At 59.5% G+C, this 67,347-nt stretch overlaps 4 protein-coding genes across 10 annotated transcripts; 2 read left to right on the forward strand and 2 right to left on the reverse strand.

Annotated features, from left to right (window-relative positions):
* Nucleotides 1–4,787: 4,787 nt before the first annotated feature.
* On the reverse strand, nt 4,788–7,988 carry CATSPERQ (catsper channel auxiliary subunit theta). The gene is made up of 5 exons (XM_074946708.1): nt 7,874–7,988; nt 6,469–6,566; nt 6,036–6,228; nt 5,853–5,938; nt 4,788–5,094 (listed from the first exon to the last, which is right to left on the reverse strand). Exons 1-5 carry the CDS (start codon nt 7,986–7,988, stop codon nt 4,963–4,965), a joined length of 624 nt encoding a protein of 207 aa, XP_074802809.1. The 3' UTR covers nt 4,788–4,962.
* Nucleotides 7,989–15,563: 7,575 nt separating this feature from the next.
* Nucleotides 15,564–33,212, reverse strand: FBXL6 (F-box and leucine rich repeat protein 6). Of its 4 annotated transcripts, XM_074943670.1 has the most exons (11): nt 31,312–31,392; nt 29,879–30,021; nt 29,179–29,751; nt 26,165–26,323; nt 25,866–25,929; nt 25,343–25,474; nt 23,755–23,862; nt 23,084–23,197; nt 18,890–19,121; nt 16,634–16,874; nt 15,564–16,069 (listed from the first exon to the last, which is right to left on the reverse strand). In XM_074943670.1, exons 3-11 carry the CDS (start codon nt 29,697–29,699, stop codon nt 15,928–15,930), a joined length of 1,713 nt encoding a protein of 570 aa, XP_074799771.1. In that variant the 5' UTR covers nt 29,700–29,751; nt 29,879–30,021; nt 31,312–31,392; the 3' UTR covers nt 15,564–15,927. The 4 variants fall into 4 exon arrangements, with proteins under 4 accessions (XP_074799771.1, XP_074799773.1, XP_074799772.1 ...); XM_074943672.1 differs by lacking the exons at nt 29,879–30,021; nt 31,312–31,392 and adding an exon at nt 33,197–33,212; XM_074943671.1 differs by lacking the exon at nt 29,879–30,021 and having other exon boundaries at nt 31,312–31,384.
* On the forward strand, nt 31,284–43,814 carry SLC52A2 (solute carrier family 52 member 2). 4 transcript variants are annotated; one of them, XM_074943673.1, is made up of 7 exons: nt 31,284–31,447; nt 34,063–34,201; nt 35,789–35,903; nt 35,979–36,118; nt 39,229–40,096; nt 41,763–41,886; nt 42,428–43,814. In XM_074943673.1, the coding sequence occupies exons 4-7, from the start codon at nt 35,989–35,991 to the stop codon at nt 42,638–42,640; spliced, it is 1,335 nt and encodes a 444-aa protein (XP_074799774.1). In that variant the 5' UTR covers nt 31,284–31,447; nt 34,063–34,201; nt 35,789–35,903; nt 35,979–35,988; the 3' UTR covers nt 42,641–43,814. The 4 variants fall into 4 exon arrangements, with proteins under 4 accessions (XP_074799774.1, XP_074799776.1, XP_074799777.1 ...); XM_074943675.1 differs by having other exon boundaries at nt 31,284–31,443; XM_074943676.1 differs by lacking the exon at nt 34,063–34,201.
* Nucleotides 43,815–56,279: 12,465 nt separating this feature from the next.
* LOC141981239 (riboflavin transporter 2-like) lies at nt 56,280–58,429 on the forward strand. The gene is made up of 3 exons (XM_074942917.1): nt 56,280–57,265; nt 57,872–57,995; nt 58,217–58,429. Exons 1-3 carry the CDS (start codon nt 56,280–56,282, stop codon nt 58,427–58,429), a joined length of 1,323 nt encoding a protein of 440 aa, XP_074799018.1.
* The last annotated feature ends 8,918 nt before the right edge of the window (nt 58,430–67,347 follow it).

Consider the following 67,347-nt stretch of genomic DNA (forward strand, 5'->3'; position numbering starts at 1 on the left):
ATGCCCGTGCAGGTTTGAACCCCACTGACGGTGCCAATGGGCCGTGTTGGCGCCTGCTCGGAGCGGTAGGCAGCTCCGTCACTGCCTGCCCTGTAACATCAGGGGCCTCTGCGCCGTGGGGGTCTGGGTCAATTCCCTGCCATCAGCCGCCTGCCCACGAGCACCAGCTCTCACCCTGGCTCTCCCCAGCCTTGCAGGGCAAGGGCAACACCCCTTCTGGCCCTGGGTCTCCCACATCCACCCTCCGAGTTCTTAATGCTCAGGCCCTGGGACCGTCCCCTCTGGTGCGTCAGCATGAAACCAGCCCCCCAGATACCAGCTCACTTTGGGGCACACGCTCCCCCCAGTTTGCACCCCAGCGACCGGCTTGGGGGAAAAAGAAACGTTTATTTCATGGGAAAGCTGCAGATTCCCAGAGGAAATAGGGCTGTGGGGGGAGGGGAGCAAACCCACCAAGTTACACAGACAGTAACGGTGCACCCTTGGGTGTTACACTTCCAGCCTAGACAAAGTCCTGGGTGCAAGTAGCGTTCCCTGGTGCCCTAAACCAGTCCCCCCGTGTCCCTGCAGCTACAGGAGGGCTCCAGGCTTCCTGGCCAGCCTCCTGCCGCGGGACTGTGCCCCAGGGCTGCTCACTCAAAGCCCTTCCATTGTGGCCGGGTTTGCGATTGTTTGCGTCACTCGCTGTAGAGACTCCAGTGGGGAAAGTTCCCTCCTTTCTCAGCCTGGCGCTTCCTTTTCCCACGGTTTTATCCTGGGCCGGACAATGGCTCAGGGCCCGAAGCCGGGCTCGTCCGCTAGCCCCTCCCTGCAGGGCTGCGAGGTTGGGCTGGTCACATTGCTGTTGCAAGGACCATTTTTGGCCTAGGCACACGTCCCTTCACCCCTGACCTGGCCGCATGGTGCCTGCCGGCTGGGAGGGACCGTGCAGCAAACTGACATAACACACCAACGGCTGGTTTAACTGCTTATGGGCGGGTGGGTTTAAATCTCTGGTTCTCCCCCTGGGGTCTCTGGACCCTGATTGCCCAGGTGTGCTGAGCGCCGGGCCCTAGAGAGGGGCTGGGCCGGGGACCCAAACCATGTGTTTGCTGCACAGCCCCTTCCAGCCGTCCAGCCCCACTGCTCCCTCCCACCACCTGCACCACACAGGCTGAGGGCAGAGGGGTCAGTTCTCCGCTGCCCTCTGCCGGGACCATGGGCTGAGAAACTGGAACTCCCGGCCAGCCTAGGGGAGCGCCTGACCCAGGGTGGCTGCACCGCCGGCTCACCAGACCTGTCTCTGTCCTGGGGCAAAGCTGGCTGAGCAGTGGGCCCCTCTCCCCTCCGGGCTGTGCTCTGGCCATGGGGGAGAGGCAGCAGAGAGTCCAGGTGTCATGTCTTGGGCAGGCTCTTTCCTGGCAGGGTGACAGACGCTTGTCTGCTCCCCGTGTATGGGGCGTCCCGATGGAGGCCTGTTTGCAGACGGAGCCAGATGCTGATTAAGAGATTGTGAAAGCTACACGAAAGGCGGATCCAGGCAAAGACACCCGGGGGTGGGGGCGGGGTTCGTGAATAAGGCCAGTGGATGGTTCTGATACATCTGGGGATGCAAACAGGCGTCTGGGATCTTTCTCGGGGTGCAGGGAGCTGCCAGCTGCCCCATCCCACTGGTGGAAGATGACAGCCAGGCCTGGCTGTCCGACGCTGGAAGGACTCAGGGGGAGCGTTGCTCTCGAGGTGAAAGTATCTTGTTAAAGAGCTCGAGGCTCCAGAACGTGTCCGATGGTTTTCTTTGACAGGTGGCCATTTGCTGCCCGCCTGTCCCCTGCCCATCACTCGGCTCGCTGAACCTTGTGCCATGGCCTCTGCCTCGGTTTCACTAGAGCCGTCTGGGAGCGCTGGGTGTGCGTCCGTGCGGCGACGGGGCAGCCGGCGTCACTGTTCCCAGGGAGCAGCAGGTGGGTGAACGCCGCGTACCCAGAGGAGCAAGGGCCGGGGGCTCCTGGGGGCGCTGCTGGGGGCCGGGTGCTCCTGGGGGCGCTCCAAGGGCTCGGGACTGGTCTGCAGGGGATGGGGGGGCCTGGCAGGCGGAGCGGGGAGGGCTTGTGCAGCTGGTGGCCAGCAGAGCTGGGGAGCTGGTCCCGGCCGGCACAGATGGTCCTCACACTCGGGGCAGGTGTAGCGCAATGCCGCACAGCCCTGGGTCCCCCCCGGGCAGCATCACACCCCTCCCCTGGTGCTCTCCCCTTCCTCCCCATCCCCAGGGGGCAGTTTTCTCGGCTGCTCTCCCCATCTAACCCCTCCCACCTGCCCCACTGCCTCCTCACCTCCCTGCCCCCCCACCCCTCACCTTCTCCTCACACACCCCGTCACCCTGCCCATCCCAGAGCTGTCCCTCTTGGTCCTCACCTGCCTCTGCAGCAGTGCAGGGTGGGTGGCAGTGAGGGGGTGGGCAGTGGCAGGGGGCTGGGTATTGGTGGGGGGGGTGGATGGCAGTGAGGGGGTTGGCGGCAAGGGGAGTGGGCAGTGGCAGGGGGCTGGGTGGTGGCAAGGGGGGGTGGAAGTGAGGGGGGTGGGTGGCAGTGGTGGGTGGCGGGTGAGGGAGATAGGCAGTGACATGGGACTGGGTAGCAGCCAAGAGGTGGGTGGCAGTGAGGGGGTGGGCAGTGGCAGGGGGCAGTGGGGTGGCAAGGGGGGGTGGAAGTAAGGGGCTGGGTGGTGGTAAGGGGGGTGAGCGGCAGCCCGGGGGTGGGCAGCAGCGGGGGAGCTGGGTGGTGGCGAGGGGGGTGACAGTGACATGGGGGTGGGTGGTTGTGAGGGGAGGTGGGCGGTGATGTGGGGCTGGATGGTGGTAAGGGGGGTGGGCGGCAGCCAGGGGGTGGGCAGCGGCAGGGGCCTGGGTGGTGGTGAGGGGGATGGGCAGTGATGTGGGGCTGGGTGGTGGTGAGGGGGCTGGGCAGTGACGTGGGGGTGGGTGGTTGTGAGGGGGGTGGCAGTGAGGGGGTGGGTGGGTGGTTGTGAGGGGGGGTGGCGGTGATGTGGGGCTGGGGGGTGGTAAGGGGGGTGGGCGGCAGCCAGGGGGTGGGCAGCGGCAGGGGCCTGGGTGGTGGTGAGGGGGCTGGGCGGTGATGTGGGGCTGGGTGGTGGTGAGGGGGCTGGGCAGTGGCAGGGGATGGGCGGCAGGCGCTGGAACAAGCTCCCTGTTGCCACCAGGCACACGAGTGTGCAGCGCACTGTCTGTGGGCACACGTTTGCGGGTCTGTGTGTGCTAAGGCAGGGCAGGCAGGTGCGTGTCTCTACGCACCTCAGCCCAGCACGGAGGAGCCCAGGAGGACCTGGCCCCGGGGCAGCTGCCAACCGGAGGGCAGAGCCCTTTGCCAGCAGGAGACCGGCTGGGCTCAGCCGTGCCCACGGCTGGCTGCCAGTCACACGGGCTGCGTGAACACGTGCTCTGGCCAGGCCAGCCCCAGCACCCCTCCCTCGCCAGCACAGGGCACCTCCAAGCAGGCGCTGGGCTAGTGCCCGACTCCCCGCACTGCCCTGCAGCGACGGGCGCTGCTCTCTGGGCTGGGGGCCCACCGACCACCGGCATCTTTCACACACCTCAGCACTCTCGGGCTCCCTGGCCCCATGTCCAATGGGGAAACTGAGGCACAGACAGGGACGGGACCTGCTCAGTGTCACGGAATCCCCTTGGTCACCTCTTACCCCGACCCACACATCCTCCTCCCCCAGTTGCAGGGCCCAGTTCAGCCAGAACAGCGCCGGGGGGCGGGGTGCATGTGTTTGATCCTGGGCTTTGCAAACCGCCCCAGCCCCCCCGCCCACACACAGCCCAGGGCTCGGAGCCACCGAACTGGTTGGAGTGCGACGTGCCCCACCTAGCGGGGGAACATGGCACGGCATCCCCGTGGCTAGGAGAAGGGAAGGCAGCAAGCCGCAGACCTCAGCCGGCGAGGCAGGGACTGGGCCCCCATTAGCCCAGGGGCCAGGACTTGCTCTGTCTGGGGGGCCGTGCAGGGCAGCTCGCACGGGGCAGTGCCATGGGCCGATACATTGCCCGATGGTTTCCAGCAGGCCGGAGCAGAGAGACGCAGCCAGGCCAGGCCCAGGTCGCTGTGCCCAGCCACACCTCGGCCCCAGGTGCCCCTGCCCTGCATGGCTGGAGCATCCCCCATGTCCCCAGCACGGGACAGGGATGGTCTCGCTGACCACCGCCCATCCCCAGCCTCCATGGACAAGCGCGCCCACAGCCTAGTCAGCCCCAGCCCTCTCCTGGCCAGCACCTCAGGCCTGGGCCAGCCCTCGGGGGAGGAACCGGGCCAGCGGGGTGATGCTCTGAACAGGCGGATCTGGGGGAGCCCGGAGCACTGCGGCAGCCTGGGGGCGCTGCAATCCCCAGGGCTAGCTCTGTGGCGGGAGAGGGGCGGGTTTGAGACCCCTGGGGGGTCTGGCAGCTGCTCCCTCCTGGACGTGACAGGGGGTCGGCCCCTTGCAGGCCCGGGGGCTCTTTTCAATTGGGTGGTTGGCACAGCCGTATGGCCGGTCGCCCAGGGAGCGACGTGGGAGGTGCCCGCCCTCACCCGGAGGAGGGACCATCAGACACAGCCTCTGAGGCAGGACGTGGGGCTGCTGGCCGGGCCGAGGTGCCCAGGCTGCTTCCCGCGGCCCCCCTCCCACAGCCCCCCATTGGTTCCATGTCCCCACCCAAGGGCCAGCTGTGGAGGGGCGGGGGGAAGCCTGGCTGGCTGTGGGGCTGGGAGGGGGGTGACAGTCGGCAGCAGGGTGGGGGAGGGATCGGGGGGGAGATCTGCAGGGTGGGCCCCAGGGCTAGGGATGGGGCAAAGCCCCAGTGGATATACTGCAGGGGCCGCCCCCACCCCCGCCAGCCCCAGAGTGGGGGGGACCAGCAGGGCCCCCCAGTGCAAACAGCTGCGAGCAGAGAGGGAGGCCAAGCTTTACTGGGGCACGGCCCCCCCCTCAAACCTGCAGGTCCCTGTCCCGCTCCAGCGGGGGCCGGTGGCGGATCACGTGGCGCGTGGACACATCCAGGTAGTCGAAGTAGTTGAGTTTGAGCTTGCGCGCGATCCGCCTGCCCAGGAACTCCATGTGCTGGGGGGCGACAGGCCGGGCAGGGGGCATGAGGCCGGGGCAGAGGCCCAGGGACAGTGGGTGGGCACCTGCGGGGTGGGGACATGAGGCCAGGCGAGGGGATCTGGACGGAGATGGGCGTACCCCCACCAAGCACCTGCCCCAGGGTGTCTCCGCATCCAGCATCCATGGCCCCTTCACTGCTTGACCTTGCCATGGGGCCTGGGAACATGAGCACCCCCAAACACCACCCCCCCACACACACTTGTCCTGAGAGCCCCATGCTCCAAAGCAGGCTCCGGCCTGCCAACAACCTGTGCAAACTCAGCTGGGCTAGCAGGGCTGTGGGTCAGGAGTGAGGGGCACCGGCAGGGCTTGGGGGGACCCAGGGTTGGGCTGGCAGGGGCTGTGGATTGGGAATGAGGGGCATGGGCAGAGCTGGGGGGGCAGGGCTGGGCTAGCAGGGCTGTGGGCCAGGAGTGAGGGGCACTGGCAGGGCTTGGGGGGACCCAGGGTTGGGCTGTCAGGAGCTGTGGGTTGGGAGTGAGGGGCACGGGCAAAGCTGGGGGGGGCAGGGCTGGGCTAGCAGGGGCTGTGGGTCGACCGGCAGAGCTGGGGGGCACCCAGGGCTGGGCTAGCAGGGCTGCAGGCCAGGTGGTGGGGCAGAATTGAGCTCTCGCTGATCTCTCAGGTTCACAGCGGGCTCGTGGCTGTGGTGGCGGCATGCACCAGGGTCCAGCGCGGTGCCCGGCAGAGCAGGGCCAGGCTGGGCTGCTCACCTCGTACTTGTCGGACAGGCTGGCCAGGGCCAGCACCTCCAGCCCGTAGCCGTTGATGATGAGGCTGTAGAAGCATTTCCCATAGGCTGCAGGACAGGACAGGCCAGAGGCAGCCGGTGAGGGGTGAGAGTCCCGTGCGGGGGGCAGCTGCCCCAGGCCCCTCTCCCTGGGCAGGGGCCATACCGTCCATCTGGGCCGTCAGCCGGACGTAGATCTGGTGTAAGGGCCCCTCCTCCCACAGCTGCCTCTTGATGTAGATCTGGTAGCAGCCCCGGGCGTGGTTGATGACCAGGTGCCGCTTGTGCATGGAGCTGAGGAGGAGCCAGAGGCCGACCAGGATCCCGTAGATGAAGAAGCCGGAGTAATCCTGGGAGACCTGTGGGGGATGGACCCGGGAGCCAAGACCCAGAGCTGGGGGGAGGAGGCAGGGCGAGCAAGCGAGAGAGACCTGCTGGTCACAGCTCCCAGGGTGGGAAAGTAGCTGGAGGACTTGGGGGTGAGGGGTCCCCAGTTAGCTATAACCCACCCGGGGGGGGGAATGGAAACGACGCCCTTTGCCTGGCCCCAGTCGGGGGGCTCTGGGGCACAGCCTGGGACCAGCCACGGGCTCTCCTACCTTCTCACTCTTGAGGTAGAAGACACCGCCCAAGACACAGAGCAGGAAGATCAGGGCCCCCTTCCACAGCGTGTCCTTGTAATACTCCATGACAAACACTGGGGGTGATAGAGAGAGCTCAGCATGGGGCCGGGACCCAGACCCACCTGTCCCCATGCAAGCAAGGCCCCAGGAGAATCACCACATTGGGGGGACAAGCCTGGGGCTGCCCCAGGCAGGCCAGCAGCAAGGATCAAACCTGGGACCTTCAATTCTAAGACCAGCCCACTCTGTCCCCTGAGCCACAGGGCCGAGCACACAATGGGAGCAGGCTGTTAGAATCATAGAATCATAGAATCCCAGGGTTGGAAGGGACCTCAGGAGGTCATCTAGTCCAACCCCCTGCTCAAAGCAGGACCAATCCCCAAGTTTTGGCCCAGATCCCAAATAGCCCCCTTAAGGATTGAACTCACAACCCTGGGTTTAGCAGGCCGATGCTCAAACCACTGAGCTATCCCTCTTCCCTTTGGCGTGTGCCAGTCAGCGTAAGGTGCCACAGGCACTCGCGCCAAGGCAGTGAGTTCCCTGGGGCAGGCAGAATGCCAGAGGGTTCCAGAGCAAGGAAGCTGAAGGGTTGCACATTTTGGAGCAGGGAAGGCAGCGCATTTGTGGGTTCCAGATCACAGTCTGGAGCAGGGAAGGCAGAACAAGTGCCGGTCCCAGAATGGGCTCTGCAGTATGTAATGCAGAACTCTTGCTGGCTCTGGAGCAGGAAGACAGAACAATTGTGGTTTCTGGAGTGGGGAAGGCAGAACCTCTGTGGGGTCCGGAACAGTTTCTGGAGGAGAGCAGACAGAAGCAGGTTCCAGAGCAGGTTCTGGAGTGCAGGAGCCAGCATGGCAGTGAGTTCTAGAGTGGGCTCTGGAATGGAGGACAGACGATTGCTATTTCGGAGAGGGGAAAGAAGAGTGTTTGCAAGCTCCAGAGCAGAGTCTGGAGCAGGGGAGGCTGGTTGTGGAGCTGGGAGGGCAACACTTGCTAGTTTTGGAGTGGGTTCTGGAGCAGGGAAGGCAGGAGGCGTGTGGATTCTGGAGTGGGGCAGGTTGAACATTTGTAGGTTCTGGAATGGGTTGTGCAGAAGGTTAGTGAGTTCCAGAGCAGGCAGGAAGCCATTGGGCTCTGAAGAGGAGTAGGTAGAGCACCAGTAGGTTCTGGAGCAGGGTGTGCAGAACATTAGTGGGTTCCAGAGCAGGTTCTGGAGTGCCGAAGGCAGTCTCATGGTCCCTCTTCATGACACACCAACCCCACGACGCTGCATCAGACACATCCTCTTGTGGGCATCTCAAACACCTCCAGGAGCTTTGGGTGACATGGGGCCATGTACCCTGGAGACCTCCAGGGCCTGGTGCCGGGGAGTGCTCCTCACCATTGGGCTGCTGCACCTGGAAGGGGTAATGCGCGTTCTGCTGCATCCTGCGGGCCAGGGTCCTCTCCACGTTGAAGAAGCTGAGGTTCCAGAGCACGAAGGCCCCTCGTAGCATGGCTGCTCCTGGGAGGTGGGCGTCTGCCCACACCAACGGGGGCTGTCAAGGGAAGGGCGAGGAGCCAGTCAGCAGGGAAATGCACCCTGTGCTACATACAGTGAACCCTGGAATTCATCAGGCCCATGTCAGCAGTGGGGAAACTAAGGCACAGAGCTGGGACGTGCCTCCACCAAGGTCACCCAGTGCGTCGGTGGTAGAGCTGGGAAAAGCCCCAAGAAGCCAAGCCCCAAGTTAATATCTCATGTTGCCAGCTGGGAGGATCCCAAAGGGCTCCATAGACTCTGTCCACAGCCACCACTTCCCCAGCCACTGATATGCAGCCACCTCTGGGGTGGGATGCAGCAGCTGCTTAACAGCCGCTGTAACACCACACAACAGTAGGGGCAGAAGAAGCCCCAATCTACTTGAAAATACAGGGGGAACTGAGAGGCAGAATGGAATCCCCCGAGCTGGGCTTTGGCCAGGACTTCAGCACGTCACAAAAACCGGGGTGGGATCTCAAAGGACCACAGGCAGTTAGGACCTTGGACTCATCTCTGTCAAAAGAGCACACCCAGCAGCAAGTACCCCAAGCATTGCTGACAGCAACACAGCACCCCCAGTGCCATGCTGGGGCATTGAGGTCAGCGCTGACTCGGAGAGGAGAGCGCCCCCTATCGAGCTCCCTGCAGCACAGCGCCCCTAGCACCACCTGGGTCCTGGGGGTCAGCACCGATTCTATCCTGAGAAGTCTCCCATCTAATAACTGACCTGCCCCAACCCTGCTGAGCCAGTACGAGCTGAGAACATCACAGCCCCAGCTGGGGGCTCCGGAGAGACACCCACTGCTGTACCCATGACCCCACAGAGACTCTGCCACGCTCAGCACAGAGCCCCCCGGTCCCAGCACTTGCCAAGTCACCTGGCCAATTGTCAGTTCCCCCTAACTGCAGGAGCTGGAGAGTGCCGGCTGGGGAACAGCGGGTCAGCGAAGACTGATTCAAGGGCCTTGTCTGTGGCAAGGGAGGCTCAACAGCAGGGCCCTTGTGGGTGGCGGGTGGCATGGAGTGCACTGCTGCGCCATGGCAACCGGCCCCTGTGGGCTCCAGAACAGGAGGACAGAATTCTAGAGAACCCAGGACCCCGTTTCCGTGGCAGCTATGCTCAGAGAAGGGCAGTGCCAAAGCAGGCCGTGTCTTCAGCCCCGGGCACCAGGCTCTAGAGGAGGAATGTGGGAGGGCATGGGAGTACAGGGGGGCTTGGGAGGGACTAGCACCAAGACATTGGGCAGCATGCACATTGGCATGTGGGGCTGGGGAGCAGCCTGGCTCCAGCTGGCACCCCGTGCTTTCCTCTCTGGCTCCTAGGGAGCCTTGCCTTTAAAAGCCAGGACCTCCTGGCTAAGCACTCAGCTGGCAACATTTCAGTGGGAAGGTCCCAGGCACCTGCTAGGACCCAACCCGACTCAGCAGGCGCCAGGCGTGGCCAGGCCAAACAGCACCTGCTGAGCACCCCTTACTCCTGGGGGAATTCTGCACCACTGCGCATGTGCAGAATTCATGTCCAGTGCAGAATTTGTTTTTCTGTGCAGAAAATACATTCTGCCTGAGAAGTGCTGCAGTTCTGCCTTTCTCCCACCAGAGGCTGCTGTGGCACCAGAACAGACTAACAGCTGACCACGGTTGCATTCATCACAGCACCCTACCCACAGAGCCAGGTTAGGAGGTGTGACGGAGCGGGACTGTTCTTAATGTTTCCTCTGAATAGTGTGGGGGTGCCTCAGTTTCCCCATGCAGTTCTTTAAGTATCTAGGTGGTGGGATAAGGGTGTATGATCGTTGCAGAGCCCTAGAGGGCAGGTGTGTGCAGGGGTCTGGACACAGAGAATGGCTGACACCCTGTTTCCTGGCAACTGATGGCCTGGGTCCTTCCCCCCTGCAAGGTGAGAGCTAAAGGGTTGGAGAACAAAGGAATCAGGTGACTTCCTGGCCCGGGAAAGGGACAAAGCCCAGGGGAGGAGGGGCTGGAGAGAGTTTCAGTTTGGGGCTGGCTGGGGACATGGAGTGAAGTGCAGACGTGGTTGTCTGGCTCACTGCCCCCCAAAATGGACCCAGCTGAGGGGTCCCATTCTCTGCACCTACAAGCTCTGTGTTAGACCATGTTCCTGTTGTCTAATAAACCTCTGTTTTACTGGCTGGCTGAGAGTCACATCTGACTGCGGAGTTGGGGGGCAGGACCCTCTGGCTGCCCCAGGATCCCACCGGGTGGACTCGCTGTGGGAAGCGCACGGAGGGGCAGAGGAGGCTGAATGCTCCGAGGTCAGACCCAGGAAGGTGGAAGCTGGGAGAGCTGTGTGTCCTGCAGACAGGCTGCTCCCAGAAAGGAGACTTCCCCAGAGTCCTGCCTGGCTTCATGGGGAGCAGTTCCAGAGCATCGCCCAGGGACTCCGTGACAAGAGGCACAGGATGTGTGTGTGTGGGGGGGGGGTCAGAGAGTCGTGCACATGGGGCTGCTGGGGGGGTTACAGAAGCTAGTGGGGTGACAGCATTGAGCCAGGGGCTGAGTGGGAGGGGGCTGCAGGGCCACATGGGGACAGGGGCAGATGTGCCTGTCTGAATGGGAGAGGCTTGGGATCAGCCAGGGTCTGCATGGGGGAAGCTCCCCAACAATCCCTCCACCCCCCCACAAATCTGTTCCATACTTCTCCCACCCACACCCAACACCCCTCCAGGTTCACTCCAAGGCTCCTTCTCCCTCCCTCAGCTCCACCAGTACTCCTGACTCCCCCAAGCCTTTGCACTGCTTTTTCTGGGGGGTGCAGGCAGTGGTGAGCTGGAGCCGGTTCGCACCGGTTCGCTAGAACTGGTTGTTAAATTTAGAAGCCCTTTTAGAACCGGTTGTTCCACAAGGGAGAACCAGTTCTAAAAGGGCTTCTAAATTTAACCAGCCAAAAGTGGCGCCTTAGGCGCTGACTCCACGGGTGCTCCAGCCCTGGAGCCCCCACGGGGAAAATTTGGTGGGTGCAGAGCCCCCACCAGCAGCTCCCCGCCCCGTGCCTGGCCCCAGCTCACCTCGCCTCTGCCTCCTCCCCTGAAGGCGCCCCCCGCTCTGCTTCTCTGCCCCCCCCGGCTTCCCGCGAATCAGCTGTTCGGCGGGAAGCCGAGGCAGGCTGAGAAGCAGGCGGCAGCTTCGCGCTCAGGCCCAGGGAGGCGGAGGCGGAGCGGAGGTGAGCTCGGATGGCGGGGGCCAGAGGAGGGCTGCCCATGCCACAGCAGGTAACCTGGGGGGGGGGGACGGCGCAGGGGCACCGCTCCCTGCCCCAGCTCACCTCCGCCTCCCTGGGCCTGCGTGTGAAACCACCACCTGCTTCTCAGCCCTCCCTGGCTTCCCGCCGAACAGCTGATTCGCGGGAAGCGGGGGAGGGGGGCAGAGAAGCAGAGCGGGGCGGTGCGTTCAGGGGAGGAGGCGGAGGCGAGGTGAGCTGGGGCTGGGCATGGGGCAGGGAGCTGCCGGTGGGGGCTCTGCACCCACCAAATTTTCCCCATGGGGGCTCCAGCCCCAGAGCACCCAGGGAGTCAGTGCCTAAGGCGACACTTTTGATGTGATCAGTGGGGGGAGCGGCCGTTCCCCCTGCTCCCTCCCTAGCTACACTCCCCGACCACCTAGGAGCCAGAGAATCATAGAATCATAGAATATCAGGGTTGGAAGGGACCTCAGGAGGTCATCTAGTCCAACCCCCTGCTCAAAGCAGGAACAATCCCCAATCAAATCATCCTAGCCAGGGCTTCATCAAGCCTGACCTTAAAAACTTCTAAGGAAGGAGATTCCACCACCTTCCTAGGTAACCCATTCCCGTGTTTCACCACCCTCCTAGTGAAAAAGTTTTTCCTAATATCCAACCTAAACCTCCCCCACTACAACTTGAGACCATTACTCCTTGTTCTGTCATCTGCTACCACTGAGAACAGTCTCGATCCATCCTCTTTGGAACCCCCCTTCAGGTAGTTGAAAGCAGCTATCAAATCCCCCCTCATTCTTCTCTTCTGCAGACTAAACAATCCCAGTTCCCTCAGCCTCTCCTCATAAGTCATGTGTTCCAGTCCGCTAATCATTTTTGTTGCCCTCCGCTGGACTCTTTCCAATTTTTCCACATCCTTCTTGTAGTGTGGGGCCCAAAACTGGACACAGTACTCCAGATGAGGCCTCACCAGTGTCGAATAGAGGGGAACAATCACGTCCCTCGATCTGCTGGCAATGCCCCTACTTATACATCCCAAAATGCCATTGGCCTTCTTGGCAACAAGGGCACACTGTTGACTCATATACAGCTTCTCATCCACTGTAACCCCTAGGTCCTTTTCTGCTGCCGAGGACCCGTCAGATGCTTCCTGGGAGCTGCACCAGGTGAGCCCTCCGGAACTCCCCACCTCACCCCCCGCCAGGTCCCTCTGGCTCTTAGGGGTAGGGTGGGCACCCACTATGGTGGCCCACGAGACCCTCCTGCCTGGTTCTGGGGACAGGGGAGGGGGGTGGATGGGGCAGGGGTCCTGGGGGGGCCATGGGTCCATTCTTGGGCAAGCTAGGTCCCAGCTCTAGAATGGGGACAAAGCTTCTTTTCTCCTGGCCCCAGGTCCAAGTTGAGTTGGCATCACACTGGCTCCTTTGAAGGCCTTTGAAATAGCCATATACAACCCCTCAACCCTGGCCTGCCTCCCGCTATCCTATTGGCCTTAGATCTCTGCACTCAGGATATGGCTGGGCCTTCCAGAGAAATACAGGAGCAGGGCCCTGCCCTGGGAGATCACAATCCCCCCATCCCCCAGGACTCACCTGCCACCTGCAGAGCTGGCTGAGAGGAGGTGATGCGGGGCCTGCCCAATCTGGGCACAGCTGTGTGTATGTGTGTGTGGGGGGGGGTTGGTCCCTGGAGCGAGGGGCCAGGGAGGGGAACTGAGGCACAATGGAAGGGGAGGTCGGGGGGGTCCCTGGAGCGAGAGGCTGGAGAAATCGAGGCAGAGTGGGGTGGAGAGGCAGACAGGTTACCCCGCCCATACGGCTCCGGCCCATACTTTGGAGCCCGGTCTGGGAGCAATCAGTTCGGTTGGGCTGGGGGGCAGGAACAGCAGCAGCTGCTCCTCCCACTCCTGGGTGGCGGAGGCTGGTTTCTGCAGGTAACTGGACTTTTAACATCCAGGCAGCTGGGCTGCCAGTTCCCCTTCTCGACCAGATGTTCCCCTCGAAAACCGGACCCCTAGCAACCTTACCCCTGTATCTGACCATCTTCACTGGAGGGGGTCGAGTGGGGTCTCAGCCAAAAGCTCAGAACTAGCTGACTGTCGTGGCCATTGCAAGAGGTCTGGACGGGAAACGACTTGCGAGGGATGTGATGTGCAGGGTCCTGGCTTTCCAACCTGCTGAATAATAGACTCATAGACTTTAAAGTCAGAAGGGACCATTATGATCATCTAGTCTAACCCCCTGCACAACGCAGGCCACGGAATCTCACCCACCCACTCCTGTAACAAACCCCTCACCTATGTCTGAGCTACTGAAGTCCTCAAATCGTGGTTTATAGACTTCAAGGTTCAGAGACTCCTCCAGCAAGTGACCCGTGCCCCACGCTGCAGAGGAAGGCCAAAAACCCCCAGGGCCTCTGCCAATCTGCCCTGGGGGAAAATTCCTTCCCGACCCCAAATATGGCGATCAGCTAAACCCCGAGCATGTGGGCAAGACTCACCAGCCAGACACCCAGGAAAGAATTCTCGGTAGTAACTCAGATCCCACCCCATCGAACATCCCACCTCAGGCCATTGGGCAAATCTACCACTAGTAGTCGAAGATCAATTAATTGCCAAAATTAGGCTATCCCATCATATCATCTCCTCCATAAACTTATCAAGCTTAGTCTTGAAGCCAGATAGGTCTTTTGCCCCCACTGCTCCCCTTGGAAGGCTGTTCCAGGACTTCACTCCTCTGATGGTTAGAAACCTTCATCTAATTTCAAGTCTAAACTTCCTGAAGGCCAGTTTATATCCATTTGTTTTGTGTTCACATTGATACTGAGCTTAAATAATTCTTCTCCCTCCGTGGTATTTATCCCTCTGATATATTTACAGAGAGCAATCATCTCTCTTCTCTGCCTTCTTTTCGTTAGTCTAAACAAGTCAAGCTCCTTGAGTCTCCTTTCATAAGACAGGTTTGCCATTCCTCGGATGATCCTAGTAGCCCTTCTCTGTACCTGTTCCCGTTTGAATTCATCCTTCTTAAACATGGGAGACCAGAACTGCACACAGTATTCCAGGTGAGGGCTCCCCAGTGCCTTGTATAACGGTACTAACACCGCCTTATTGCTACTGGAAATACCTCGCCCGATGCATCCCAAGACCGCATTAGCTTTTTTCATGGACATATCATGTTGGCAGCTCATAGTCATCCTGTGGTCAACCAATACTCCAAGGTCCTTCTCCTCTGTTACTTCCAAGTAATGTGTCCCCAATTTATAAAAGAAATTCTTGTTATTAATCCCTAAATGCATGACCTTGCACTTTTCACTATTAAATTTCATCCTATTACTATTACTCCAGTGAAACTTGTCACCTGAGCAGGCAGGTCTGAGCTATTAGGCCATGCTGAGAACAAGGCACAGCCATGGAGACAGCCGGGATTTCCTGGCTGGCCTGGCCGGAGAATTACAGATGGGAACCCCAGGCGAGCTCCTGGGCTCAGAGCCACTAGCCTGTGACTATATAAGCAGAAGTGGTTCTCCATTACAGGACAGACTTTGTCAGGGGACGGGGGAAGGTGTCTCATTAACAGTGGGCCCGAGCTGCAAGGACTGGCCGGGGGTGAGAAATCCCCTATTAGACAGGACAGGAACTTGCTAACGAGTGTCGACTTTTGATTGCGTCTTTTGTTGTTCCCTTGCCTGGAACCTTACGTTTCCAAACCCTTCTACTTGCTTTGATTTGAATCTCTGGCTCAGGCTCTGTTAAATAAACTTCAGTTTGGTTTCACTAGAACCCTAAGTGCCTGGTGCTAAGGAGCCTGATGAACTGGGGTAAGACCTGTGAACTGGGCTGTTGTGTCCATGGAGGTAGCAGGTCAGTGTGCACTGCAGGTGTCCAGAAGACAAGGCACTGGCCACTCGGGTAGAACAAGGCAGGGTGTGTAAATTGCTGGCCTGTATAAAGAAGGAGCCGGGCTGGGGAAGTTTCCCTGGGGGGCACAGACAGGGCTCCCTCCTGCTATGAGCCAGTGATAGCGATTCACCCCAGAAACCCTGACAAGTGCCACAACCTAGCCTAGGAATTCAGCTCCGGAGAGGCATGGGCCAGAGAGGTGGTCTGTGTCCTGGGGTCCTCCAAGCCTCACAAAGCCCCTGGTGGAGAAACAGGGTTACAAAAGCCATGTGTTTGCTGGAATCCACTGGCCTTGGAGGGCTGCAGCTCCCCACTCCTCCTCCCCCCAAGGGCTCTGACTCCCTGCCAGGCTGCAGCAGCGGGCAAGTCCCTCCCCGCGGTATCTGCGCCAGGCCCTGGGGACAGACCCACGAATTCCCTGCAGGAACAGCCCTTTATTCTGTAGCACCGGGCGCTGCACTGGACAGTACAAATGCTGCAAAATCCAAGAGGAATGTCATACAAAAAGGGGCGCTATCAAAATGGGAAGCAGGGAATCAGGGACGGCTGCTCCTCCCGGGGGAAAAGGCTGCTTGCTGCTACAGCACCAGGTGGGTGCCCAGGTCCCAGGTGCTGGCTGTGAGCTGCCCAGCACCCTGAGGGCATGGAGCCCCACTGCTCTGCCCAGACTGCCAGGAATGTCCCAGTGAAACAGCAAGGCCTGGCACTCAGCCTGTGCGTGGGGTTGCTCCAGATGCAGGAGCAGGGTCTGGGCCTCAGGCTGGTCTCTGGAGAGGGGAGGTGCTGGTGTCATTACGACGTATCCTGTGCAGCTGCCGGCTAGTCGGCGCTGGCCAGCAGCTTGCTCAAGCACTGGCGGATGTTGTCCTGGCCCCGATACACCTTCTTCATGCCCCGGGGCAGGTAGCGGCAGGAAGACAGGTTGAGGTAGCTCAGGGCAGGACAGCCGATGATCAGGGCACTGTGGGGGAAGCAGAAATGCCTTGAATTGCATCCCTCAGCGACATGGTGCTTCCCCCTAGAGTTTAGCCCGTGGAGCAGCAGACCCAGAGCGGAGCAGAGCCATGGTGGGAGGCTGAAGGAGGCAAGGGGCTGGCCCACATGCAAGTGGTGGCACAAGAGAAGGTGGGAGCCGAGCAGAAGGGCCCAGCCAGGAAGAGGTGGCCCAGTGGGGCGGGGAAGAGCCAAGCAGGGCCGCAATGCGGAGGGAGAGCGGGGCAGTGAAGGGACTTGGGGTGCAGAGCCCTGCGTAGCAGGAGAGGCTGGTTTTCAGGGTGGCGTCTGACAGGGGGAGAGGAGGTGCAGCAGCTGAGCTGCGAGCCAGCCACGCACAGAGTCACTTACACACAGCAGCTCTCCTGGCAAGAGGGAGGACAGAGGGCAGCTTTGCAGCTCCTCCCCAGGGGGGAACACAGCTGTGGCTGGTGAGCCCCAAGCCTGGAAGTGCAGAGGGCTCCCAGCTGGCTGTGCGCTGTGCGGATCTCCCTCTGCCTGCAGCCCTACCAGCCCCTCTGCCAGCACTCACCTGACAGTGCTCACAGTGACCTTGGTCCCGGTCATGTTGAGGGATCGCAGGGCTGCCCGGCCACTGCCCTGCCCAAAGGCGGCCATGGCAAGCTCCAGGTCGCGCTCGCTGAAGCTCTGCCCTGCCAGATCGAGCTCCTGCAGGCTGTGGTGCCACTTCCAGGTGAGCAGGTGGCTGCCCTCCGAGGGCAAGAGCAGGTGGTTATCGCTGCAGTATAAGCCCAGGTACAGCTGCTCTAGATCTGGGATGCAGAGAGAGATACAAAGTTACTCAAGAGAGTTAAGTCCCAGGCTGACTGCGAGGAGTTCCAAAGGGATCTCCCAAAGCTGGGTGACTGGGCAACACAATGGCAGATGAATTTCAATGTTGATAAATGCAAAGTAAGGTACATTGGAAAACATCATCCCAACTGTACATATAAAAATGATGGGGTCTAAATCAGTTGTCACCACTCAAGAAAGATCTTGAGTCAGTGTGGATAGTTCTCTGAAAACATCCACTCAACGTGCAGCGGCAGCCAAACAAGGTAACAGAATGTTAGGAACCATTAGGAAAGGGACAGATAATACGACAGTAAATATAATGCCTCTATATAAATCCTTGGTTCACCCACCCCTTGAATATGGCGTGTAGTTCTGGTTGCCCCACCCAAAAAAGATATATTAGAAAAGGAGAAGGTTCAGAGAAGGCCAACGGAAATGATCGGGGGTCTAGAACGGCTTCCGTCTGAGGGGAGATTAAAAGGCCTGGGACTGTTCAGTGTGGAAAGGAGATGGCTAAGGGGGGAGATGACAGAGGGCTGTAAAATCTTGACTGGGGTGGAGACGGGGAACAGGGACGTGTTATTTACCCCTTCACATAACCAGAACCAGGGTCACCCAATGACATTAACAGGCAGCAGGTTTAAAACAAACAGAAGGAAGTATTTCTTCATACAACGCACAGTCAGTCCGTGGAACTCTTTGCCAGGGGATGTTGTGAAGGCCAAAAGTATATCTGGATTCAATAAAGAGCTAGATAAGGTCCTGGAGGATAGGACCATTAATGGCTATCAGCCAAGCTGGTCAGGGATGCAGCCCCATGATCTGGGTGTTGCTAGCCTCTGACTGCCAGAAGCTAGGAATAGATCATGGGGGATGGATCACTTGATAATTCCCTTGTTCTGTTCATTCCCTCTGGGGCACCTGGCATTGGCCACTGTCGGAAGACAGGCTACAGGGCTAGATGGGCCATTGGTCTGACCCAGTATGGCCGTTCTTATAAGATGGGGGGGTTGCTTTAGAATAACTATATCCTCTCACATTTTCACAGCACCAGGCACCCCGCCACATTTACAATGGTGTCAGCTGTGCTCAGGGCACAGGGCAGGGAGCTGGGACTCCTGGGTTATAGCCCCCTCTCTGTGCCTCAGTTTCCCCACCTGCGAAAGGGTGCTAATGACACTGACACCACTTCCCATTTGCAGAGCGCTGCGAGCACTACAGACCCACAGTTCTCGATACACATGGAGTATCAGCTAGCTAGCAATCACCACTGCCTCTAATCCACCTCTGTCTCTAGTCCTCCATGACGTTATTCAGAAATCCCTCAGTGGACTTTGCTCAAGCCAAACTCAGAGACCTTTTTTCTCCCCTCCTTGCTCCCCAGCTCCTTCCTCCCATCTAACCCTGGCCTCCTGCGTGCCTCCACCTGAACTCACCACCGCTGGGACAAGAGCCTTCTCCTCTTCAGCGGTTGCTCTCTAGAAGAGCCTTCAGTGCCTCCCCTGTGTCTCAGCAGCTCTGCAACTCATCTCCGCTCTCGGCCCCCTCACTCTGCTGCTGTCCTTTCCGACAGTATCACGCACTGACCCTGCAAAGCTCTGGGGACACAGCTGGCAGGAAGGATGCTGTGCAAAGCAGGACCCTACACCTCTGGAAAGGCTGTCCTTCTGAAGGCTCACCTATTCCAAAGCCCTGCTGAAATGCAGCCACTTCTGGGGTGGACAGCAGCTACTATTCCACAGAGCCCAAGGGCCCCCGAGACCTAGGCAAGGAAGGTGGACAGCAGTGCTTCCTCACCCGAGTGCTGCACAGAGGGGCTGGCCAAGGGCCAGGCACAGAACCAAAGCTCTCTGGCGTCTACACAGTGCTACGCATTAGGCTCAGGGCCTCACCAGGAGGGCAGAAAGACTGTCCCTAGCTGTACCAGATGCACCTGTCCTCCACACAAGATGCGCCCCCCCCCCCCCCCCAAGATGGGGACTCCAAGGCTCACCGGGGCACGGCAGCTCCTGCAGCCCCTTGGGTGTCACACGGAAGCAGCCCCGCAGGTCCAGCACCCGCAGCTTGGTGGAGGCCTGCAGGATCTTCTGCAGGACGCTGTCACTGACGAAGGAATAAGAGGTAGTGGCCAGGCACAGCTCCTCCAGCTGAGGGAAGCCCAGGGAGGTGGGGGCGGACCGAGGGCTAGGCTTCAGGGTCCAGATCACATTGAGCAGACGTAGCACCTGGAAGGGAAACAGATGGGGGCAGGAATGACCCACCAACCCCGAGACAACAACCTCCCAGTCAGCCAGATCGGCTGACAACGATGGCTACCGGCAGGAGCAACCCCTGGCCTGCTCCATGCAGGGCTGCCTCAAAGAGGAGGCAGCAAACATTGGGCAGATGCAACTCCTGATGCATTGATACAGTGCAGCCCATTGATACCAACACTATAAAAAGAAGGATTCTAGGTGGACTCCTCCTGAAGGTCGAGACAGCAGACTGGACTTCTACATAGAGTGCTTCCGCCGACGTGCACGGGCTGAAATTGTGGAAAAGCAGCATCACTTGCCCCACAACCTCAGCCATGCAGAACACAATGCCATCCACAGCCTCAGAAACAACTCTGACATTATAATCAAAAAGGCTGACAAAGGAGGTGCTGTTGTCATCATGAATAGGTCGGAATATGAACAAGAGGCTGCTCGGCAGCTCTCCAACACCACTTTCTACAAGCCATTACCCTCTGATCCCACTGAGAGTTACCAAAAGCATCTACAGCATTTGCTCAAGAAACTTCCTGAAAAAGCACAAGATCAAATCCGCACAGACACATCCCTGGAACCCCGACCTGGGATATTCTATCTACTACCCAAGATCCATAAACCTGGAAATCCTGGGTGTCCCATCATCTCAGGCATTGGCACCCTGACAGCAGGATTGTCTGGCTATGTAGACTCCCTCCTCAGGCCCTATGCTACCAGCACTCCCAGCTACCTTCGAGACACCACTGACTTCCTGAGGAAACTACAATCCATCGGTGATCTTCCTGATAACACCATCCTGGCCACTATGGATGTAGAAGCCCTCTACACCAACATTCCACACAAAGATGGACTACAAGCCGTCAAGAACACTATCCCCGATAATGTCACAGCTAACCTGGTGGCTGAACTTTGTGACTTTGTCCTTACCCATAACTATTTTACATTTGGGGACAATGTACACCTTCAAATCAGCGGCACTGCTATGGGTACCCGCAGGGCCCCACAGTATGCCAACATTTTTATGGCTGACTTAGAACAACGCTTCCTCAGCTCTCGTCCCCTAACGCCCCTACTCTACTTGCGCTATATTGATGACATCTTCATCATCTGGACCCATGGAAAAGAAGCCCTTGAGGAATTCCACCATGATTTCAACAATTTCCATCCCACCATCAACCTCAGCCTGGTCCAGTCCACACAAGAGATCCACTTCCTGGACATTACAATGCTAATAAACGATGGTCACATAAACACCACCCTATACCGGAAACCTACTGACCGCTATTCCTACCTACATGCCTCCAGCTTTCATCCAGACCACACCACACGATCCACTGTCTACAGCCAAGCTCTGCGATACAACCGCATTTGCTCCAACCCCTCAGACAGAGACAAACACCTACAAGATCTCTATCAAGCATTCTTACAACTACAATACCCACCTGCGGAAGTGAAGAAACAGATTGATAGAGCCAGAAGAGTTCCCAGAAGTCACCTACTACAGGACAGGCCTAACAAAGAAAATAACAGAACGCCACTAGCCGTCACCTTCAGCCCCCAACTAAAACCCCTCCAACGCATTATTAAGGATCTACAACCTATCCTGAAGGATGACCCAACACTCTCACAAATCTTGGGAGACAGGCCAGTCCTTGCCTACAGACAGCCCCCCAACCTGAAGCAAATACTCACCAGCAACCACATACCACATAACAGAACCACTAACCCAGGAACCTATCCTTGCAACAAAGCCCGTTGCCAACTGTGCCCACATATCTATTCAGGGGACACCTTCACAGGGCCTAATAACATCAGCCACACTATCAGAGGCTCGTTCACCTGCACATCCACCAATATGATATATGCCATCATGTGCCAGCAATGCCCCTCTGCCATGTACATTGGTCAAACTGGACAGTCTCTACGTAAAAGAATAAATGGACACAAATCAGATGTCAAGAATTATAACATTCATAAACCAGTCGGAGAACACTTCAGTCTCTCTGGTCACATGATTACAGACATGAAAGTTGCGATATTACAACAAAAGAACTTCAAAACCAGACTCCAGCGAGAAACTGCTGAATTGGAATTCATTTGCAAATTGGATACAATTAACTTAGGCTTGAATAGAGACTGGGAGTGGCTAAGTCATTATGCAAGGTAACCTATTTCCCCTTGTTTTTTCCTACCCCCCCACCCCCCCGACGTTCTTGTTAAACCCTGGATTTGTGCTGGAAATGGCCCACCTTGATTATCATACACATTGTAAGGAGAGTGATCACTTTAGATAAGCTATTACCAGCAGGAGAGTGGGGTGGGGGGAGAGAAAACCTTTTGTAGTGGTAAACACCCATTTTTTCATGCTTTGTGTGTATAAAAAGATCTTCTATACGTTCCACAGTATGCATCCGATGAAGTGAGCTGTAGCTCACGAAAGCTTATGCTCAGATAAATTGGTTAGTCTCTAAGGTGCCACAAGTACTCCTTTTCTTTTTGCGAATACAGACTAACACGGTTGTTACTCTGAAACCTGGTTCCCATCATGGGGATAGGAGGGCACAGGACGATTAAAACAGCCAGTGCAGACCAACCCTACCTCCTCCCCTCCCTGCCTGCCTCCCACGGGGTGATAGGCACCCTGCTCCAGGCACTAATCCGAAGACAGGGGGAACAAACAGATCCTGCACTGTGTCCTAGAAAGAAAAGGAGTACTTGTGGCACCTTAGAGACTAACCACTTTATTTGAGCATAAGCTTTCGTGAGCGACAGCTCACTTCATCGGATGCTAGTGTCCTGGAACTGGCTTGGACAGGCTCTAGCAGCGGGCAGGAAGGGGTTCCCCTGAGGACACCCTGAAGTCCTGTCCCAGAAGGGGGCGGATGGCAAGATCTTCCCAATCGCAATGGGCACAGTGGGAGAGGCAACCCCTGCTCAGGGCCTTCCAGAAATAAACCAGGCCCTGGATGTGCACTGGGAAAGCAGGTGCAAGGCCCCAGCATTTGGGGATAGGAGCCAGGGCCGCAGGAGCCAGGCAAGGTGCTGATGCAGCTCTCAGTATCACAAAGCTTGGGGTGCCCCGGATCTAACCAGTGAGCCCCAGCAGCATTAACCAGAGCCTTGCCATGCAACAACATCAGGAGAACTCCCTCCTGATCACATCGGCCATGGCAGCGCTGAGCACAGCACCAATAAAACCGGCCATGCCCTGCAGCGTACACTACAATTGTCTGAACTGCGTCTGTTGAGATGCCCAGGGAAACTGGAGAAGGGGTGAGCTACAGACATTACCTCACTGGCACACACTGCTGGGGTGGGCAGAGCTCCAGACACAGGCAAGGGAAGAAGCAGATCTGAAGGGGTGCCTGGTACCTTGGGTTTGGGAGGTCGGAAGGGGTCAGTGTGGGAGAAGGCAAGGCAATGCATGGCCATAAAGCAATGCCAGGACATACAGGTGTCAGCATATACAGGCGTCACCTGCTGAAAAGCAGCTGCCTGGCTGTGAATGCCTGCAAGCCCCTCCTCCGGGGATTGCCCATCCTCTCCAGGGAGAGAAAGCACCCAGCAGCAGTGGACGCCCTTAGGCGTCAGGAGACCTCTCCTGGCTGCAGGGGCACACTGGGGCAAGCGCACTGCATTGAACCGAGCACCATTTGGAGCCATGGGTGGCCACACAAGCTGCTAGTGCAGTGGGGATGCAGACCAAACAGGGAAGGGTCAGGAGAATGAAGCTACCTGAGCTTCCGGGAAGCCTGTTAAACCAGAACTGCCATGTGTCCAAGGGCAGCAAGCATGGCACTGCCCGGAACCGCCCAGCGGGGGAAGGAATAAATTAGCATTGGAGCTGCAGGGCGGCAAAAGGTTACCAGGATAGGGGAAGCAGAGGGAGGAAGATCAGAGGAGGAGCGTGCGAGGAAGGAAGGAGAGCTCACGGGTACCTGCAGCTGCTGGCAGGCTGCTTGCAGCTGCTCTACTGAGAGTTGAAGGTGCTGGCTGCTCTGCTTGATCTCCGTGTTCACCTCCAGGAGCCGCAGCCCAAGGCAGCAACCACTCTGCAGAGGGGGCGACAGGTTCAGAGAATGAGGCACTCCCTGCTGCTCTGTCAGTCTCCGGGCCCACCCGCCTTGGTGAACCTTCCCAATGTGACCCAAGCGTAACTGAGGCAGTGACATCCGCAGACAGCCTGCAACAACAGCCCTGAGAGGTATGATCTGCCCTGTTCATCGCAATGGCGTGTTAACCCTGAAACCTAATGACACAACGTGAGACGCTAACCATTTCACAGCTGATCAGAGCTGCCAGAAAGAGGAATGATTACAATGGAAATCTGAAACTGACTCCATGGCATCTCATTTCAGAGTCATGAATGGGGAGGTCCCGGCTTGTGGGCAGAGCCTGGGAAAGCACCACTCCCAATTCAACCCCCACCTCTTGTTGTTCCAGTCTCAGCAGAAGCAGCTTCACGGGTCTCATAAGCCTCTGCCGAAGCAGGCTGAGAAAGTGTCCCATCCCACATACGTATGGTGCAGTCCAGCTCTGACAGGGAACGCTCGGGCAAGGCCAGCCCCTCTACAACTCCCACTCCCCCGGCGGTCTTTGCCAGGCTTACCGAGAGCGTGGCGACGATGGCATTCATCCGGCTGCTGTACGTCAGCCAGAGCTGCCGGATCCGAGAGCCAGCGGCCTCCAGAAAGCTCACCACAGCTGAGGAGTCAACCTGGGAACAAACCAGAGAAGGCCACCCAGGGAGGGGTTACTACCCAGCACTTGGCAGCCAGACATCCTGCACCATGCTCAAAGCCATAGGAGGAGGGGCTGGCTAATTAGCCACAGGAAAAGATCCACTGCTGTACACAGCTGCTGGCTAGAGCAGATTAGGACACCCCCGTCTGGGCCAGGGTAAGGGGCTCGTCAGGCCATGTCTGGGAGGGGGCTGGGCGCTGTCCCATGCAATGGAGTTGACAGTCTCGGAGCAGGCGCAGTGGGTTTGACTGGCTGTAGCTCAGTGTTCTCCCATTCCTAGGGGACCAGAGGGCTGGCAGATGGTTCCTTTCTGGCAGGGCATGCAGTGCTCCCCGGAGGGTGTACGGGGAGACTTTGGCAAACCAGTAAAGTGCCTGAAACCACTATGGCTTATTGCTAAAAGCAGCCAAGTCAGCGGGCTGTAAATTGGCCAAGTCAGCAGGCTTAGCTTAACCAAGGCCGGGGGGGGGGGGGCGGGGGGGGTGTCTTTGGATGCCACAGAGAGGGCAGCTTGACCCCGCGTCCTTCCTCTTAAGAATTGTGTTGAAGTGGCCGATACATGCATTTTAGAAGATCAGGATGTGCCCCAGGAATGTCTACTGGGGGCCTCAAGGCTGCAAACTCTGGAAAAACCCACACCTGGTTAATCAATAATCAGAAGGAACCTTTTGCTGGACCACTGAAACTGCTCGTAACAAGTTTCAGAGTAGCAGCCGTGTTAGTCTGTATCTGCAAAAAGAAAAGGAGGACTTGTGGCACCTTAGAGACTAACCAATTTATTTGAGCATAAGCTTTCGAAAGCTTACGCTCAAATAAATTGGTTAGTCTCTAAGGTGCCACAAGTCCTCCTTTTCTTTTTGCTTGTAACAAGTTTTCTTTAAGGGACATGTCTAATGTATAAATAAGGGGGAAAAGTTTGAGGTAGTTGGACTCTTTTTGGACTCTCCCTCTGGATACATCTTGCAGTCCCCACCGGCAGACGGAAGATTTGGCCACTGGAAGCCTGCAGCTGTGTCACTTGAGAGCCACACTCAGCTTTGGTAATTATCAAGGGTTGGGGTGTTTTACTAACCTTTTGCGGACGTGTGTAAATGCTTGAGACTAAGTAAAGTTTAGCCGTAAGTGAAAGCACTCTTGTGTTGTCCTGTGTGTGCCAGCCATCTATCGGTCGGACGGCCGTGTCTCCCCTGATTTATTCCCTGACACCACCTCGCACTGAGTAAAAGTTACCAAGAGCTTTGGGTTGAAAGAACCCCGGGGAGCAGGGGGCTGTGCAGGATGCGCCTCACGACACATTTCCTAGTCTCTCACCCACAGCAGGTAGCAACAGTGACGTGGCTGCAGCATCGCTCTGCGGGACGGCACCCTTGTATTTCTGGGAGGGCCTCAGGGGATCCCTGGCCAAAACTGACCCCCTCTCCTCCTCGGCTCAGCAGAGCCCCACACGCCCCTACCTGGGAATTCTGCAGGTTTAAGCTTTCCAGCCGGGGGCAGCATTCGGCCACTGCACTCAGGGACTCGGTGGTCACTCCACTGCAGTGGGTCAGCTTGAGGGATACGAGAAGGGGGCAGGACTCTGCAAGGGCCTGTAACAAAAGAGGGTGGTGAGCCAGCCAGCCCTGCCATCCCACGAGCAGACCCTGTAAAAGGCAGGCTACACGCAGGTTGGGGGATTCACGTTCTCCACCTCGCTCCAATTAAATTCCTTGCGAAGAAGACGATTCTGATCTCAGTTCTTCCAGGCTGACAGGGGCTATGTGACTAATAGCAGAGAGGGCCCCAAACTTGGAGCCTGAGGGCTGGATATCCTTTGCATGAAAAGGACAGAACTTTGTGCCACTGGCTCTTAGTTGCAGAAAGCCTCCTGTTCTTAGAGCTATGGCTACATCTATCCAAAACTAGGGATCAGAGCGGGCCAGTCGGTGTCCAAGGGCAGAAGGGCATGATATCATGCCAAACTGAACCCTGCCTTCTCACCTTCAGGACAACAGGCACGTGGCTCTTCCAGTGGCAAAGAGCAAAGTCCCGGAGAAGTGAAAACCTGCATGGAGGAAACAGAGTTAATCTGGCTGCCGAGCCAGCATGCATCCAGCTGTCCAGGGAGAGGACGGTATAAAGGGAGGAGGGGAGAGGAGCAGGGGTAGGGGCAGCACAACGTACAGCCCCTACGGGGAGCTGGAGTGGGAAGAAATGTGGGGGTGACACAGCAGGAGAGGGCCAAAGCATGTGTCATGCACAGGGGACAGGACACCCCCCATCTATAATGCAGCACCCACCTGTTCTGGACCAGCCACTCCATAGTGCTGAGGATTCTTTTCTCAGTCTGGGGAGGCTGCTTTTTGCCAGGCTCCACCCAGCAGAAGCCGATTGACACCTTCTGCCACAGCATGGGATTGGAAGCTGCCCCGTACCACAGCCGGCACACACGGGCCACCCTGGGGATGGAGACACCCGTCACTGCAACGGCACATGCCAGGTTAGACAAGTAGCGGAGGTGGGACTAGAGCCATCTCAGAACAGCGGGCCCGCAGGGGCCCACTGCCAGCGGGTGAGAGCCCAGCTAATTGTCAGGCAGAGCTTTTCAAGTGGGTAAGACCCCTTCCCCCAGCCCTTCCACCTGAATCTGTGTCCCAATACAGCAATGAACGTCGCTGGGAGCCCCCCGGGAAATGCCCCTCAGGCTGGAGTGGTGGCAGAACAGGCCGCGTGCGGGCTCCAGGGCCTCTGCCCCTGGAGAGTCGGTGATGCACACACTCCATGAGTGTCACTGGCCACCCATTATCCACCAGGCCCTTTTCAAGGCCTTGCTCTTGGGCTTTCATACCTTGCACATTATAGGGCCAGCTGTCCATGCCACTGAGGTGCCCAAGACTGACCAAGAGGTACCACTGGCCATCTCCACTGAGGAGTAGACTCCGGCCCGTCCTCCTCCTTGTTGAGTGCCAGCACGCACTGGTGATGCCCCTTAAGGCCAGAATCAAGCTACTGGGTCAAATTCAGCCATGGAGTAGGAGGCAGCAACACCTGGTGACTTCAGCAGGGAGCTGCAAGCGCTTGCCCCAGGACTGACTTTCGTCCCAGGTGTCCTTCTCAGTCCGCTGGTTTACAGTGGGGTTCTGGGGACTGAGATGACAGGGTTGGGGGTTGGTTTGCCCCTAGCGACACCCTGGACTTATCAGCCAGGCCCTGCTCTGGGAGGTTTATATTTCGGCTTGGCAGAATTCACTTTTTATTCTTTTTAATTCTCACAAATAATATCAATGGTCTAGTTAATACTTAGTCCTGCCAGGAGTGCAGAGGACAGGACGCTCTGACCTCTCGAGGTCCCTGCCAGTCCTACCATTCTCGGATTCTGTTTATTTTTAAGCCTCTTTTTAAGACTTTTACCAATTTACGTTTTCACAGCCATGTGACATTATGGGGGGCGGCGGTTGAGCACAGACAATAACTATTTAACAAAAGCAGCAGTTGAGATTCAAAAGTTAAAGCTACCTAAGTGGCACCTCTGCTCCAGATCCCTCAGCGCCAGTATTATGACACGCTTTATACAAAAGGGGCATTTCTTTTACTTTGCCCGTCTGTACACATTGATTATTAGCGCTGGGAACACCTTTTCCTCGGTTTGTGGGTGTGCATGCTGAAATCAACGTTTACTACTGTCTACCAATACAAATCTAATCCTTCCAAGCCCATTTAGATTGGTTCAAGTGCCCAGAGGCTGGGGGCACAGGGCACCTGCGCAGAATGTCCATGTAAGATTCCCCTGGGGATACTGGAGGCCCATAATGCAGGGGCTGCAGGCCAACCCCCTGAGGCCTTGAGCTACCTCACTACCCCATCAGGTGGGACCCAGGAAGGTGGAGAGACAGGAGGGGAGATCACTGCTGATATGCTGCATGCTGATAAAACAACATGGTGAAACGAGCTTCAGAAATACCTTAGAGACGTTGTCAAGTGAGGGGTTTCTAAGCTCTGGGAGAAGAGTCCCCTCATGGCTGCCTGTCTTCTCTTCCTGGACTAGTGCTTTACAAAACGAGTTCAAAGCCACGCCGGTGATATGACACACGATGCCAGGGTGCCTGGACGACTCTGGTACGTGAATCCCACCACTCTGGGCATAAGGCTGTGGGTCTGCAAAGTGCCCCCTTTGTACTCGACTGCCCAGCTCCTGGTCCTTCTTGAAGATCGGCTCCACGGAGCATTCATTACGATGGGCCAGGGCAGCATGCAGGGCCAATGCAGCCATGTGATTCTGAGCGGCATCTTTGCTGCTCTTTTTCCCTTCCCTCTTGAGTGTATTTATCTTGTTTTGTCTTTTAGGGAACGGGATTGGACTTTAACATCAGAAGCAATGCCAGCTTCAGCCTATCTCTACTAATGTTGTCTCTCTTCCCCCCAGGACAGTTATTGCCATCTTTAACACCAGCTGAGTGTCTAACGGAGGGTTGTTTCTAAAAACTTGCTCCAGCGAAAGGGACCAAGGGATGCTGTTAAAATGATTACGATCTGACATTTCAAATGCTTTCACGTTTTTATCCCCCTCCCTTCTTTTCTGGGTCTTTAATAAGTGTGCAAAGGACATTTAATGGAGTGTTTGCCATGGCCCCTATGCAGGCTGAGGTCTCTGCGCACCAAATCCCGAACCTCATTCAACACGAGTTAATGCTATACAGGTACAGCATCTTGTTAACACCTTTGAGTCTTTGGGCCCCTTTATTCCACCTAAATGAATATACCGTACAGCCCCCATCACCAGAGGATCTGAGCATTGCACACTCTTCAGTGGAGTTAGCAATTGATCCTCACAAACGGCCCTGGGAGGCAGGGCACGGCTACTGTCCCCTCTGGAGAGAAAGAGAACTTAGACAGAGAGACGAAGGGCCAGATTTTTAAAGGTATTTAGATGCCTAGTGGGATTTTCAAAGGCATCTAGAACCTAACTCCCATTGATTTCAAGATCTTTACAAAGCTGGCCGTAAATGACTTGCCCGAGGTCACACAGAAAGTCTGTGGCACAGCAAGGAATTCATAGATTCCAAGGCCGGAAGGGACCATTGTCATCATGTGAATGGAACCAAAGTCCCAAGTTAGTGCCCTAATCACTGGACCATCCTTCCTCTCATCACCCCGGCCCCCCATTCCCTCCGACCCCAGCAAAGCAGGAAGCAAGGATGGAATGCCAACCCAAACAGAGAAGAAAGCCCGCGAGCTTGTTCCCGTAAGCATTGAGTGACTGTGCTGTGCTGACCGCATGGTCCCCGCTAACCCACTTCCCAGTACCTTCACATACCGGCAGAGCAAGGGCACGGCCCCCTCAGAAGCCACCAAAGACTGGAAGATCCGCACCAGGATTTCCACTGGGAGGCGCTCTCCCCAGGAGGCCCCAGCAGCTGCCCCGCTTTCCTCAGCCTGGCCCCCAAGCACAGGCTCCTTTGCAGCTGGAGCCCCTTCTTGCTCTCTCTTTCTCTCTCCTGCCACGCCGGTCCTTTGGACATGCTGCAGCTGCTGCTTCTTTGCTGGCGCTTGGTGCTTTCTCTTTGCCACTTTCCTGGGAGGGCGGTCTTGCCCACCGCCTATGTTGGAAATGATCAGCAGCATATCATTGTCCGTCTCATGAACAAAGTAGTCCGGGGCCACTCTCCTGGGGGCCTTGAAAGCCTTCGTCTTTTTAGAGGCCTTGCTGGCATCCCCTGGTCCTGGTCTCCCACTTGCCTTGGTGCCCCGCTTCTTGAAAGCATTCTGCCCTGTGCCGGACGGTTCTGAAGAAGCCCCAGCCTCTCTCAAGTTCTCTGCTGTTCTGGGCTCTTCCATAGTAGCCTGTATAGGCTGGGTTAATCGGCAGGGACAATCTGGCAGCACATTTCTGGCAAAAAAGACAGGTGACAATCACTGCTAGGAGCGTTCGGGTACTTTTGCCACACGTTCCTACCAAGGCACCCTGGGATCTAAGTGAAAACCAACACAGGCCAAGGACAAAAGCTGAATCTCACTCATTGGTTCCAGCCTCCGAGTGTTCACTGGTGGACAGGGCGTGGCGCTCGAAATGACGGGATGTGTGTTCTGTTCCTGGCTCTGATGGTGATGTTCGATCCCAGGTGACCCACCTCACCTCTCTGCCACTCAGTTTCCCCAGCTGTAAATTGGGAATGACCATTAATGGATTTTACGGCCAGAAGGGACCATTCTGACCATCTAGTCTGAACTCCTGCATAGCACAGGCCAGAGAACCCTACCAGTGAGAGCCTGGATCCAGTCTGAGAGAGAGCATATCTTCTAGAAAGACTCTAACCCAACACACAGGGGATGGCCTACCCAGAGCACGGAGAGATCGACGGGGGGAAATAAAGTATTACTGTTCCAACCAGTCATCTCCCTGCTGCCCAACTTTACATGCATGGCCCTAACTTCCCGCTTCCCGCTGAACTCCTGTCAGCGCCCCTGGAGACATCTGCCTATCTTCAGAGCTTCGCACCCTGGGGTCACCCCTAGCCCTGCGCCCCGTTTCTGATCTGCCATGGGAGTGACTTGCTGGCACTCATGGCTGGGCACGCTGCAGGAGCTGGGTGACACTCCAGTAACCAGCATAGCACTGGGGGCAAATCTGCGTTTATGTCAATGTGGTGGGTGAATTAACTGGTGGCGGAGGGGGGCGGCTTGCCAGCCGGAGACCGTGGGGGGCTATCCCTGCCCTGTCTAGCCAGAGAATGGCACTGCTTTAGGCCAGCACTGGGGGGGCTGGGAGCCTCCTGCACGGAGCCCTGCTGGGAGCCCCACGCTGCTGGGTCCGGCCCAGCGGGAAGGGCAGAAGGGGAGGCGAAGACACAAGGCCTGAATCTGCAATGCTCAGAGGGGGCGGTGGGGGCAGGGGAGGAGGGGCGGGACTCGGGGTGGGGGAGGGGGCGGTGCGGGTGGGGGAGGGGTGAGAAGGGGGGGCGGTGCGGGTGGGGGAGGAAGGACGGGACTCGCGGTGGGGGGAGGGGGGAGGAGGGGTAGGGGGGCGGGACTCGCAGGGGTGGGGGAGGGGTGAGAAGGGAGGGGGCGGGACTCGCGGTGGGGGAGGGGGGGACGGGACTCGGGGTGCGGGAGGGGGCGGTGGGGGAGGAGCGGTGGGGGTGGGGTGAGAAGGGGAGGGGGCGGTGCGGGTGGGGGTGGGGGGACGGGACTCGGGGTGCGGGAGGGGTGAGAAGGGGAAGGGGCGGTGGGGGAGGAGCGGTGGGGGTGGGGTGAGAAGGGGAGGGGGCGGTGCGGGTGGGGGTGGGGGGACGGGACTCGCGGTGGGGGAGGGGTGAGAAGGGAGGGGGGCGGTGGGCAGGGAGGCCCCAGGGTAACGCAGTAGCGGGGATCCCGGGAGGAGGAGGGGGCCCCCCCGGGGGTCCCGCGCTGAGGATTGTGGGAAGGGGCAGGGGAGCCGCGCGCTGCTGACCGGGATCCCCGCGCGCCGCCAGCTCCTCAGCCAGGGGCCCGCCAGGCCGGAGGTTGCGGCGCCTTCCGGGTCCGTCACTTCCGGGGCGGGGCCACCCCTCGGGGAACCGGGAAGGAGGCTGGAGCCGCGTGTGTGAGTGAGTGAGAGAGCGAGAGAGTGGGGGGAGTGGGGGCTGGGGGAAGTGGGCTCTGGGGGGACAGGACGGGGGAAGTGGGGGCTGGGGAGCCGGTGAGGCAGGGGGCTGGGGGGACAGGACAGGGGGGAGTGGGGGCTGGGGGGCGGTGAGGCAGGGGGCTGGGGGGACAGGACAGGGGGGAGTGGGGGCTGGGGGGCGGTGAGGCAGGGGGCTGGGGGAAGTGGGGGCTGGGGGGCCGGTGAGGCAGGGGGCGGGGGGGAAGTGGGCTCTGGGGGGACAGGACGGGGGAAGTGGGGGCTGGGGGGCGGTGAGGCAGGGGGCTGGGGGAAGTGGGGGCTGGGGGGGCGGTGAGAAGGGGGGTGGGGGAAAGTGGGGGCTGGGGGGCCGGTGAGGCAGGGGGCGGGGGGGAAGTGGGCTCTGGGGGGACAGGACGGGGTAAGTGGGACGGGACGTGGGGGTTCGGGGGGACGTGCCCGGAGCCCCACGGCGGTCACAGCCCGTAGCTGTGCCCAGGGCTTGGCCTGGGGGGCTGGGCTCTGGGGGGGCTGGTGAGCCCCCCGGCAGGAGCAGAGCCAGGGGCCTGGCCTGGGGAGATTCCTGCCCGGGGGGGGGCTGGGAAAGCCCCCAGGGCCCCCAGTCCGGCGTAGCCAGAGCCCAGGCAGACATGGGCTAGAGGCAGCATGGGGCTAGCAGACCCCAGAGCAGCTGCTGTGAGGGGCTTTTAAGCCATTGTACGGACCAGCAGCTCTGGCCCTTTGAGGGCCGCGCCCGGACCCCCCTTGCAGGACTCGGATTTGTCCCCCCGCCCCCCCCCAGTTTCACCTCACTTCAGAACTGCTCGCTTCAGAAATCAGACACACACCCAGCAGTGTCAGCCAGGCCAGGACTGAGCACGGCCTCCCTTCTCCCTATCGGCATCAAATCCATCACCTGGAGTGTAACTATCGCATGTGCATCTCAGGGTACAGTGCAGAGAGCCGTGTAAACAAGTCAGGGTGTGACACTGGAGTTTGTCCTGACTTCTGTAGCCTGTTGTAAAACTAGGCAAATCTCAAGATGAGTTGATGTACCCCCCCCCCCCCGCTAGATCTCTCAGTACCCCTGGGGTACACACATTCCGGTTGAGAGCCACTGGCATATATAACTCCTAAATAACACAGGCCATAAGGAGTGCAGTCAGGGGTGGGTCTGGGTGGGGGGTCACTTGGGATCCAGCCAGCTCAGTCCTCAATCAAGCAACTCTGACCGGCTGGCTGTGGGGTTCTCAGAAGAAGCCAATAAACTAGCAGATAAGAGGGGCCCATTGGGTGCTTGGTGGGGATTTCACAACACTTTTGATAAGGCTTCTCCACAAAAAGCTGTTGGGGAAATGAATAACCCCTGGTAGGAGGGGAAGCCTTGTGGTGTGTTGGCTGCTGGCTGGGTGGGGCGAAGCAGGGAGCTGTGGTGAGCAGCAGCTGGCCTGTTTGGATAGAGGTTGATAGTGAGTGACTTGTTTGGGTGTTGGGCCCTGGGCTGCTCCATGGCCATGTGCATGATTTAGAGGAGGGAGTGACTGGGGGTTGATGAAATTCACCAATGATCCTAAAGTTGTTATGCCAACAAAACTACACAGGATAGTTTCAGGGGACAAGACAAGATGTCACGTTTATTATAATAACACAATTTGATTTAAGACCAGTAACGAATATCTAATATCTATGTATACACACACCCCCCCCAAATGTTCTGCAGCTGCGGTATAGTTACCAGTCCTGAATGTAGCTTGTGGCGGCTCACTGGCCAGGAAAGCCGGGCACAAGGAAGAGCTGGGTCTCTGTGGGGCGCGCACCGATGCCCTTCCGTGTTGGCAGCAGAATGTTACCCTCCCAAGTCTTCCATCTCATCCATCCTGTTTGTAGGCTTTAGTTTGAATCCAGAGTCTATAGGTCTTGCTGTGTCATGCTTCCTCTGGGTCCGGTGTGACTGATCACCCGTCAATTGCAGACGTGACTTTCAGCCTAGGAGCTGGCTTTGATGTTTCTTCAATTGTACTTTTGTTTTTTCTTTTTAGGGTGGACTCTTCTTGCTTTGTCAGGGCTGTTGTCTGCATCTTCAGCCCTTGGTGTTTACACATTATTTCATCAGGACAGGCTGAGGCTGGAGGTTGATTCCATCATCCATCCATACCTCATTCCCACATCTAAACTACACTAATCAGATTACAGCAGGGTTTAGCAAAAATGAAGTGAGCATTTTAAAATGGGTTACAACATGGACACGTGTAAGGAATGGCAAACAGGGAGCAGAAGTTACAATGTTGAAGCAGTGCAAGTTTCAGTGATTTAAGCAGCAATTGCATTGAAAGTGAAACTCAATTAGCCAGTTATTGGGGTAACCGGTTTTATGAATGAATGTTGTTTCATTCATAAAACTTTGCTTATGAAGTTATATTAATAAAGTGAACAATTAAAACCAATTTCATTTATCAGTTCTACAAGGTGTATGAGAGGCACAGCTCCAGGTGGGGGTGAGCACAGTAAAGGACTGGGCAGGTGGGATTGAGCGTGGCCATGGGTAAGGCAACGTGTGCCGGCGGAGATGATGTCTCACGCTGATGGGCTCTGCATTTCCAGGACTTGCCAGGAGGGAACTCAGGAGGTGTTGGGACATCAAGTGGTGCTGGAGTCTCAACTCATGGGCTGTCTGGCTGCCTCCCAACCATAAGGAAGAATCTGCTAAGGCTGCAGAGAAGGGCACTTAGGCTGGCCAGAGGTATGATGGGGTAACTTAGCACTGGGATGAACGAGAACTGGTCCGTCCAGCCTTCTTCTTCCTCCCATAATCTGTGCCCCTGGAGTTATGCAGGGACACTAGTGGCAGGTCCATTTAGCTCAGGTTAAAGGAAGTCCTGGTTTGTGGAGCAGACTCATATGGCTTCCTGCGCAGGAGGGCAGGGAGATCAGTGCTGGGCTGGATCTGAAAGCTGCTGATAGCTTTGCAGCCAGGGCTGATGTTGGTAACTGTCGTGTTAAACTGGGAGTGGGTGGATCTTGTGGTTTTTGGAATCTTCTCTCTGCCTGCTCAGAAACACCCATTGCACAACTTCCCCCAGGCCCTCTGCACATCTGGCACTGCACACGCTGCCCGGGGGGAAGGAGCAGTGCACGTCTCTGGAGCAGCAGGGTTTGTCCCGGTGCTAGATGCTCATTCCAGCATCAGGAGAGCACCTGGCGCTCCGCTCTAGCGCTCAGCACGTTCCGTGCCCTGAAGAGCTTTTGACCGTGTACAAGACGAGGCAAAGAGCCGGGAGGTTTGCAGAACCTGAATTCCTGAGACGTGCTGGGCTGTGTGATTTCCGGGGCAGCTCTGCATTTTCGACTTACCCACTCCTTCCTTGTAATAGGAACAGCCAGTTGTTCCCTCTCCCCCCTCCCCCACTTCTGTATCAGTGCAGTTGAGCAGGGGGCTGTTTTTAATCACAGAATTCCAAAGGGATCCGCCATCCTGACTTGTGACATGCCTGCTCTGTGCCAGCTGCCACAGGGTGACTGCCAGGAGGTCCTCCCAAGGGTGCAGTACAGGACTCCGGCTCCAGTAACACTTCAGTCACTTACCTTGTCCCATGGTCCCCTGAGATTAACCCCCTGGAGGGGCTAGAGGAAGCAGCATCAGGCTGGCTGGGAGGATGAGGAGCCGGTAGGACATTCCGGGTTGCATCTGGAGCAGTGAGGGACTGTCACCACTTGCCCTGCAGCCTGGGGTGCCTCCCAATGCTTTGCTACTGTAGGTCCCAACCTGGGCTCCTCAAACAGCCAAACAGCATGCAGGTCACACCCTGAGTGTGTGTGTGTAGCCACAGCCCTAGGCCAGCAGCTCTGACCCCAGCAGCCTGTCAGCAACACACCAGCCACACTCTGGCTTCCAGGAGCCTTGGTTACAACCTTCAGGGTGATTCCAGCACATTCCCAGTCCTGCGTTCCCCCCACTTTCTCCCCCTACAAAGGTGGTTCTGCACTGTTCAGCCCTCTCCTCCTCAACAACCGTCTGCTCCTGTAAATGAAGTTACCCAACCAATTCACAACACTGGATTCATTTTAATTAAAGAATGAAACAAGTTTGTTTATTTACAAGGAGGGAGATTTTGAGTGAGTACAAGCATAAGGCATTAAAGTCGGAAATGCTTACAAGAGAGATAAAGATGAAAGCGTTCGGACGTGCCCGCTCAGTACATTGTCCCACTGCACCGCCCCTGCTCAAGCCCTGGCCGCTGGAGTTCGGCGCGCTGGGCCCTGGTAGGACAGTTCCAGCCCCAGCACACCAAAATGTCAGCTCTCTGGTAAAGGATGTTGTCTCTTTCAGCAATGGCTGGCTGTGGGGATCCCTGCTCCAGCAGCTCTGGACTCCTCGTTGCCCTTTGCCTGGCATAGCTCGGGCTGTTGGGAGAGATTCGGTTTTGGATCCACCAGTCTATCAGGTAACCCCTTGCAGAGCTGATGCTATTCACCAGTGGATGAGCTGAACCTGACCTTGTTCTCTTCTCTGTTGCCAGGGCTGAGAGAATGGCTACGTCTGTGATGGGCCAGGCCATGATCACCCACGTGCTGGTGGCCCTTTTCGGAATGGGCTCCTGGGTCTCCGTGAACTCCTTGTGGGTGGAGCTCCCCGTGGTGGTGAAGTGGCTTCCAGAAGGTGAGGAGCAATGGTGTGCTAGGAGCTGATGGGTGGTGATAAAGCAGCGCCTGCGGGCCCGGAATGGGTGATGCCCCAGGCTTCACCTGGCACGTAGGAGCAGCCGCAGTGGGTGGTCAGGTGTCTTGCCTTCTGCTGTGCCATTCATCTCGCCTTTCTAGCTGCCACAACGCCCTGAAGCCAGCGGAGAGGAGGAAAGTGTTTAATGGGGAATTGCTGTCGTTACACAGTAACATCCCTGGGATCGTGAATGGGGCTGGAGGGGCTTAGACAATCCCCGTACTAGGGAAACAGCTGAGAACCTGCTAGTCCGGGGCTCGGCGACTAGGGGAAAAGTCGGTGTTCTGGGGGGTGGGGAGTTCTCACTTAGCCCCTCCCCAGCAGTGTGAGCCCTCCGAATGCTGCGTTAGCCTGCATGGCTGCGACTGCCCAAGCGCGGGGGATCCTGCAGACCCTGAATAACCCAGCTGCTGGCCTGGGGTTCAGTCTGCCACTCCGCCCGAGCCAGGCACCGGGAGAGCAGCTGGAAACCTGCCGCCGGCCGTTTCCTGGACTCCGAGGGGCCAGCGTCCGGTGCTGGTTGCGCAGAGGTGTTCTGCCCTGGAAGCATGCCGCACGTGTTGTTTTAGCTAGCGCCAGCTCAGAGCTCCAGGCAACAAACACGAGGTGCAGCCGACCGGGCGGAGAACAAAGGCAGGAAGGGACAAACTCCTCCGGCTTCCAGAGGGTTTCCCGGCCCAGGGCGAAGAGTCATTGGAGGGTCCTTGGTGGAGAGGGAGGCAGCAAGGACACCGCTGGTGTGAACATGAGCAGCTGCCCTCTGGGCTCTGGATTCCTAGCCGGGCCCTGAGTGTAGAGTGTTGCTGTTGGACCTGGGAACGCAGGCCCCAAGGGAGCTTTGTCCTGCTCCCCAGCTGCTGCCCCGGACTGCTGTGGGGACGTGATGGCGGGGCTCAGCCGGCCTAGTGAAGAAGAGCTGTGGAGTCCCTGGGTGTCCAGCAGAACTTCTCCCCGAGGGGAGCCCTGCCTGGGGGGGTGGTTGGGTTATCCCGGTCTCTGGGAGTGTGGATCTGGTGCTGGGAGCCAGCAGGTGCTGCCCAGCTCTGGCCCAGGCTTGCTGCCTGGCCTTGGCCTTCTGCCCTCCACCTGCACTTCCTGGAGGAGAACAGCCCTTAGCCTGTCGCTCGGGGGTGGAGGCTAGCGCGTGCTGCGCTGGGGAAGGCCATCGGGGCAGACTGACTGGGTGTTTCCGGCGTGCTGGGGCTGGCTCGTTAGTGGGATAGAGAGCGGTAGGCAGCTATTTCCAATACTCTTCTCCTGGGCCGGGGGGCTCCAACCCAGTAAGTTAGTATTAGGGCTGTTCCAGTTCCACCCCCTCCCGCCCCCCAAACGAGTGACGCTCTGTTCATGCTGATGAGGGACTCTGCTGGGATCTGCACCGGCCCCACGGACGGCCCTGCGACAGCGACACCATGAGCGCAGGGAGGCAGCTCTTTGCCCTTTGCCTGGTCCGAGAGGGAACTCGCTGCCCTGACAGCAGGATCCGATCCCCCAGGCAGAGAGGGGCCCGCTCACCTCTTCCGTAGCCGGATTGGTTAGGAGGAGCCGGCCATGACGATTATCTGGCCTGGGGGTTCCAAACGCTCCCATGGGGTGGGCCACACCTTGGCGAGTCTGGCAACCCACTCCCCCCCCCCCCCCCCCACCGGTGCTCGCGTGTGGCAGAGACAGTGAAGGAGGAGCTGGGGGATTTCCTGGCTGATGTGCCCAGTGCCTAGGGAGTTACTTGCAGGCTCCTTTTGTTCCTCATTTAACTCTGCTTCTCTGCCACCCTGCACGCACATGCCAGCCACCTGCCCCCCACACATACGCTGCCCAGCCTCCCGGGGGCCCTCTTCTCCCCTTCCCCTGCTCCCTTCTGATGTGGCGCCTGCACCCCCTGTGGGCAGCTGTTTCTCCCCCTCCTCTGTGGAGCCGTTGCTCCAGCATGCCTGCCTCCAGGCCCGCCTCTGTCCCGCAGAGCCTGCATTGCTTGGAGCCAGCCCCTTGTGAGCAGCCAGCCCTCTGCACGCCCCCCACAAGTGCTCAATGGGACACGGCAAGGAAGCCCTGGGGCTGGAGAGGCCCTAGCTGCAGGAGACTGTCAGGCTAGCCCCACGGTCTGCACAGGCAGCATCCTGGGGGCGGGGGGCAGGCTGGCGTGCTTCCCCTGTGGGGTTATTGAAGGTGCCGGAGGCCTGGTCTCTGTCTCGCCAGGGCCGCCGACCTGAAGGCAGCCTCTGCACCTGCTGCAGGCACATGGTGTTCCCAGCTAAGCCCTGCCTGGGGCTAGAGTTGCTACCCGCCGTGCCAGCGGAGAGTGGGTCATGTTCCTGGCAGCGTAACCTCCCCGAACAAACGGCTGGATTCCCTCCATGGAATTCACACGCAGGCCCTGGCCTGGCCCCCTGCCGCTAGCAGCCGGCTGCCCGGGGCTCCCCTGCGAACAGCTGTGTTCTCAGCCAGTCCCCACTGGTCCCCAGAACCGTGGCACAGTGAAGCGTCTCCACGCAGAGGCCCAGCACTGATGGGGGGGGGGGGAAGGGGGAGGCAGCAGCAGAGCTGTGCCAATTGCTTCGCTAGCAACGTTTCGTTAGCTGCAGAAGGGCCAGCGTCTGCCGTGGCCCTCTGTGCAGCTTCCCCCCCTGTCCCCCTCATCGCTATCTGCGGGGAGATCAGCCCATGGGCTCCTTTCCCCCGTAGGTAGGGCTGCACTGTGCTAATCCCACGGGAGGCTGCATAGCCCCATGGGAGCGCTGCCTTCTCTCTCTCCCCTCACACAACCAGAGCCGGGACGACGCAAAACCCAGGCGCTGGCCCCTTTAGGGTGCTGCCCTGAAGTCTGTTTGCAGCCTCTGCTTCCCTCTCTGGCCGGGGAGGAAGGTGGGGGGCACGTGCTGATCTCCGGGGAGCGAGGTGGATCTGCTGGCCTGCAATAGAAGGGGGAAGAATTACAGGCAGCATCGCTCTGGGGTGCCTGGCGCACCGAGGAGCCGGCTACCCTGCACGGCAGCAGGGCGAAGGGCTCGGGTCGGCAGGGTGTCCCTAGTGCTACATCTCTCCCCCTCCAGGCTGGAATCTCCCTGCCTACCTCTCAGTCCTCATCGCCCTGGGGAACGTGGGCCCCCTCGCTGTCACCCTGGCTCAAAAGCTGGCCCCTGGGCGGCTGAAGGAGCGCTGGGTCATCCATGCCATCCAGGTGCTGGGTGTGGTGGCAGCCTTCTTCATGGCTCTCTTCTGGCACCGGACGGCGATGGTGGCGGGGGAGCCCCACAGTCTGGCCTTCCTGCTCCTGGCCTTCCTCCTGGCCTTCGTCTGCTGCACCTCCAATGTCACCTTCCTGCCCTTCATGTACCAGTTCCCCCAGCCGTTCATCCGCACCTTCTTCGTCGGCCAGGGCCTGAGCGCCCTCTTCCCTTGCGTGGTGGCCCTGGCCCAAGGGGTGGGCAAGCTGGAGTGCCGCAACGCCACCTCCGGCAACGGCTCCCAGCCCCACTACCTGGAGGAGAACTTCCCGGCGGACACCTACTTCTGGCTGATGTCCGCCATGCTCGCGGTCTCAGCGCTCTCCTTCCTGGGGCTGATCCTGCAGTGCAGCTGTGCCAGCAGCTCCACCGCCGGCCAGGAGAGCTCTTCCAAGGGCAGCGTGGAGACGGAGGAGTCCTTCCCACTGCAGGACGGCACCCCCACGTCGGACAGCGCCACGGAGATCACCAAGGACGCCCGCCCCCCGGCCCAGACCACCTCCTTCTGGACGGGCCGGAACATCTACCTGCTGGTGCTGCTGGGCGTCTCCAACGCGCTGACCAATGGTGTGCTGCCCTCCGTGCAGAGCTACTCCTGCCTGCCCTACGGGAGCATGGCCTACCACCTCTCCGTGGTGCTCAGCAACGTCGCCAACCCCGTGGCCTGCTTCATCGCCATGTTTGTGCTGTGCAGGTAGAGCAGGGTGCTGTAGGTGGCACGTGTACCAGCCTCCTCCCTTACACCCCTCTTCACCCTTGCCCCAGGGGTTGGTCCCCATCCCAGAGTGCGCTTCAGCACCGTCTGACCCCCCCCCCCCGCCTGAGAGGGGCCGTGCTGCGGGGCAGGATTGAGGGGCGTTGGTGCAGCTGTGGGGGGCCTCTGGACTGGGCCAGCAAGGGGAGCCGCACACCCAACGCTTAACATGGTGGCCCTGTGTTAGGAGTTGGGTGCCCGGCACGTACCTGAGTCGTTCCTGATGATGTCCCTAGCGAGCAGCCAAGCGGGGTCCAGGGCTCGTGCACGTTAAACGTTTGTAAAACCGAGACCATATCCTCACCTCCCACTCCGAACCTGCCAGGTGCCCCCCTGTTGTCCAGTTGCCAGTGGGGAGGGGCAAGCTCAGACTGATCGGGCAGGGCCCAGTGGGAGTCGGGGGATATTTATGGAAGTGGGGGGGGGCTGAGAGGAAGACTTGCCCAGCGGTTAGGCCCTGGGATTGGGAGAGCTGCGTTCAGTTCCCTGCTCCGCAACAGACACAATGGGTGACCTTGGGCACGTTCCTTAATATCTCTGTGTCTCCGTTCCACACATCACGACTCCCCCGGGTGCTGTGAGGATAAACGCAGGGAAGGTTTGAGGTGCTCAGATATGACAGGGGTGGGGACATATAACTGCTATCTGTTGACTGGCTCTAGGGGGGCTGAAGCCCCCATCATCCCCCATTGCACAGCTTGGCCCCTTCCTTTCAGCCCCACTTTGCCCTACATTGGTCTAACACCCCCTCGCCGCTCAGACTCCCCTACCGCTGCTCCAAGCCCCCTATCTCCACGCTGCTCTTTGCCCCCCACCCCACATGTCCCCACTGCTCTGAGCCTCCCTTCCCCCACTGCTCTGAGCCCCCTCTACCTACACGTTCCCACTGCTCTGAGCCCCCCTCCCCACACGTCCCCACTGCTCTGAGCCCCACCTAGCCTATGGGGAAGAGGCTCTTCACAGAGCAGGCTCAGAGAGGTGTGATGTGGCCCATTCATCTCAATGAGGTGTTCTCAGCTGGAGGAGGAGGTCCCATGGAGATGATACAGGCTGACCCATCACCTTGGGGAGGTGTGAATTGCTCCAGCTGAGCAAGTTCTTTCTCTGTCGTCCCCCCCGTCCGCCCCCCCGCCCCGGGTCAGGTATGTCTACACCTAAAGTGCCACAGTTGTGCTGCTGCCCTGCTTCAGTGTAGACGGGAACAGACTGAGCTCAATCCCTCCCCTACAGAGCTCTGCTTTGAGCCCCAAGTGTGCACAAAATAACAAGGTCCCTGTTGATTTAGTAACATGCTGGGGTTGGGGGAGGGGTTATCGTGGGAGCCCCTTTCTCAAATCACCCCAAATCTTGCTCATGAGCTCTGCCCAGCACCCCACAGAGCGCTTAGCACCCGCAGGAAGTGCTGCCCGATCTAACACGTACAGAGCTGGTGCGCCGCTCTGACCTCGGCAGTGCCCGGTGCTGCTCAGACAGCAGGGCAGTGCTCCTGTCCCCTGCCCCCACTCGCCCCATTGGCCCCCAGGCCGATACTCAGACTGGCAGGTCCGGCACCGAGCTCGTCTGCAGCCCGCAACTGACCCTCGTTTGTCTTCTCTCTACCCCCCAGGTCAGCGGTGGGCTTGGGCATCATCTCTGTGCTGGGAGGTGTCTTTGCGGCCTATCTGATGGTGCTGGCCGCGCTCAGCCCCTGCCCTCCCCTGCTGGGCAATGCTGCAGGAGTCGCCCTGGTGGTGAGTACGGTGGAGTCCGGGCCCCGGTCTCTCCGAAGGCCTCTGCACCGGGCTGCAAAAGGAGCCATCAGAGCATCCCCTGCTGGTGGGCTGAGGCTTCGCTCCAGGCACTGTTCTCTGGGGCACCGTCCAGCTGGCCTCTAAATGAGGGGGCTTCCCAGGGCTAATGTCGCTCTGCCCTTGGGAAACGTCCCTCCGGTCTCCTCCCATGGCTCCCGGTTCTGCCCCTCCTGCCCTGTTTTGCTTCTCGGGGTTCAGTCTCCCGGTGTCTGATACCAGGCTCACAGGGCTGGAGAACTGTCTGAGAGTCCAGGCAATGCCCGGGATCCCAGGGGCTGGTGAGTGCTTTCCCCCCCGTGCCCACCGCTGGTGGTGACCCCTGGTTCTCAGCCCGGCTACCCAGGCCTGTTTGCTCCCAGAGGGTCTCTGACCCATGAGGTGGGGATGGCTGCATTGGTCCTGTCTGTCGCGACCTGTGGGTTCCCTTGGGTTGCTGTGGTCGGCCCCCGTTACTGGCTGAGGCCATGTCTGTCCCCAACAGGTGCTGTCCTGGATCCTGTTCCTGGGGCTCTTCTCCTACCTCAAGGTGGTGATCGGCAGCCTGCTGCACGAGGCCGGCCATGCAGCGCTGGTGTGGTGTGGAGCGGTCATCCAGGTGGGCTCCCTGGTGGGGGCCCTGGCCATGTTCCCCATTGTCAGCATCTATCACCTCTTCCAGAGCGGGCAGGACTGTACCAACAGCTGTGGGGCATGAGCGGGGGGCAGGACACAGCAGCCCCATGGGGGGCTCTGCCCGGATGGAGCTGGCACCCGCTGGCCTCTGCCTTAGGGACGTAAGAATTGCTGTAGAGGTTCAGAGCACTGGGCCATCTCGTCCCGCGGCTCCTGGCCAGTAGCTGATGCTTCAGAGGAAAAGCCCCTGGTGCCCCGGCCAGCTGGGAACCTCTGCCCTCCCAGGGGAAGGCTGGCTCCTCCCCTGCTGCTCGGAGCACCGAGGGCTGTGGGCCAGTCACGCTATCCTACAGACCAGGGGCTCGGAGGCCTGCCCAGCCCTGCTGCCTGGGGAGAGGGGTAGCAGCCCTGCCTTGCGGCCTGGTTCCCTGGGGCTGGCAGCTGCTGCACTCGCTGCTTCTCTTGCTGATTGTTAGGACGCATGGGGCTGGGGTGGGGGAGGGCCCCCTTTGCTGATGCTGCTGCCAATGTCCCACTGTCAGAGCTGGGGGCCCCTGTGGCGCAGGACTAGGCTCCACGGGGTGTCGTTCCCCCCTGCAGGGGATCCCACAGCAATGGCCGCTGACTGGATGGAGCCGCTGGGCGCCCTTCTCCCGCACCGTTCCACTTGCTCTGCGGCCTCCCCCAGCCGTCCCAGCCCCCACCCAGTGCTCTCAACACACGTTAATCCTGAGCACCCGCAGCCCCTGCTGCCCCCGCCCTGGGCGTCCCTTCCCGCACCCTGCCCCCAGCGCTCCATTCCCGGGGCCTCTCCTCGGCACTGACCAAGCCCTCGGCTGAGCCTGGGTGTCTGGCGGACGTTAACGCTGGGGCTGGGGCTGCCCTGTGTTCGATACCCTCTGTGCTGTGTTAGCCCCGTGGAATCCGGCCCCCTGCGGGCCGGGGAATTAACCCCTGCTCACTGAAGAGTGGTGGGATTGTGGGGAGCCCAAGGAGGGGCTGGGCTCTGATCCCAGCCAGTGCAGCCTGCTCCCTCCAGTCTGCCCCAGAGCTGGTGTCTGTGCCCCGCCTTCAGGAGGATGTTCCCCAGCCACCTGGGGGTGGGGAGTGCCCTGATGCCCAGCCGGCCCCATGCTTCACTCCCAGCAGCCTCTTCTCCAGCATGGAGCTGATCAGCCTCAGCCCAGGGAGTTTATCTTGGCAGGACAAGGGGAAAACAGTTTTGCCTGACCCTCTGCAGGTCTGCATGGCTCCTGCCCCACAAAATTGGGGGGGGGGGGTTCCCCACTGTGTGTGGCGGGGGGAGGTGCTCCGCTCCCTGAGCAGCCTGGGACCAAAGCCAGCAGGGAGCCTCCATGCAGAAATCTGCAGCCTTGGGGGGTCTCCTAAGCCATGCCCCATCTTTCCAGCCTGTGCAGGGTGGCACACGCTGCCTGGTTATTAGCCGTGTCACCTCCACGTGCCCTGTTGAATGTTGCCCGGTGTGCTCATGCCGCTGTGTCTTACTGGCTCCTGCAGGGGCTCTGCGGGGCTTTGCTTGGGGCGGGCAGGCGGGCGAGCAGCAATCTGTCCCTGTGGCGTTAGAAAGATGGTGATTTTGTGTAGACGCTGACCTCCCCGCCCCCCCCCCATGGGCCAAAGGGGGGGGGGGCTGGAGCAGGAATAAAGCTTTGTATCACAATCACTGGAGCTTGGCGCTGGTGTCCCTCGGCAGGGGCTCCGGCCTGGGGGGGCCTGGGGCTGACGCATCCCCCGGCGGGGGACTGAGCTAGCTGCACGGATCGCTCGTCACGCCGCCATTCTGGGAGCGGGCGACGGGATGGGTCACTTGATGATTCCCTGGTCTGTTCACTCCCTCCGGGGCCCCTGGCATTGGCCACTGTCGGCAGACAGGACACTGGGCTAGATGGACCCTTGGTCTGACCCAGTCTGGCTGTCTTTATGCAGCTACTGGGGCGTACGGGGGTCCTGCTCCTCCAACCTGCCCAGGCGCGCCAGCCCGTGGAGGTGGCTCCCCACTGGAGGGCCAGGCCCGCCTGAGCAGCAGTTGTGTGTAGGCCCCATGCAGGAAGGAAGCCTGGCTCCGGGGGGGGCAGTGTGCTCTGGTGCCAGGGACCCCAGTGTGGCCCACGCAGGTGCGAGCACTCCCCGGTTAGTGATGCCCCGGGGCAGCGCCGTGGCCCGGCTCTGGGCCTCGGGTGGGTCTGGCTGCTGAGCGTCAGGCGCTGTCCATGCAGAACAGTGCGCCCTTTGTCCGTGCGATGGAGGGAGCTGCAGGCAGCAGCCGTGCCGCACCACGAGGGCGTTTGAGCCTGGGGCCGGCTCCTGGAACGCTCCACGGCCTTCAGATTGCTACAGCCTCTGGCCAAACCGCAGCTGCTCTCCACAAGCCGGTGTGATCTCGGGAGCACGTGAAGCACGGGGCTGTGCCGGGCCTGGAGCCAGGCAGCAGGGGCACCAGGAGGACAAGTGACGTGGGCTGTGTGACCTGAGAGCCTTGGGGGTGACGCGTCCTGGAGAGCATTGCCGCGGTGCAGTGGCCATAGAGGGGAGCTCCTGGGGAAGGTGGCCTGAGGTGGGGAGCTGGGCTGGCTCAAGAGGGGAGGGAGGCTGCAGGACCGGGGGTGGGGGGGAGGCAGGAGGCAGCTCCGCGTTGGTCCCTGCCTGCTGCATGGGGAAGGGTGCCTGGAAGGGCTGATTGTTGGGCAGCTCAGGCAATGCGGGCGCATGACTAGCCCTGCCCTGGGGGCTGTGCTGTGCTCTGTGCACAGCATAGGGCAGGGCTGGGGCCAAAGTTCCTTTGAGTGTGAGGTCAGAGTCCCTTGCCAAGGGTTCTGGGTACTACCGGAGCCTTCATGTTCTCGGAGGCCAACAGCGGGGGAATCTGTCCGCTCCTCCCCTCCATGGCTGGGGAGAAGATTGTGCCCCATCTTGCAGGCCCAGGGCTGGCCAGGGTGCCCCACACATCTGGGGCTGCTGGGCTTGGATCCTGCAGCTCATTCCAGCTGGTGAGGGAGCTGCCTTGTTAATGTTTCTCCTGGCCCCTGCTGCCCCACACTACACTGGTTCCCTGCTGAACACAGGCTGGGTGGAGAGACACCTGAGACCATGGCTTCCCGGCAGGGCTGCATTCCACTGGGCCAGTGAACCTGCCAGCCCAGAGGCCCAGGCTGGTGTGTGCGGGAGATGGAAGTTTCCCCGCAGCTGGGTCTGGCCTGGGGAACTCACTGCCACAAGAGAGAAGAGATCCCGCAGCCTTGCTGCACTCAGAGCCACGGGCAGGGTCTAGCTTTGGGCCTTGGCTCTTCCTCTGTGGGCTCTTCAAAGCCACCGCTTCTCTCACCCCCAGCTGACAGATCACTCCCCTTTCTCTTCTCAGCTGGGCGCAGTTTAGATCGGTTGGTGGCATCCGGATGCCCTGGTGCTGGGCCTGGAGAAGCACCTGCCTGGGTGTGAGTGGTGTGCCGCTGGCCTGGGCCCTGGAGAGAGCCCTGGTGCGTAGGTAACACTCCCACCCCTGCCCCTCTCTGTGGGAGCTGGGGTCAGGGTTGGGCCAATTTCATAACTGCTGTGCATTGACACGTGCCTAGAGCTCAGCTCACTTCCCCTGGGCCGGCTCCATCCTTCCACCGCTCCCCCCCAGCAGCTGGCAGTGCTCAGGCCCGACTTCTGAACACGCCTGACGGGGCCAGTGGGCTCCTCCAGCCTGGAGGGAGACGCGGAGGAATCAGCTCCTTCCAGCCACATGGACTCCAGGGCTGACACCCAGCCAGCTCTGGGGTGGAGCATGGCAGGGGCACAGCACTGGTGTAGAACAGGGCCCAAGGAAGAACCCCACATCCTTGGAAACGACGGGGTGTTAAATAAGCCAAACAGAAAACCCTCTGCTGGGATTTGGCTGTGGCAGCAGGGGGTTGGTGCTCCGGGCCCTGGGAATTACAGCGGCTCACAGGCTCCAGGCCCAGCCTGTGGGCCACAGTGCAGTCGGTTCTGCTCTGACTCGGAGGGGAGAGCCCCACACCTGAGTCACCAGCAGCCCTCCCAGCCCAGCCAAGGCAGCGCCAGCCCAAGGGTGCTGGGCTTGTGCAATCAAGCCAGGTGCTCGGGCTGTCTGGGGAAAGCAGCGCCTCTCACCCACTGCAGGGGTGCAAGACAGGAGCCCTTGCGATGGAAACGGTCACTGATGGTGCCCATGCTGCGTGGTGCAATGCCAACCCCCCCCTTTGAAAAAAGGCTGCCCCAAGCTGGGCTGGCTGCCTGGTACCCTCTGAGACCTAGATGCTCGTGTCACAGCGAGCGTGGTCAAAGCCCCAACTCGTGCCCTCGGGAGTGGCCAGCCTGGTGCCTGAGGATGCTGCTCCGTGCAGGGAGCTCCAATGTGAAGCTTTCCTGTCCTGCAACTTCAGGTTCTTGAATGCAAGGTGTGCCCCGTCCATGCCAAGGTTGGGTTGCCCCTGCCCTGGTTGGGGGCTAGGGCTGTGGCTGACATCCTGGACACTCCTACCATAACGCCACTATACAAAGCCATGGTGTGCCCAGGCTTTGGATACGGCAGGCAGGGCTGGTTGCCCCAGCTCAAAAAAGCAACGTTAGAACTGGAAAAGGGCAACAAAAATGATGAGGGGTCTGGAACGGCAGCCGGATGAGGAGAGATTAATAAGACCGGGACTGTTCAGTTTGGAAAAGAGACGAGTAAGGGGGGATATGACAGAGGTCTATAAAATCGGAACTGCTGTGGAGAAAGTGAATAAGGAAGTGTTATTTACCCCTTCTGATAACAAGAACTAGGGGTCACCCAAAGAAATTAACAGGCAGCAGGATTAAAACAAACCAAAGGAGGTTTTGCTTCACGCAACGCCCAGTCAACCTGTGGAACTCCTTGCCGGGGGATGTTGTGAAGGCCAAGAAAACAGAACTAGGCATCTCGGCAGAGCTGCGTGGGCAGACTGGGGAGGGGCCCTGGGGCTGTGCCGTTTCTGTTGCCTGAGGTGTCTATTCCCGGCCTCTGCATGGAGCTCTCCCTAGGCTGGGCCATGCCCCCACTCACCCTGCAGGAGGGCACTCAGTGGAGAACAGTATCGCCCTCCCCCATGTGCCCGCCTGGGAAGCATTAATGCCGAGGGGGGCGGACTGTGAAAGGGACTCAGGGTGCCCTGGCGGGGGTGCGGGGTGGGGCTGGGAGGGCACAGCAGGATGCGCAGGGCTGAGCTGCTGTTTTGCTGATTCATCCCAGCTCAGCTTCCACCTGTGCCAGGCGGGGGAGAGAGCTTCCATTTCCCTGCAGGGCCTTCCCTGGGCACGGGGCCAGCCTGGCTCTCACGGCACCCACGGGCCTGCGCTCCGGGGCATGAAGGGGCTGCAGCTGCCTGCTCTCCCGGGCGGGGAAGGCTCCGGTTTTTACCGGTGAATTTCCATTACGCTGCACAGGCATGAAGCCAGGGAAAAGTATTTCCCTGGGTGATCCGGGCACGGTCCAGCCACGGCTCGAGAACGTGGGATCCTGTGGCTGGAGGCTGGGCCCGAGGGAGAGTTTGACACGCGATGGTGCTGGTGTGTGTGTTACAGGTGGTCTGGATTTAACGTTCTGCATCTGCCCCGTCATTCCATCATCGTTGTCTGACGCTCCCCGGAATATCCCGCAGCTGTGAAATCCAAATCAATACAAATATGCTCAAAAACGGACACCGATTATCCGCCGAATCCTGCCCAGCCTGGTCTGTGTGAGCAGCTGCTGCGCTGGGGCAGAGCGCGGCACCACCCGCCCCATGGCCGCTCTGCAACGCCAGGCTGGGCACCTCTTCCTGCCTTAGCCGCTGTGGGCACCGACCGGCCCCTGCCACAGGGACTCACTACTGATGCATGAGCAAGCTGTGTCCCCCGGGAGAGGAACCTTTGCCCCCCAGGATCCCAGCAAGTAAAGCCACCTCCCGTCCCCGGAACAGTCCTGGCTCAGCTGCCGGCACCGGCTCAAGTGTGCGATGGGCTGGGGTGGCAGCAGGGTCCAGCTGGGGGGGTCGGGGGCTTCCGGCTTCTCAGCCCTGCTGCAATGCTGACTGGCCATGTGAGTGCCCCGCCAGGGCCCGTCTCCAGCTCTGAGGATGGGACTAGTCCCTGTGGGGCCCCTCACGGCAGCAAACAGCCAAGCTAGGTCGTAAAGACTGGACAGGTGCTTCTCGAGCCTGCTGGCCACAGAGAGCACCCAGAGCAAAGCTGTTAGCCCTCCCCATGCTGGCTGCATGCACAGCGCTTCCTTCAGGCACTGCAGTGCCGGGGTGTCCGCGATCCCCAGCACTGAATGAGGCAGGGCTCTGGGGGGAGAGGGGGCCTGTGCACTGAATGAGGCAGGGCTCTGGGGGGTGGGGGCTGTGCACTGAATGAGGCAGGGCTCTGGGGGGTGGGGGCTGTGCACTGAATGAGGCAGGGCTCTCGGGGGTGGGGGCGGGATTGTGCCCTGGCATTACAGCCAGTATCACAGGACGTCTGCCCCAGGGGCCAAGGTCAGATACGGGCAGCTTCATTCTGCTCTTGCCCAGCTTGCAGCCCTGGCACCAGTCCTTCCACACTGCATGATGTGGATTCTGGCTCCGCCTGGGAGCCCCAGCCATGGCCCAGGCCCCCGCTGCATTCGGTGCGGCACAACCCCAGAATAAAGAGCCCACCCCTGCCCCACAGAGCTTCTGATCCAAGGCTAGGAGGAGAGACACCAGCCAGACACAGGCAGACCCATAGGAGCGTCACACGCACTGCGCCCAGTTGATTTCACCCAAGGCAGGTTCACCAGCTGGGCCAGGTGCCTCTGCGGCCCCCTCCATCTCCCGCCGAGCAAAGCGGCTTCATGCCATCCCCCGGCTGGGCTCCGTCCCTCCTCACCCCTGCTGCGGCTGGGCCCCAGAGCCATAAACCCGCCGGGCCAGGCGGTTACACGGGCCAGGGCAGCCCGCGCTCCCCTGCCCACCTCCAGGGCAGCATCCCGGTCCAACAGAGGGCCAATCTCTGCCACTGCCCCGGGCAGCATGTTACGTAGGCAGAGCAGCCAGGAAAGGCTAAGGCAGCAGGGCGGGGCCCCGAGCCCTCCACTTCCAGCTCAGAGCAGTCAGCGGCGGGAGGACAGGCCAGCTCTGCGAGGTAGGAGAGGGCAGGAAAGCAGCCGGGGAGGGGACCTGCGGGCAGCCGGGCCAGGCTGCCAAGGGACAGGGCGGGGATGCAAGAGGAGAGAGGGGAGATGGGGGAGCTTTTCGGGAATGTGTAACAGGCGGCGTCTGCCTGTGCACATACGTGTGTGTGTGTGTGTGTGTGTGTGTGTGTGAGAGAGAGAGAGATGCCTGTCGGGTGACATGGTGGGTGTGTGATGAAACCTCTCTGGTGACATGGTGTGTGTATGGGCATGTGTGTATGTGTGTGATGATGCCTGTCGGGTGACATGGGTGGTGGTGTGCATGCGTGTGTGTGTGTGTGATGATGCCTGTTGGGTGACATGTGGTGTGTGTGTGTGTGTGTGTGTGAGAGATGATGCCTGTCAAGTGACATGGTGTGTACGTGTGTACGTGTGTGTGAGAGAGAGAGAAAAAGAGAGATGATGCCTGTTGAGTGACATGGGGGGTGTGTGTGTGTGATGACACCTGTCAAGTGACATGTGTGTGTGTGCATATGTGTGTGTGTGTGATGATGCCTATCAGGTGACACGGGGGGGGTGTGAGTGCAGGTGTGTGGGTGAGATGCCTGTCAAGTGACATGGTGTGTGCATGTGTGTGTGAGAGAGAGAGATGATGCCTGTCGAGTGACGTGTGTGTGTGCGTGTGTGTGTGATCACACCTGTCAAGTGACTTGCTGTGGGTGTGTGTGTGCATGTGTGTGTGTGTGTGTGATGACACCAGTCAAGTGACATGCTGAGTCTGTGAGCATGTGTGTGTGTGTCTGCGTGATGATGCCTGTTGAGTGACATGGGGGGGTTGTGTGCGTGTGTGTGAGAGAGAGAGAGATATGACGCTTGCTGAGTGACATGGGGTGGGGTGCGTATGATAATGCCTGTCGGGTGACATGGTGTGTGTGTGTGTGTGTGTGTGTGAGTGTGATGCCTGTCGAGTGACATGGTGGGGGGGTGTGTGTGTGTGTGTGTGTGTGTGTGCGTAGGTGGATGGGTGTGTGGTGACGCCTGTCGGGTGAGCCAGGGGGTGTGTGGTGGTGCCTGCCGGAGGACCGGCATTGCAGCCATTTGTCCCGTGGGCAGAGCCCCAGCTCGCAGCGGGACACCAGCCCTGGGTGGGGACCCGTGTGAGTGCACAGGGTACAAGGTGCCCAGGGGCGATGGTGCAGAGTCCTCTCCCACGGGGACCCCCAGCCAGAATCCCCTCGTGCTCACGCTCACGCTGCCGGTGCCGCACACACACCTGGGGGAACGGACACTGGGGCTGACTAGCTGGACACGTCCCAGTGGGGATTCGTCCCCCAGGGGAAGGGGAGACCCGCATTGCTTGGGGCCTAACGTGACCCCAGGGACCAGGCTGCAGCAGGAAGCCTGCCCTGCCCCTGGAGGAGGAACAGATGAGCCCCCATGGGGCCTTTCCTGCCTCTGAGCTCTGGGGCTGCAGCTCATTTACCCACCAGGGGCTTTTCCCAGCAGGGATTTAGCTCCATCCCCCAGGCCGGGGGAGCTGAGTGACAGTATCTGACAAGACAGGAACGGACTGCTGGCCCGATGCATTGCCCCAGATGGTCCAGGTGCTGGACTCTGCCTCGGGTCAGTCAGATCCTGGGGCCCAGCCCTCCCCCTGCCCCCCCCACCAGGGGCCCAGCTGTGTCTGTCGTGTGCTGGATGCAGACTGAGCAGCCAGAGAACGGGGGGTGCACAGTGGGGAGGGGAGGTCTTGCCCCCCCTTGGGTCACATCCCAGGCTCGCTCAGTGTTGGGGGGGGACTGCGGGGGGGGCAGGCAGAAGCTGGCAGCCATGTGCTGCCTGGGGGAGGGCTTCCCACACGCACCCTGGCTCCCCCCACGGGGAGAAGGGCTCAAGACACCCCCCACTCCTGGGCCAGGCCCCCCTTGTGCGAGGTGCTGCAGAAACACAGATCAAAGCCGCCAGCCTGGGTGTAAGCTGGACACAGAGCCCTGGGGCAGCCCAAGGAAACGGCAGCACGAGTTGTCCCACAGGGCTCGGGGACGATGAGCAGCGTCGTAATGAAGGGTTAATTGATCGCTACAGTGTCCAGCGGGTCACTAGGCCGCTCCTCACCCCCCCACCCCCCACCAGACCCGCAGCCCCCGGGCCGTGCCAGGCGTCCCTGGAATCCTTTATGACCCTTCCTAGAGCGTGGGAGCAGCCGGAAAAGGAGGGTTAATCTCGGCCAGTCCTGGCTGCTGGCTCAGCTCAGGCCCGTGAGAGGGTTGAGCCAACCGGGTGACCCCAATGGCCGGACCTTGGCCCAGGCATTCAATGCTGAGCGTAGCGACTCCCTGGAGAGCTGCCTGCAGCCCTGGAGCAGGAGTTAAAGCCTGACCGAGCTGTGGTCACTTATTACAGGGCCGGGGGCGTGTGGGTGTCGAGGTGTCTCTGGCCCCACCGTGTTTCACAGGCAGAGCACAGTCCGAGCGCCTGGAGCTCCCCCCGGGGCGCTGCCAGGGCAGCTGGGAAACGCAGAGGTCTCAGCGCCATGTCCCCAGGGCAGCGCCAGGCTGGCCCCAGCGCCCCCTTCCAGTCCAAGACCGAGGGTTCGTCCTTTCTGGGGTGTGATGTACACAGTAGCTAGAGAGGCCCTTCCTGGGCGCTAGGTGCCCCGGCACAGCGAGCGATGCCGTGAGCTCCCCGCAGGGCTTTGCAAACTGCTCAGCCAGGACCTGGCCACCTGCAAAGCCCATTTCCGCCCATTCGGGGTTATGGGAAGCAGCCTCTCAGCCAGTCAACACCCGCACCCTAAACCCAGCTGTGGAGAGGAGACCCACAGCAGACTGGACTGTCACAGGCAGAGAACAGCAGGGACCGAGGGGCACCGGTGCCCAAGGCTCCCCAGTGGCAGGGAATGGATTCAGCGAGAGACACCCAGCTAATCCTGGCAAGTGACCCACACACTGCAGGGGAAGGCAACCCTGCCCTCAAGGTCCCTGCTAGTCTAACAGGGGGGAAACTCCTTCCCAAGCCCCCACGTGGAGTTCACGGCAGAACCTGGGCATGGGAGCAAGAACCAGGCAGCCAAGCACCGGAGAGAAACGTTCGGGGCCGCCCAGTGTCCCAGCAGCGCTGGTGTCCTGCACCGGCCAAGCTGAACTTCTACCGCTGGCTAATTCCACCCCCCAGCCCTGAATGACGCCCGGTACGCTGGTGAAGGCACAGCACGCACCCACCACGCCCCGCTGGGCACGGCTGGGCCGGAGTCGGCCGTCGTGCAGACGCAGGCTGGGCCTCTAGGGTGGCACTCGGGAGCCGTTTCCAGCTTTTCTCCAGAGCCCTGTGTGCTCAGTGGAGGCTGCGGTTCTCCCCGAACCCCCTGACTCCAGGAGCTGGTGCTGTAAGGAAAACACCAGGAGACTTCCAAGAAACTCTCCAGTCGGTGACGCTGCACTAGTCTTTCTGATCTGCTGGGGACGCCGCGGGTGCAAAGGGCAGGGGGCAGCCTGGCCAGGCTGTCTCTGCATCCTGCGGCCCACCCACGGTCCACCCCACAGCCTCGGGTGTCAATGTGGGGGGCACAGACGCCCCACAAGAGGCAAAGTATTCCTGTGCAGATCAGCCACTTCTCTCCCTGCCTCGGGTGATCTGCAGCCCCGTAACCCTCAGCATCCCCGGGAAGGGTTTGCTGGGCGTCGGAGCAATCCACGGACAGCCAGCCAGGCCCAGCCGCACCAGGGCCTTGCTCCAGGTCTCGCACCAGAGCGTGTCAGGTACAAACCTTCCCCGAAGCTGCAGCCAGAGCAGCCCCCTGCTGCGGCATGGGGGGGGGGGTGTTTGAGGGATTAGAGCCCTGACAGAGCAGGGGCTGCAGCGGGGCCCATGACCCCTACCCCTCTGCCTCCTCCCCTCAGCCCTCCTGCAGCTCCTACCTCCCCATCTGCCCCTTGCCCACCCCCCGCACCCACCCCCAGGATCGTTCCCTCTTGCCTCTCTCAGCTGTCCCCCCCACCCCGCCTCCCAGATCCTTCTCCAGAGATGCGTCCCCTCCCCCCCTTCCTGGCCCTCGCACCCCTGGCCCCTGCTGCTCCCTCCTGGGCCTGGCGCCTAGCCCCAGCAGCAGGGCACCAGGGCAGGGGCCATGCTTCACCCAGTTGGTCTGGCCGGCACGGCCTGAACAGCATCTGCCCCCTGTGTGCTGGGCCAGGCCGGGTCCTTCGCCCACAGCTCCCAGCCCACGGCACGGAGCCCTGAGCTGGCAGAGGGGCTCATGGGCAAGGGCCAGGCCTGGGGGGCCAGACCGCTGGGGTCTGCTCCCTGCTGTGCCAGCTGGCTGGGTCCCAGGGAGGGCGAGGGGGACGAGTGCTGGAGATGGAGACGAGCAGGGCGAGACAGGCAGAGCCTCTTCCAGGGGCAGCTGAGTGACGGCCATGCACTGGGCAGCCAGGAGCCACAGGCCAGAGCCAGGTGCCCAGTCCCCAAAAGGACCAGCGGCCTGGGCAGCCCCGGGGGCACCCAGCCCAGCCAAAGTACTGCGGTAAATGGAGGCAACGCATGAGGCCAATAGCCCATCCCTGGGGCACCCGCCGAGCGAGCCCCTCCACGCTGGGCTCGGCCGCTCCGGCCTCGGCTTGCAGGGAGCTCTGCAGGGCTCTCCGCGCCCAGGCTGCGCTGGGAGGATCCTGCCGGGACGCCCCGGGGGGGCCCATAGCTCGGCTGGGCCAGGAAACTCTGCTAGGCCCTGAGAGCCGCAGGAGAGGGGCATCCGGCATGGTCTGATCCCAGCCCAGCGGGGCGCGAGCCCAGCTCCCTGCCCAGCCCCACCAGGGGGAGTGGCTCTGGCTCCAGCTAGGCTACCACCAGGGGTCGCCCTTGCAATGCAGGCTGGTCAGAGCTGAGCTTCAGCCGTGTTCCTGCCCCATACTGGAGCCCTGGGTTCCCCCTCCCGCCCCCGGCTCCAGCGCCATCCGGGAGGGGCGCACAGACAGCACCTGACCATGGCTGGCTCCTGTGCCAGGCTCCACGTTCCTCACGGACTGGCGGTTGTGTAGAGGAGGAAACTGAGGCACAGAATAAGACAGGACCATGCCCAAAGTCACACAGGGAGTCACCAGCAGAGGCAGGCTTAGACGCCAGGAGTCCTGCCGCCAAGTCCTGTGCTGTGCCCACTAGGCGTCACAGCCTCTCTGGGCAGGTGTTGTGAGCGCCAGAGGAGCGGCCCAGTCCCTGCAGCCCTGGCTGCTGCGGGACGTTTCACAGCAGGAGAAAAGGGCTCGTGGCGGGGACAGACTTGTGCCGAGGGTCCCGCTGCTGGCAGCCACGGGCCTGGTCTCCTGCTCAGCAAAGGGCCAAGCCGCTGCCTGTACCAGCATGTGTGTGTGTGTGTGTGCCTCTGGGGGTGTGCACGCACGTGTGTGTGTGTGTGTGTGTGCGCGCGCGCCTCTGGGGGTGTGCACGCACATGTGTCTCTCTCTCTCTCTCTGTGTGTGTGTGTGTGTGCCTGTGAGGGTGTGCACGCACATGTGTCTGTGTGTGTGTATGTGTGTGTGTGTGCGCGCGCCTCTGGGGGTGTGCACGCATGTGTGTGTGTGTGCCTCTGGGGGTGTGCACGCATGTGTGTCTGTGTGTGTGTGTGTGTGTGCGCGTGCCTCTGGGGGTGTGCACGCACGTGTGTCTCTGTGTGTGTGCCTCTGGGGGTGTGCATGCACGTGTGTCTCTGTGTGTGTGTGTGTGTGTGCGCGCCTCTGGGGGTGTGCACGCACATGTGTCTGTGTGTGTGTGTGTGTGTGTGTGTGCGCGCGCCTCTGGGGGTGTGCACGCACGTGTGTCTCTGTGTGTGTGTGTGTGTGTGTGTGCCTGTGAGGGTGTGCATGCACATGTGTCTGTGTGTGTGTCTCTGTGTGTGTGTGTGTGTGTGCGTGCGCCTCTGGGGGTGTGCACGCATGTGTGTCTGTGTGTGTGTGTGTGTGCCTCTGGGGGTGTGCACGCATGTGTGTCTGTGTGTGTGTGTGTGCCTCTGGGGGTGTGCACGCACGTGTGTCTCAGTGTGCGTGTGCCACACATGCTGTGCATGTCCGTGTGTTGGGGTGTGTGTGCATCCCTGGGACTGGGCTTCCCAAGGCTGGTCCCATTGGGCAGCTCGCTGCTCCTTGCTGCCTTGGGGTTGTGGGGGGAGGTCGAGCATGGCACGCAGGCAGGAGGAGGTGGTGCTGGGGGTTACCCTGCCTTGGGGGGGCAGGGCGTGGTGCACAGATGGGAGGAGTTGATGGTGGGGGGTACCCCGGCTTTGGGGGCTAGCGGGGGTTGCCCCAGCTTTGGGAGGGGGCAGGGGGTTATCTGGTGGTGCTGGGGGTTATCCTGTCTTGAGGGGCAGGGCGTGGTGCACAGGTGCGAGGAGGTGATGGTGGGGGGTTACCCTGGCTTTGTGGGGGCAGCAGGGGGTTATCCGGCTTTGGGGTCACATCCAGGCTGCTGCGCTGGCTTTCCAGGGAGCCCCTGTCCTGGCCCTGTGCTGGGCCTGCAGCTGTGCCCCCTGCCCCGGGGCCCTGGCCGCATGCCCGCCGCTCTGATTTAATGCCTCCCTCTCTGTTTGGCTCTCAGGCCCAGCGTGCCAGCGGAAGCCATGGCGTTGGTGGTGCACATCCTCGCCTGCCTCCTGGGCACGGGCTCGTGGGTGGCCATCAACGGCATGTGGGTGGAGCTGCCCCTCATTGTGCCCCAGGTGCCGGAGGGCTGGTACCTGCCTTCCTACCTCACGGTGCTGATCCAGTTCGCCAACGTGGGGCCACTCTTCGTCACTCTCATGCACCACCTCCAGCCCGGGCAGCTCAGCGAGGCCGGCACCATCTACACCATCATCAGCCTCGGGGCGCTGGCCTGCCTCCTGCTGGCCTTCTTCTGGCAGGAGACCAGCGTGGTGGGGGGCGCAGCCCACAGCACCGCCCTCCTCATCCTCCTCTTCTTCCTCTCCCTGGTGGACTGTACCTCCTCCGTCACCTTCCTGCCCTTCATGTTGCGATTCCGGGCCCGGTACCTGACCACCTACTTTGTGGGCGAGGGGCTGAGCGGCCTGGTGCCCGGCCTGGTGGCCCTGGCCCAGGGGGTGGGGGTGGCCCGGTGTGTGAACGGCAGCCTGGCGGGGAATGCATCGGGCACGGGGCTGCAGACGGAGTACCAGCCGGCCAGGTTCTCCATTCGCTTCTTCTTCCTCTTCCTCGGCGGCATGATGGGCCTGTGTCTTGCCGCCTTCGTCCTGCTCAACCATCTCCCGGCCGCCCGGCAGGAGCGGGCCAAGGAGCGGTTCCGGGCCCAGGCCCGGGTGGAGGCAGGCTCGGGCCTGCAGGCCATGGTGGAGGAGCAGCCCACGGTCGGCCCCAGCGAGAGCTGCTGGCTCAACAGCTGCTTCGGCACTGGCACGTACTCCTGGCCCCAGGTGGCCTACATCTTCCTGGTGCTGGCCTGGGTCAACGCCCTGACCAACGCGGTGCTGCCCGCGGTGCAGTCCTACTCCTGCCTGCCCTACGGCAACTCAGCCTACCACCTCTCGGCCACGCTGGCCGCCATGGCCAACCCACTCGCCTGCTTCATCGGCATGTTCCTGCCCAACAGGTGGGCGTCCCGGCGGCCACGCAGACGTGCTGCTCCCCCAGCTGGGGGGCGCCCCACGTCCGGCCAACGGAGCTGCCCTCCAATGGCACCAGGAGCACCGCGGCTTGGCACCAGGCTGGGCAGCTGCAGGAGCTGAGTTGAATGCCCCTGCTGCAGAGGGTGCCAGGATGGTCCAGGGTCACCAAGAGGGCTGAGGGAAGACTGGCACCACTCTGGGTGGGGGTTGGGGCAGGCTGGCGTCACTGGGGAGCTGGGACAGGCGGGTATCACGGGGGGTTCATGGCCTGGGGATAGGGTCTGGGGTCACTGCGAGTCAGGGCGTGGGGGTTGGGGTAGGCAGCCTGGGGGAGCTGGGGGAGCTGGAGCAGACAGGGATCATAGGGGGGCAAGACCTGGGGGTCTGGGGGACCTGGGGCAGGCAGGCATCACGGAGGGCAGGGGAGCAGGACCTGGGGGTCTGTGGGTAGGGGCTGGCATCACTGGGGGTCAGGGCCTGGGAGTTGGGGCAGGTGGGTATCATGGTGGGGCAGGGCCTGGAGTTATGGGCTGGGGTCACTGGGGCTAAATGACGCTTCTCCCTTCACCCCCTGGTGCTTTGCCCCCCAGGTGTTTGCTGACGCTCGGCCTCCTGTCCGCGGCGGGCTCCGGGTTCGGCTGCTACCTCATGGCCATGGCGGTGCTGAGCCCGTGCCCGCCCCTGCTGCACAGCCACGCCGGGGTGGTGCTCGTCGTAAGTCAGCGCAAGCCCCCGCTCCGGCCCTCTGCCCTTCGGCCAAGGGATCCCGACTCCGCCACGGGTCCCTGCCGTCGGCAGGCAGCTGCGCGGTCCCACTGCCTCCCGTCCCCCACCCCCAGGCCCGGGATGAGTAGCCTGCTTGGTGCCCCCCATAGGGGCCGCGGTGGGAGGCCAGGGCTGGGCCTGCCTGACGTGCTGCGCTCTCCCCTGCCCAGGTGCTGTGCTGGGTTCTCTTCGTGGGCTCGCTGTCCTACGTGAAGCTGATGATCGGCGTGATCCTGCGGGACGAGGGGCACAGCGCCCTGGTGTGGTGCGGGGCCGTGGTGCAGCTGGGCTCCATGCTGGGGGCCCTCACCATGTTCCCGCTGGTCAGCGTCTACAGCCTCTTCCACTCCGGAGACCCCTGCAACACCCACTGCCCCAGCTGAGCCGCGCGGCCTCCAGCCCGGGGGACTCCGTGGGTCCAGCCTCAGCGCTCGCTCGCGGGCCCAGACGGGGCTTCCCCGGGACCACTCCTCCTACTGGCACAGCACCACCACCCTCTGCTGGATGCACTGCACCAGCCAGCCAGCGTCATTGGCCCTATACTGCTGGCAGCTACCGGTGATGCTCCATTAGCTGGAGCTGGAGGTTTTGACCTCCGTACTGGCTGTCACTGTGATGCAGGGAGTGGCCAGTGTGCAGTGCTGGGATAACTCGCATGGCCTAGAAAGCCACAGATGTGTTTGTTCCACTCAGGTTATTACACTGTGCCCACCACCCTGGCATCCTCTCCCCCTGGGGACAATTCTAAGCACTGAGCAACAGCTGCTCCATTAACCCCCTGGTAGATCAGGATTATGCCCATTTTACACATGGGGAAACTGAGGCACTGGGAGGGGAAGAGACTTGCCCAAGGTCATCCGGCAAGTCAGTGGCTGAGATGGGAATAGAACCCAGGAGTCCTGCCACCCGCTGCTGTGCAGGATGACAGGAGCAGCCCAGTGCCTTCAGAGATCCCCACCACCTGGGTACCGGAACGTGTCACCGGGCTGCGCTCGGTCAGCTGCTGAGCTGCCTGGTAAAAGCTGCTCCAGGAAACAACTCCCGCTTCCCCCAGGGGGTTTGAAACATCAGAGCCAGGATGGGCTGGGACCAACTGTGCTGCCCCAGAGCAGGTAAGGGCTGGACCCTGCTCCCCAGCCCGCCACCCTCCCTCAGCCTGTCCTGAAATGGACAGTGGGGCCTGGCCTCCCTGCTTAGACTAAAGGTCACCAGGTGTGAGGTGTATGAAACCCACTGGTCAGGGTGTTTGTCCCCTCTAGCGGCTGGGCCACAGAGGATAAGAGCCTACTACTGCTGCAGCAGCCCATGACCAGAGTGACTCCTCTAGCTCAGACAGCAGAATTCTGTGCTGTGAAACCGAAGGGCCCCAGTTCTAATCCTCCTGCCTACGTGTGCTCGAGCCATTCCCTGCTAGGCAGCCCACCCCCTGTGGGCAGCTAGCACCAAGCAGGGCAGCAGGCTGCTCTTAGTGTGGGTCCTAGGAAAGGCTGGGCGACCATGTTGGGGGGAGGGGGTGACCCCTAACAACTCCCCAGCGAGGTGCATTAATCCCTGGGTAGAGGTTTGGCTCCCCTTCTGTGTCCAACCCAGCCAGCAGGTTCCCAAAGAAGCTCCCAGAGGCCATTGTTGTGGCTCGGGTGATTCAAAGGGGGAGCGCGATGGGTTCCCTGGGGTGCTGCAACGTGGTACTGTGGTACCACTAAGCTCTCTGGCTTACTCACTGGGGCTCCCTCTCACATGGTGAGGCTGTGACAAGCTGCAAACCCCTCCAGGTCCTGAACTCACCCAGCCATCCACAGGCAGGGACATGTCCAGCTGAGTTACATGACTGCTTCTCCCAGCCACTTATGAGCTAACAGCAGAGAGACTCCAGCCAGTTGCCCCCAGAGCTGTACCATCCTGCCCTGATCACAAGCCTGACCAGTGTAAGTCTATAACCCAGCCCGCCCCCTCCCTCAAGGAGAGGACACGCACCAGCTTTTGGATACTAAGCAGAAGTTTCCCCAGCACTTCAAGCAAAATACACGGTTTTAGTTAAAATATAAAACACGTTTATTAACTCCAGAAAGATCGATTTTAAGTGGTTATAAGTGGCAGGCAGAAAAGGACAGAGATGGTTTCCAAAGAGAAGAAAATAAGTGCCCAGTCTAAATTCTATAAACTAAAGAGGATTTGAAAGAAGCAATGTCCTCACCCCACTGCAGGTTACAGTCCTTAACGCTCAGATGTCCCTCCTGACGTCTGCACCAGTGCCCTCCGATGAGGTTCAGCTTCTCGGCATCCCAGTTGTTTCCAGTGCGGGGGGAGGGGAGGGAGAAAGGCCCCTCATGCTGCAACTGTTCCTTATTTTGTACCTTTGGCCCATGTGCCTGGCAGATGCCAGCCCTGCTGGGCCCCAAGTCACGGTGACCGATCAGTTCCCATTGTGTGGTGCTTGGGCAGTTGAGTCACACATTTGATTAATGGGTGGTCACTGGTCAACCCCGACCGGGGCAGGGATCCTTTGCCGGTAACTAGGAACCTTACAGCTCGTTTTAGTAACACTCATACAGCACAATCGCATACCTGGGTACACACTAATGATACACGTATTGAAATAGAACAACTGGTTTCAGCAGCTCTTGACTTTTCCTATGATACCTTACATGGGTGCTTTGTCTGGACTATCACAGCCATGTAGGAATGATGAATGGGGGGGTTCAGTGTCGTTCTGAGGTACGGTGTGTCACAGGAAGGGAGGGCAGCTGGTGCAAAGGATTTTGGGGCGACTCTCCCTGAAGACACCCAGCCCCCCTTCCCCTTCAGGGATCTAAGGGCAGAAGCAAGTGGCCCGGCAGCAGGTGAGCGGGGTCCTGCAGGACGTCTCTCCCCTGCCTCGGCGCCCAGGGAGCAGGTGGCACCCAGAGCCCAAAAACCCACCTCACCTCCCACTCTCACCCACGCAGGGGGGAGATGTCTGGGGGCTGTCAGGTCTGAGGTCTTTTCCTTGTGTAAGCAGCAGCAGCCATGAGCTAAGAAGCAGAAATTCACAGCCTCACATTCCCTCTAAAGTACATCACACCATGCCCTAGCAGGACCCAGCGCCACCAGAGGAAAAAACAGCTCTTAAGATGTTTACAGAAAACGTTGCTTGAAGCCTCCTGTCTGGCAAGGACCCACGTCTCACCAGCTGTGACTGTCAAATCCCCCCTTCTATTGTTCTGCCTTCACGGTCCCCACTTCTCCAGGGTTTATCTGTAGGGTCTGGCTGGCTGGTTCCTTGATTGGTTCTGTCTGTTGCGTGGCTAGTCTTGCAAGCCAAGGTGGTGGGGTCTGAAGGGGCTAGGACTGGTGAGAAGTACTGTCTTGTACTTTAAAATGACGGGTGAAGGCCCAGCTACGCAGGACTCAAGTTTCACTGTATAAACTGGGGTCCACAAGGAAGTGCATTGGGACCAACTCCAGGACACATCCCAAGAGCAGAGCTGCCAGACCTCGGCACCCAGCCCGTGACACCGGGCAGAAACTGGAGTCCCCGGATGACCTGATCCTGACTGGCCACCAGGGAAAGCTCCGGTCTCCTTGGGAGCGGGGAGCGTTGTGTGCTCAGCGTGTGTGTTCTGTTGTGGTGACTGGTAATCAATAGAGGTTAGGGTTATTACTGTGTGAGGCTCTTTCTCTGGGAAAAGGCTCCACAAACCCACAGAAGAGAATGTCCTGAGCCCTAGGAACGGGGTAAGGGGGGGGCGGTGCCTAAATGAAGCAGGTTATGCTTTGAGCCCACAGAACGGTAAAGGTGGGGTGCCCTAGAGTATGCGGGTAACAGGGACCTGCCCACATCCTCAGGGCACGGTCAGCACTTTCAGCCAGAGGCGGGGGGAGGGGGGATGACACATGGGGGGGGGGGCCGCAGGGGGCCACGTGGCAGGGCCTCCAGGCGGTGCACGAGGGGAGAGGGGCTCAGCCGCTTGGAAGGAGTGGGAGACCCTAGAGAAACAGCAAAGCAGCCCCATCAATCTTCTCATAAGAACATAAGAACGGCCAAACTGGGTCAGACCAAAGGTCCATTCAGCCCGGTATCCTGTCTACTGACAGTGGCCAATTCCAGGTGCCCCAGAGGGAGTGAACCTAACAGGTAATGATCAAGTGATCTCTCTCTTGCCATCCATCTCCACCCTCTGACAAACAGAGGCTAGGGACACCATTCCTTCCCCATCCTGGCTAACAGCCATTAATGGACTTAACCTCCATGAATTTACCCAGTTCTCTTTTAAACCCTGTTATAGTCCTAGCCTTCACAACCTCCTCAGGCAAGGAGTTCCACAGGTTGACTGTGCACTGAGTGAAGAAGAACTTCCTTTTATTTGTTTTAAACTTGCTGCCCATTAATTTCATTTGGTGGCCCCTCGTTCTTGTGTTATGGGAACAAATAAATGACTTTTCCTTATTCACTTTCTCTACACCACTCGTGATTTTATAGACCTCTATACCCCCCCTTCATCTCCTCTTTTCCAAGCTGAAAAGTCCTAGCCTCTTTAATCTCTCCTCATATGGGACCTGTTCCAACCCCCTCATCATTTTAATTGCCCTTTTCTGAACCTTTTCTAATGCCCGTATATCTTTTTTGAGATGAGGGGACCACATCTGTATGCAGTATTCAACATGTGGGCATACCATGGATTTATATAAGGGCAATAAGATATTCTCCATCTTATTCTCTATCCCTTTTTTAATGATTCCTAACATCCCATTTGTTTTTTTGACTGCGACTGCACACTGCGTGGACGTCTTCAGAGAACTATCCACGATGACTCCAAGGTCTTTCTCCTGATTAGTTGTAGCTAAATTAGCCCTCATCATATTGTATGTACAGTTGGGGTTATGTTTTCCAGTGTGCATTACTTTACATTTATCCACATTAAATTTCATTTGCCATTTTGTTGCCCAATCACTTAGTTTTGTGAGATCTTTTTGAAGTTCTTCACAGTAGCTTTGGTCTTCACTATCTTGAGCAGTTTAGTGTCATCTGCAAACCTTGCCACCTCACTGTTTACCCCCTTCTCCAGATCATTTATGAATAAGTTGAATAGGACTGGTCCTAGGACTGACCCTTGGGGAACACCAAGAGTTACCCCTCTCCATTCTGAAAATTTACCATTTATTCCTCCCTTTTGTTCCCTGTCTTTTAACCAGCTCTCAATCCATGAAAGGATCTTCCCTCCTATCCCATGACAACTTAATTTGTGTAAGAGCCTCTGGGGAGAACAGGACATAACAGGTCATTGCGGGGGGAGAGGGGAGTGTCACTATATGTGAAAGAAAATGTAGAATCAAATGAAATAAAAATCTTAAATGAATCCACATGTTCCATAGAATCTCTATGGATAGTAATTCCAGGCTCTACTAAGAATATAACAGTAGGGATCTATTATCGACCACCTGACCAGGACAGTGATAGTGACGATGAAATGCTAAGGGAGATTAGAGAGGCTATCAAAATAAAGAACTCAATAATAGTGGGGGATTTCAATTATCCCCATATTCACTGGGTACATGTCACCTCAGGACGAAATGCAGAGACAAAACGTCTCGATACTTTAAATGTCTGCTTCTTGGAGCAGCTGGTACAGGAACCCACAAGGGGAGAGGCAACGCTCAATCTAGTCCCGAGTGGAGCACAGGATCTGGTCCAAGAGATAACTATAACAGGACCGCTTGGAAATAGTGACCATAATATAACAACATTTAACATTCCTGTGGTGGGAAGAACACCTCAACAGCCCGACACTGTGGCCTTTAATTTCAGAAAGGGGAACTACGCAAAAATGAGCAGGTTAGTTAAACAGAAATTAAAAGGTACAGTGACTGGGGTGAAATCCCTGCAAGCTGCATGGACACTTTTCAAAGACACCATAATAGAGACTCAATGTAAATGAATACCCCAAATTAAAAAACAGAGTGAAAGAACTAAAAAAGAGCCACCGTGGCTTAACAACTATGTAAAAGAAGCAGTGAGAGATAAAAAGGCATCTTTTAAAAAGTGGAAGTCAAATCCTAGTGAGGTAAATAGAAAGGAGCATAAGCACTGCCAAATTAAATGTAAAAATGTAATAAGAAAAGCCAAAAAGGAGTTTGAAGAACAGCTAGCCAAAAACTCAAAAGGTAACAACAAAATGTTTTTTAAGTACATCAGAAGCAGAAGCCTGCTAAACAACCAGTGGGGCCCCTAGAAGATCGAGATACAAAAGGAGCACTTAAAGACGATAAAGTCATTGCAGAGAAACTAAATGAATTCTTTGCTTCAGTCTTGATTCTATGATTCTTCACGGCTGAGGATGTTAGGGAGATTCCCAAACGTGAGCCGTCTTTTGTAGGTGACAAATCTGAGGAATTGTCACAGATTGAAGTGTCACTAGAGGAGGTTTTGGAATTAATTGAGAAACTTAACAGTAACAAGTCACCAGGACCAGATGGCATTCACCCACGAGTTCTGAAAGAACTCAAATGTGAAATTGCAGAACTATTAACTGTGGTTTGTAACCTGTCCTTTAAATCAGCTTCTGTACCCAGTGACTGGAAGATAGCTAATGTAACGCCAATATTTAAGAAGGGCTCTAGGGGTGATCCCGGCAATTACAGACCGGTAAGTCTAACGTCAGTACCGGGCAAATTAGTTGAAACAACAGTAAAGAATAAAATTGTCAGACGCATAGAAGAACATGAATTGTTGCACAAAAGTCAACATGGTTTCTGCAAAGGGAAATCATGTCTTACTAATCTATTAGAGTTCTTTGAGGAGGTCAACAAACATGTGGACAAGGGGGACCCAGTGGACATAGTGTACTTAGATTTCCAGAAAGCCTTTGACAAGGTCCCTCACCAAGGGCTCTTATCTCCAGCCATAAGCACGCCCCGTTTTGTGCACAGGCGATGGGCAGACCTGTACCAGGCAAGGGGGGAGAGTGACTAGATTGCAGCTCGGCTGGCTCAGGACCATCTCCCATCAGCCTGACCCACCTCCAACCCAGGCTGGCCCTGCAGTGCCGGGAGAGGGTTATCCTTGGCATGAGACCTTTGCCCCAAGGCTGGAATGGCTCAGGGCAGGGCCAATGGGACATGGAACCAGTCACCACAACGGGCCCCACAGCATTCCCGTCCTACGTCCCACAGGGCAGATCCAGCCCTGCCCTCCTGTGGGCCAGAGACTGTCCCGGCGTCCCCAGGCGATGCTCTGGAACTGCTCCCTACGAAGCCAGGCAGGACTCTGGGGAAGTCTCCTCTCTGGGAGCAGACTGTCTGCAGGACACACAGCTCACACAGCTTCCACCTTCCTGGGTCTGACCTCAGAGTATTCAGCATCCTCTGCCCCTCCGTGCGCTTCCCACAGCAAGTCCGCCCAGGTGGGGCTCCTGGGGAAGCCAGAGGGTCCTGCCCCCCAGCATCGCAGTCAGACATGACTCTCAGCCAGCCAGTAAAACAGAAGGTTTATTAGATGACAGGAACATGGTCTAACACCGAGCTTGTAGGTGCAGAGAACAGGACCCCTCAGCCGGGTCCATTTTGGGGGGCAGTGAGCCAGACAGCCACGTCTGCACTTCACTCCATGTCCCCAGCCAGCCCAAAATTGACTCCCCCTCCAGCCCCTCCTCCTCTGGGCTTTGTCCCTTTCCTGGGCCAGGAGGGCACCTGAGTCCTTTGTTCTCCAACCTAGCTCTCACCTTGCAGGGGGGAAGGGCCCAGGCCACCAGTTGCCAGGAGACAGAGTGTCGGCCATTTCTGTACACTGGCCCTTTGCTCTGCAACAATTACATCCCCTCATCCCATCCGCTAGAGACTTTAGAAATGCCTAGGGGAAACTGAGGCATCCCTACAGTATTCAGAGGAAATATTAAGAACAGTCCCACTTCATCACAGAGACACCCCCCCTCCCCACCAGGCACAGAGCCCCCAGAGGACTCCCCAAAACCCGGGGCATTGGCCCGTGCTCAGCTGACTGAGTGGGGCATACAGATAGCTCCTTTTCTGGGATGAAATCATACCAGCCAGCACCTTTCTGCCCCTTTGCCATGGTGTGGAGGTCGCTGGCATGGGGGTTGGTGCAGGACAGGGCTGGGCTCCCAGCCGGTCTCTGCCCGGCCAGCGCAGTGCCAGGCCCTCTGGGGCAGGGCTGGATGAAAGCAACCCGCCTGCTAGCATCACTCTGTGGCCAGGGCACCCCGAGAACCCGTGCTGGGGAGGCTCAGGGATGCCAACCCCAATTTCTCCCCTAGATGGCAGCATCTCCAAGGGGACCACGACCCTGAGCACTGGCAGGGAACCGACCCGCTGGAGAGCCCGGGACCCAGGAGTCCGGTGTCACGCCTGTCCGGCAGCCCCTGGGCTCTGTGGAGCCGCCGTGGCTCCACTCCCCTTCCTAGCCCCACTAGACCGGCCTGGTTCCCCCACAGTGTCCTGGTGGGAGCAAAGGAGGGCGGGCGGGGGGCAGAATCTGTGAGGGGGTGTCAGCCCATCCTGTGCCAAGGGCAGGGCCCCAGGGCCTGGGGCAGGAGGGGGAGGTGACGGGCCGGCCCAGGATGGGCGTTTCACAGCGGGAGAGCAGCCAGGCAGCGTTGTGGGGGGCCACAGCTACGGTTCCACGGACACACGGGTGCCCGACATGGGGTTCCGTGGGGCTCAGTGTCAAAGGTGCTGTGTGCCTGCAATTTGTACTGGGCCCACGGAGTCTCGGCACCGTTGGGCGGGGGGGTCAGGCCCACAGGGTCTCGGCACCGCTGGTGGGGGGTTCAGGCCCACGGGGTCTCGGCACCGCTGGGGGGAGGGTCAGGCCCACGGGGTCTCGGCACCGCTGGGGGGAGGGTCAGGCCCACGGGGTCTCGGCGCCGCTGGGCGGGGGGGGGGGGGTCAGGCCCACGGGGTCTCGGGGCCGCTGGGCGGGGGAGGGTCAGGCCCACGGGGTCTCGGGGCCGCTCGGCGGGGGGGGTCAGGCCCACGGGGTCTCGGCACCGCTGGGGGAGGGGGGGTCAGGCCCACGGGGTCTCGGCACCGCTGGGGGGGAGGGTCAGGCCCACGGGGTCTCGGCGCCGCTGGGCGGGGGGGGGGGGGGTCAGGCCCACGGGGTCTCGGGGCTGCTGGTGGGGGGGGGTCAGGCCCACGGGGTCTCGGTGCCGCTGGGCGGGGGAGGGTCAGGCCCACGGGGTCTCGGGGCCGCTGGGCGGGGGGGGTCAGGCCCACAGGGTCTCGGCGCCGCTGGGGGCGGGGGTCAGGCCCACGGGGTCTCGGCACTGCTGGGGGGGAGGGTCAGGCCCACGGGGTCTCGGCACCG

Source organism: Natator depressus, chromosome 2 (assembly GCF_965152275.1).
Source record: "Natator depressus isolate rNatDep1 chromosome 2, rNatDep2.hap1, whole genome shotgun sequence".
Taxonomy (NCBI): Eukaryota; Metazoa; Chordata; order Testudines; family Cheloniidae; genus Natator; species Natator depressus.

What these genes read in the sequence shown, in the direction of transcription:
- SLC52A2 (XM_074943673.1), top strand. Translation starts at nt 35,989, where the DNA reads ATGGCTACGTCTGTGATGGGCCAGGCCATGATCACCCACGTGCTGGTG. An exon ending in GGTGAAGTGGCTTCCAGAAG is followed by an intron (nt 36,119 to 39,228) that starts GTGAGGAGCAAT and finishes CTCCCCCTCCAG; the next exon opens with GCTGGAATCTCCCTGCCTAC. An exon ending in GCCATGTTTGTGCTGTGCAG is followed by an intron (nt 40,097 to 41,762) that starts GTAGAGCAGGGT and finishes TCTACCCCCCAG; the next exon opens with GTCAGCGGTGGGCTTGGGCA.
- LOC141981239 (XM_074942917.1), top strand. Translation starts at nt 56,280, where the DNA reads ATGGCGTTGGTGGTGCACATCCTCGCCTGCCTCCTGGGCACGGGCTCG. An exon ending in GGCATGTTCCTGCCCAACAG is followed by an intron (nt 57,266 to 57,871) that starts GTGGGCGTCCCG and finishes TTTGCCCCCCAG; the next exon opens with GTGTTTGCTGACGCTCGGCC. An exon ending in ACGCCGGGGTGGTGCTCGTC is followed by an intron (nt 57,996 to 58,216) that starts GTAAGTCAGCGC and finishes TCCCCTGCCCAG; the next exon opens with GTGCTGTGCTGGGTTCTCTT.
- FBXL6 (XM_074943672.1), bottom strand. Translation starts at nt 29,699, where the DNA reads ATGGAAGAGCCCAGAACAGCAGAGAACTTGAGAGAGGCTGGGGCTTCT. An exon ending in GAGTGGCTGGTCCAGAACAG is followed by an intron (nt 25,930 to 26,164) that starts GTGGGTGCTGCA and finishes TCCTCCATGCAG; the next exon opens with GTTTTCACTTCTCCGGGACT. An exon ending in CAGCCTGCCAGCAGCTGCAG is followed by an intron (nt 19,122 to 23,083) that starts GTACCCGTGAGC and finishes TTTCCCTTCCAG; the next exon opens with GTGCTACGTCTGCTCAATGT.
- CATSPERQ (XM_074946708.1), bottom strand. Translation starts at nt 7,988, where the DNA reads ATGCTACGAGGGGCCTTCGTGCTCTGGAACCTCAGCTTCTTCAACGTG. An exon ending in TCTACCTCAAGAGTGAGAAG is followed by an intron (nt 6,229 to 6,468) that starts GTAGGAGAGCCC and finishes CATCCCCCACAG; the next exon opens with GTCTCCCAGGATTACTCCGG. An exon ending in GCTGACGGCCCAGATGGACG is followed by an intron (nt 5,939 to 6,035) that starts GTATGGCCCCTG and finishes CCTGTCCTGCAG; the next exon opens with CCTATGGGAAATGCTTCTAC.